The sequence below is a fragment of the Cydia amplana genome, chromosome 26 (genome assembly GCF_948474715.1).
Source record: "Cydia amplana chromosome 26, ilCydAmpl1.1, whole genome shotgun sequence".
NCBI lineage: Eukaryota > Metazoa > Arthropoda > Insecta > Lepidoptera > Tortricidae > Cydia > Cydia amplana.
The window spans coordinates 5,060,132-5,132,220 of record NC_086094.1 but is presented as its reverse complement, the minus strand read 5'-3'; the positions used below and the strand labels follow the sequence as shown (position 1 = coordinate 5,132,220).

Here is a 72,089-nt window from a genome sequence, read left to right as displayed (position 1 = left end):
TCCTGATAATAAAAAAAATGTCCCAAAAATTTGTATGAAAATTGTACATTCCACTACGTCACGTCCATACAAGTGAAATTTTTTCTCATAATAAAACGTGACGTAATGGAATGGACATTTAGGGACATCTTTTTTTAATGGAAGGGTGGAGAGTGCTGTCGATTCTGAGTAGTATAAGCCCAAGAATGTCCAGATTTGAAAGAATCAGGCCGCGTAGCCAAAGTACCAATCGCTAACACTCCGTAGCGATCGAAACGCAACTGTCCCTGTCGCACTAACATGGAAGAGTGATAGAGAGACACAAAGCGTTTCGTTATCGAAGCGATAGCGATTGTAACCTTGGCTAGGCCACCAGGTTTTCGATAATTATTTTAGAAAACGCCCAAGTAGGATTTAAGTATAACTTGAAAACTGTGCTACGGCCTACGGCGTAGCACTCGTAGCTCGTAGCACGCCTACGCAGCAGTGATGTAGTTATGAATAGATTTTTTTTTCTTTTTGGCAGTTTTTAGTTAAAAATGTTATTCTTATTTTTAGGGATTCCACATGGACTTCATGTCGTTCGGCAGTTCAATGGTAAGTAACAAAAATCGATACATATAAAAAAATAAGTATACCCCGATCTAAATAGGAATAAAATTTATTTATCTTAAGTAAATAAATAAATATTATAGGACATTATTACACAAATTGACTAAGCCCCACGGTAAGCTTAAGAAAGCTTGTGTTGTGGGTACTCAGACAACGATAGATATAATATACTTACAAATACTTAAATACATAGAAAACAACCATGACTCAGGAACAAATATCTGTGCAGTCATAATTCAAACATGTTCAAAACTTGTATGTATGTAACTATGTTTGCACGGATCAAACCTTGTAAGTTAAATTTGACCCACTTCACCCACTTCCCGATTTCCGATGAAGCTGAAAATTTGCATGCATATGGTTATGATGACATGGAGCTGATCTGTTATTTTTTTTAATTATTTATTAAGAATAAAAAAAAAAGTCTGATGATGGAGACAGAAGGTAGCCATAGGAACTCTGTGATAAAACGTATCCTAATTATTTTTGGGTTTCATAGAAATGTCCCGACCATAATTTCTTGCCTATTGGAAGAAAAGGAGGTACGATAAAAGCTTGTATCAAAAATGAAACTTATGACAGAAAACTTTTCAAAAGAGCCTAGAAAAAATAAGATAAAGATAGACATAAAAGATAGTTTATTCAAGTTGGCATATTACAATGCGCTTATGAACGTCAAATAAAACTACGCCGACTCCAACCCTACACCTCTGCCCCGAGAAGATTTAAATCCCCCCTCAATTGGAGGAGGGTATCCCAATGTGGGACCAAACTCGGCGGGACACATCTATTCAAAACATTACATCTTATAATTAACATGTATAACGAGTAAATAAGAAAAATACAATTACTATAGAATTCGTGCAATTATACACAGTAGGTACTTTTCTTTATAGAAATTTGATTAAAAAAATATATGTACATGAAATCATACAAATACGCAGCTCTTTCAGAAAACATCAAATTCTTACAAAAGGAAAAGGATATAAAGTCAATAAAAGAAATGAGAATACATTAATATGAATCTGACTGATTGTTATAAATAAATAAATAAATATTATAGGACATTCTTACACAGATTGGCTAAGTCCCACAGTAAGCTCAAGAAGGCTTATGTTGTGGGTACTCAGACAACGATATATATAATATACAAATACATAAATACATAGAAAACACCCAAGACTCAGAAACAAATATCTGTGCCCATCACACCAATAAATGCCCTTACCGGGATTCGAACCCAGGACCGCGGCTTCACAGGCAGGGTCACCCACTAGGCCAGACCAGTCGTCATGAAATAATAACCTTGAATCTTTTGACAGGCGGCCGCCGCAAGGAGGAGCATCGCCACCACCACATCGTACGCAAGAAAGTCGAGGAGGAACAGGACTTCGAAGAAACAGAAGTCAAAGAAGTGAAACACAAACGGAAAACTTTCAAGGAGCAAGAACTAGAGTCAGAGACCGACAGTTCCAGCAGTTCCAAGAAATCCTCGGAGAATGACAGCGCCAGCTCTGGCTTTGAGAGAGACCAGAGTGAGCAGTTCTCGGAGAAGAAAGAAGTGAAACAGAAACGGAAAACTTTCAAGGAGCAGGAGCTAGAGTCAGAGTCCGACAGTTCCAGCAGTTCCAAGAAATCCTCTGAGAATGACAGCGCCAGCTCTGGCTTTGAGAGAGACCAGAGTGAGAGGTTTTCGGAGAAGAAAGAGTTTAGCGAGAGTGAGAGGGAGAGCCAGAACAGATTTGGAGAACGCAGGAGAGGTAAGAACTTAGAACTTTTAAGATTAAATTGATATTTTAGAACTGAACAATCATTGATAACACAAAAATAGAACAAAGGATGTCGTGTCTCTTAAAAACTTTCGTCTCGTATAGCACATACAAATTTTCATCTCAATGAATAACACACCTACTCACCCATACACCTATACACCCATTCACCAATACACACAAACACCCATTTACCCATACACTTATTATACCCATATCTATAACAATCACTTAAGTAGAAATACTTTGTCTCACGCAGTGAGTAAATCCGAATATCCCCTTATAAGCTGCTCAGGTTAAAAGGTAATTACAAAAAAAAAAATATTGGTTACATCAGACAGAACATAATTGTGTAGTACCATTAGTACAAAGGCGAACTTATCCCTAAGAGGGATCTCTTCCAGTTAACCAAGGTATTTAAAATATAAGACGAACGATGTAAATATTAGATCGAAATGTCAAACTGAATAAGTTCAATTTAAATTTCAGTCAGCATCAACCCACTCCCAGACCCGAACCTTCCGGACCTGGACGAGTCTACCCCAGGAGTCGAGGACGTCGACCTGTTCGGCAAGCCACAGCGGCCGGTTCCACCACAGGGACCCGAACAACCGAGCGAACCGAAATGGCCTCTGTGGTCAGCGGGACCTGACCAGCCAGACCAGTGGTCAGCGGGACCTGACCAGCCAGATAAACCCCAGTGGTCAGCGGGACCAGACCAGCCAGACAATCCCCAGTGGTCAGCGGGACCAGACCAGCCAGACAAACCCCAGTGGTCAGCGGGGCCTGACCAGCCAGACAAACCCCAATGGCCGGCGGGACCTGAACCGCCAGTTAATCCCCAATGGTCAGCGGGACCTGACCAGCCAGACAAACCCCAGTGGTCAGCGGGACCTGAACCGCCAGTTAATCCCCAGTGGTCATCGGGACCAGACCAGCCAGACAAAACCCAATGGCCAGTGGGACCAGAACCGCCAGTTAATCCCCAATGGTCAGCGGGACCAGACCAGCCAGACAAACCCCAGTGGTCAACGGGACCTGACCAGCCAGACAAACCCCAGTGGTCAGCGGGACCTGAACCGCCAGTTAATCCCCAGTGGTCAACGGGACCAGACCAGCCAGACAAAACCCAATGGCCAGTGGGACCAGAACCGCCAGTGAATCCCCAGTGGTCAGCGGGACCAGACCAGCCAGACAAACCCCAGTGGTCAACGGGACCTGACCAGCCAGACAAACCCCAGTGGTCAGCGGGACCTGAACCGCCAGTTAATCCCCTGTGGTCATCGGGACCAGACCAGCCAGACAAACCCCAATGGCCAGTGGGACCAGAACCGCCAGTTAAACCCCAATGGTCGGTGGGACCAAAGCCGCCGCACCAACCAGACGGCCCACATTGGCGGGGACCTCACAAGCCTATTGGACCACTGCGGCCGCATTTACCGCATCGCCCGGAGCCACCACAACCCCCCGCACTCCCAAGAATCCCACTCAGGCCTCTACCGAGTAAGTACAGACTAATTTAAACCTTATTTACTAATAAAAAAAACATTTATTTCAGACTTCGATCCATAATATTATGTTAGTACCAATGTCATCATTTTTAAATAAATAAAAATAAAATATAAGCTACGATATACATACTTATATAGATAAATACATACATACTTATATACATAGGAAACACCCATGACTTAGGAACAAATATTTGTGTTCAACACACAAATAGAATAGAATAGAATATAATTTATTCGTAAGCACAGACAATACATAATATGAAAGAAACACACAAAATAAGATTAAAGTGCCACGAAATGGCCTCATCTCAGCATGTCGCTGGTGGCTTCCAGCGCTGGTCTTCCGATGAGACCATCAATCACGGAGGGTAAAAGACAAGAAGAAAAGACATCAAATAACGTACAGTGAACAAATAGTAAAATAAAAGTTACACAGAATGAAGATACAACATAACGACTATATTAAATTAAATTAAGACTGAATGTATACAATAGTTTACATATAAAACAAGCATCGTGCTCGCTATAATAAATGCCCTTACCGGGATTCTAACCCGGGACCATCGGCATCACAGGCAGGGTGTCACCCACTAGGTACCGAGTACATTGGCGAGAGAATGCCCTCGGAAGAGTGCTCACCAGTACTCGGTACTCGGTCCTCTCTCGCCACTGTAAAGTACGCGTAATCGAGGCCTAAAAGCAAACTAAAAATATCTTGTATAGTTATATTATAAACTTGCCATGTTTAAAATTACATTATTTGACTCACAAGCAATTGTCATCCTACTCGACTGCGCCAGTAAAGGGTGTCCAATTATTGAATCTGTTTCAATATTTAACATGACAATGTTTTGTCTAATTTTTTTTTAGGTTTAAATTCATTTATTAGGTACACAAATTTGTCTAAATGTTTTGATGATAACAAGAATATTGGAGTGTTAATGTTATATAATTACCAAAAAGATGACCCATTTTTATTTTTACAGTTGTTGAGGGAATCAAGGATGCAAACGAGGATATGATCAGCAAGCTGTTCGGATTCAAAGGTAAGTGTTTATTAGTTATTATCACAGACCTATAAATATAAATCGTTTTTTTTTTTCATGTCTCATGATCGTGAACACCAACGTATTTTAGTCGCGTATTTAAGCGGCATAAAGTTACTTTTTATGCTCAAGTGCAGAATCACATATTACGATCCTTATTGACTAGCAATAAAGAGCTCATCTTAGCGGAAGCTAATTAGTTTATATTCAGTAATAGGTCCTTTTTAGAAATGTTTTGCAACATAATCAAATGCCAGACATACCTAATAGTCATGTTACTTAAAACTTCAATATCTGGGAGACCGAGCTTTGCTCGGAAAACACACAAAATCTCAAAAATGCGCGTTTCCCCAGAGATAAGACCTAGCTAGATCGATTTCTCGCCCCTGAAAACCCCCATATAGTAAATTTCACTACTAATTACTAATTATCTAATACCTTTAAACGAGCAATTCTTGTTTATTTATATATAGAATATATATTTCGGGGATCTCGGAAACGGCTCTAACAATTTCGATGAAATTTACTATATGGGGGTTTTCGGGGGCGAGAAATCGATCTAGCTTGGCTTTGGATCTCTGGGAAAACGCGCATTTTCGAGTTTTTATATGTTTTCCGAGCGAAGCTCGGTCACCCAGATATTAAATAAATAAACAGGAATTGCGCGTTTAAAGGTATAAGATATATTATTATTTTATTATAGATAGATTAGATACCAAGTTACATGTTATTTCAGTTTGTCGTCTTAAAATGAGAGCGTAAGTTTTATTGTATGGGAGCGGTTTTTTGTCGGAGAGTTCGTGAGACCTTAATATATACATGTACTATACCTATGTCAATTATATATATATATACGTTACAACTCAAAGTGTCACATATTGTTTGTCATATTATCATTAGTCCTAAAACTGAAACCGTTAACTTTTCAGGATTTTCGTAAGGTTATCCTATAGATAGGCTAGGTTAGGTTTGTTTTAAGGCAATCCTGAAAAGTGACGCGTTTCTGAACCAAATGAAGTATGACTAACGAAAATGCAGCCAAACAATACATTATGACTTTTTGGGAAACAATAGATACCATTTTGTATCAGTTGCACATGAAAATCTATGAACGAATAGTATAAGGATTTTAAGTTTTTTTGGGTTTTATTTTAATTGTTAATAAGGTTTTTTCTTTTAAATAAATATTATTCTTATTCTTATAATCAAAACAAGTTATCTTCTTTTCTAGATGTTAAACAAGGCACCGAGATTCTTTACGAGCTGACGGGACAGAGAGGTAAGTCACAACAGCCTCCACGTTTTGTTCTAATAGGGATGATGACACATGTTGAATTTTATAACAAAATCTAGTAAAATAGATAGCAAATGAGCAATTTATCACAATAATGTAGATATTAAAATAAAATATGGAAAAATTACAACAATACAGGACCTGAAAGTTTCAAAATTTAAGTTTTTTTTAACTTCCAAAAACGATAAAAGTAAGGGTACCATTCGATTCCTTACATTTCATGCAATAAAATATTGTATAGCAACTATATACATAAACGCAATATTTCACCGACAAAAACGCAATTTTCTTGTTTTGTCCATACTGCAAGATGGGCGATGACGTCACGGCCCTTGTCCGTTTTGTATAGGGCGTTTCGCGAGTGAAGTGCGACTGTCGGCCTTTGACTACAATTTCTGACTTTTGTGTTACTTTAATGCAATGGGTCCCATATAGACATTTGATCCTAAACACAAACCCGATCGATTGATACCATAAAAAAAATTAGTCATGTAGCCTATTGTGCATTTCCGACTTCCATGTATGATAGAGCCAAGCGGGCTGCATTCTATGTCTGAATGATACAAGTGAAAATCGAAATCAAATTCAAAATCGTTTAATTTTGTCCTACTTATATAAAATAGTACAGTGTCGTGTATAGATTATAAAATAGTACATACTAGCGACCCGCCCCGGCTTCGCACGGGTTAACAAATTATACATAAACCTTCCTCTTGAATCACTCTATCTATTAAAATAACCGCATCACAATCCGTTGAGTAGTTTTAAAGAGCTAAGCATACAGACAGACAGACAGACAGCGGGAAGCGACTTTGTTTTACACTATGTAGTGAAGTACCTACGGGCCTTACAAATCTTACAATATTATTATAGCACGAAACTAAATGGCATTGTTAATTTTTACTTTTTACTTTTTTTGAAAATGTAATTAATAATTATGTAATTAATTAAGTAATTAATCAATAATTAAGCGTTGTTTTAACACGGAAATATTATTTCAATCCACCAAACAAATGAAAACTATGACATATGAATGAAATTTCTAATATCGGTTGTCCGAGATAGTAGAGTCGGACCAAAAAAAGTCTGCAGCGGATTTGATAGTCCACGCAGTGCAAGTGTTGTTTCTACGTCATAATTTCATAGAAGTTTGACGTTTAAACTTGCACTGCGTGAGCTATCAAATCCGCTGCAGACCGTTTTTGGTCTGACTCTACTTGCATTTAGTAGCAAATTACTCATTATGTAAATAGGCCCTAAGGCAAGTGTACACGCTCGTATGGGACTTATCAGATAAAAATAAACCATCGATTATCTCCAAATTGGATTTATTTGAATACCGGCTTCTTTGAGAAAGTTACTTAATTTAAACTCAGGAATGTTGCTCATGCACCCTTGAAATTAATGGATTAAAAAAACACCGTGTATTTTGTCAACGGCAACGTTTTAAACATCCAAAGATTAATTATTTTGTAAACAATTTATTAGACACATAAAAACTTGATTTAAAAATGCTCGTTTAATATAACAATATTTTTTGCCTAAAACAAGTGCGCATTAATTTTCTATTACTTACAAGTTTAAACACATAATGACGTTAATTAAAGCAAATTCGCTATTTTCCAATAACACTGTTATTTGAACAGTCGTTTCGTTCCAATGCCCGTCCTTGCGCGTGCGCACAGCTGGACAAATATCGATTAATCGATATATTAAAATTGAGGTAATAAATGTCCAGAAAATAATTGTTAAATGATGATAAATTATCGGCTGGTTAATATTGTCTTATTGTTTGTGCGACATAATTCTGTGTCGACAATTCACAAGAAGTCTACTGAAGAGACTAAGTATGTTTTGAAGTCAAAATTTTAGTAGACAGGAGAGACTTGATCCTAGTCCCGACTTTGTCCCCTAAATTATAATGTTACTAGCGACCCGCCACGGCTTCGCACGGGTTAGAAATTATACATAAACCTTCCTCTTGAATCACTCTATTTAAAAAAAAACCGGCCAAGTGCGAGTCGGACTCGCGCACGGAGGGTTCCGCACCATCAACAAAAAATAGAGCAAAACAAGCAAAAAACGGTCACCCATCCAAGTACTGACCCCGCCCGACGTTGCTTAACTGCGGTCAAAAATCACGTTTGTTGTATGGGAGCCCGACTTAAATCTTTATTTTATTCTGTTCTTAGTATTTGTTGTTATAGCGGTAACAGAAATACATCATGTGTGAAAATTTCAACTGTCTAGCTATCACGGTTCGTGAGATACAGCCTGGTGACAGACGGACGGACTGACGGACGGACGGACGGACGGACGGACAGCGGAGTCTTAGTAATAGGGTCCCGTTTTTACCCTTTGGGTACGGAACCCTAAAAACGCAACAAAATTCGTTGCGTAGTTTTAAAGATCTAAGCATACATAGGGACAGACAGACAGCGGGAAGCGACTTTGTTTTATACTATGTAGTGATTTTAAATAGAAAATATATCTATTATTAGATGGTGGTTGTTTCGTGAAGTTGAGTTCTAGCGCTTTGTGTAAAACTATACCCGCTGTCTCACAAAAACCACTAATCTTCACACGAAGCCCGGCAGGCCCTGCCTCAAAGAAGCCTACAGCAAGTAAACAAACGATAAACTTACCACACCGCCAAAGCTTTTCGGTGGTCAGAGGAAGAGCGTCGCATTACCTAATTTACTTATTACTACATTTTTTATATCCCTTATATTATTGTAAGTTTTATACTAAGTCTATCTAACATCTTGTATATGCCTACTTTAAGTCAACCGGCCGTTTCGACAAATTTCCCTTGCCATTTATGTCACAAATCTTTTCAAAGTTCCCGCGGTCTCAATATCCATTTTTCCAAAACACACAGAATCTGTTTATCACAAAATGCTGCTCCAGCTTCGAGTTCGAGTCCATCGCTCTCTAATGAAGCCCCGCCACGTCCAAGTCTGCATCTCTACCTTAGTTACCTCAAAAATAGCTTTCCAGTTACAAAAAGAATTCCTAGCGGCGCTAGGATATGCGTTGCCACTCGCCTGTCCTATTTAATTGACCAATGCGTGACGGTAAACGACATGGATACATGGAGCAATCTCCTTACTTTTGTTTACAACACTTTACATGTCACTTCTGAGGACAAAAAGCTATCCTTAACTCAAAAAATCAAAAATAACTGTATAAAGCCTTTAGATTTGCCTTTTGACAAAACAGCTCGAGTAGGTCACAAATTTTCTGCCTTCAACCTAGCAAAAACGGTAGAAAATAAGATTACTGACGGAGACTTGAAAGGCGCTGCTCGTATTTTGTTTTCCAGTGACATATTATCTCCAGATTCTACCGAAACCCTTACAGCCTTGCGTTCAAAGCATCCCTCAGCCTCCACTGTTCCGTTTTTCCTGGATCCACCAACTGCGATCGAAGAATGCCTCCAAGTCGAAGATAAGGATATAGTTGATGCAATTTATAATTTCAAAACCGGCTCAGCTGGAGGTCTTGATGGAATTTCACCACAACACCTTAAAGATCTCATAGCACACGGTGTTGGTGATGCCGGCAGAAAACTCATTATATCTTTAACTAACATGGTAAATCTTATGTTGAGTGGCCGTGTACATGCAGATATTGTCCCTATTCTCTACGGAGCCAATTTAATTGCTTTAACAAAAAAGGACGGTGGCGTGAGACCGATCGCAGTTGGATCGACGTTTAGGCGTTTGGCATCAAAAATTTCTGTTCGGCACATTATCTCAAAATTGCAGCATAGGTTCGAACCAGTACAATTAGGTTGTGGTACAAAAGGTGGTTGCGAGGCGGCTGTTCACGCGCTTCGCACATACCTCAGCAACGACCAATGCCAAGTTTTATTAAAGATTGACATCAAAAACGCATTTAACTCTGTGAATAGAGACACCCTGCTGGCGGAAATCAGGAATAACACCCCAGAGCTTTATAATTACCTCCTTCATTGTTACGCTGATCCTTCCAAATTAATGTACCGCAGTCATGAAATTTCTTCGGAAGTAGGATGCCAGCAGGGTGATCCCTTGGGGCCGGCTATCTTTTGTTTAGCTATCAACCCCATCATTCAAAATTTATCTTCTGATTTCAATGTCTGGTACCTGGACGATGGAACATTAGGAGGCAACTTGGAAACAGTCCTTTCGGATCTCTCCGTTCTCAAGTCCAAGTTCGAGTCCATAGGTCTAGACCTGAACTGTAATAAATGTGAACTATATATTCACGATCCGTCACTAAACCACTCGGACGTTACAGAGAAATTCAATACTATAACACCTAATGTTACCACTGTTACAAGAGATTCCCTTAGCCTCCTGGGGACTCCAATTTTTGACGTTTATTTTCCAACATTTATCAGTAACACCGTTTCCAAATTTCAAAATTACGCCGACCGTCTTCTAGAAATCAGCCCCCATTCAGCCCTCACCATTCTTAAATTTTGTCTTTTTGTTCCCCAGTTAATGTATGTGCTTCGCTGCAGCCCTTTCTGGAAACATGTAAATTTGCTGCTACCTATAGACTTCATGGTCCGGACTACCTTAGAGCGTATTCTTAATATAAAGCTATCCGATCAATCGTGGTTACAAGCGTCTCTACCCGTTCGGTACGGCGGGCTGGGCTTACGCAAAATCTCTAGCGTTTCACTGCCGGCATTTCTATCGTCCGTCCATAGCTCTGGTGATCTTGTAGGAAAAATCCTAAGGGTTTTACCCACAAACTATGAGATCACAGGCTTGGGCGATGCTAGAAATGCCTGGCTGTCTGCATGCCCGGGAATTGACCCTCCATATAATCTAAAATCACAGAGGAGCTGGGATGATGCTTTATCGAAATTAACGTATACCACATGTTTAGATAACAGCGAAGGAGCTGAACGCGCTCGTTTGATCGCAGTTGGTTGTAGGGACGCTGGCCACTGGCTCAACGCATATCCCTCACCCAATACTGGCACTCATCTAGACGGAAACACCCTCCGTGTGGCAGTTGGTCTACGCCTGGGGGTTCCAATCTGTGCGCCGCATATATGCCACTGTGGGAGTGATGTGGATCAGATGGGGCGTCATGGTCTGTCTTGCCAGCGAAGCGCGGGGCGATTGTCTCGTCACGCCGCGCTCAATGACATTATCCGCCGGTCTCTTGTCACCGTCAACGTGCCTGCGATACTCGAGCCGGCCGGTATAGCTCGGGACGATGGCAAGAGACCTGATGGTATGTCGCTGATTCCGTGGAGGATGGGACGAGTGTTGGTGTGGGACGCGACCTGCGTGGCACCGTCTCACCTTCACGGTACTACCAAGAAAGCGGGTGCTGCTGCCGAAGCTGCCGAGACCCTCAAGAGGCGGAAATACGGGGGTCTCGACGCCAATTACAACTTTATTCCTTTCGGTGTTGAGACCCTCGGTCCGTGGGGTCCGGGAGCTCAAAATCTATTTACATATTTGGCCAAACGGCTGGTTGAGGTCACTGGGGACAAAAGAGCTGGCAGCTTCCTCGCTCAACGAATAAGCGTTGCAATTCAGCGAGGAAATGCTGCCAGTATCTTTGGTACTATGCCCCAGGGGCCCTCTTTAGATATAGATTTTTAGTTTTCCTTTTTTAAGTAGTAGTTTTAGTTTTGTAGGTAGTTTTAATTTTATTTAGGTTACTTTATGTTGTTTATATTTCTTGAAATAAATATCAATTTTAACTCCACTACGTTGTCAAAATCTGATAATTATAGCAATTAGTTCCTTTTAGGACAGTTATTTTACATTTGCTGGCAATCTATTACGGATATAAAATTTAGGTGACCAAGTCTCCCCGTTTCCCCCTACTACAAATCCCACTTTAGATGGTATACATACATATTTTTGCATTTTAAGTATTTTTATTAAACGGCGAAAATTGCTTGGAGAGAATTGAATAGGTAGTCATCGTCATCACAATGTGATGGGATGAACTATTTTTCTGAAAGCTGAATATGGTAATAGGACAATTTTAAGCCATTAGGTGAACGGCGAATTTTCTATACAAATACCTATATCTCGTCAGGTGACAACCAAAACGAATTCCAAAAAAAATATAGGTATACAAAAATTTACTTGATTTTGGTACTAGCACGCTTCACTATGGCTCATCGTAATCATAACATAACTTGTGATAGTAATTAGTGAGTTTTGGTTGTCACCTGACGAGAGATGAGAGATTCTCTTGGTGTGTCTTAAGACTGTTTGAGTGCCATGACTGAAAGTGAAATGATGAAAAAAATCCTTATTTGCGAATATTGTGTCTCAAACTATTTATTTTTCAGATATTGAACGGGCTATGAAATATTGCGAGAGGGTAACCAAAATAACAGGTATGCATTTTATTTACTATATCTGCGCACTGATTTGCTATTTTGTTTATTTACTTGGATATATATTTTTTGTATAATAAGTACTATTAAGTACCCACTTATAAGTATTTTGATTAAAAATACACTATACTTTTTGTAAAGTAGAAATAAAATTTACAAAATTCAATACATTAAAAGAGAATTCATGTCTCTGGTTCCTTCCTGATGCAGAGGCTGTCTATCGCGCGATTTAGCGCAGCAACGCGGCGAGTGTGACAGGCTTTTTGGGTCGGGAAGAGTGTGTGACGAGTTATTTGACTAGGTTTTTTTATGATTTTGTTTAGTTAAACTGTATATTAATTCTAGATCGCAAAAAGTTGATCGAGTTCATCAACGGATGCCGCGGCTCTCGGGAATGGAAGTACGTCATCTCGTTCATGAAGCAGCTAGAAGGGTCTGCCTGTAAGTATCACACTATATCCTTTTACATGACACTCTTTCATTTTGTTTTTCTAACTTTGTAAAATGTTTACATTATCTTGTACTAAAACACAATTTATATTTTCCAGTGATCGAGATATTTGTAGAAATCCTGCATGTGCTGACAAACGAAACCAGTAAGTGTGTCCTTTTATAACATCTAAAAAATCTTAATGGGAAAAATCGAAACTCTCTATTTCTAACACCAGTCTGAATGCTGTATCTAATGAGTAATATTTTGTTATAAAATTAAAGCCAATTAAAAACTAAAAATCTGAATCTAAAGATGGCCCCTGAGGCATAGTGCCGAAGATGCTGGCAGCATTTCCTCGCTGAATCGCAATGCTTATTCGTTGAGCGAGATACGACGATAGATTTGACACAGTAGATTAAGGAAGAATGTTGAGTGCTACCAATCGCCAACAAACTGTCATGCAGTTTGGTGAAATAATATGTGTAATGAATGTTTCTGTGTATTTTTATTGAGTAAATAAAAAAATAAAAAAAGATCATGTCTGATGGTGATGTTGTTTCTGCAGATGTGTTCAAGGCGTATGCGGTTTTGGAGCGGCTCACGGGCCACGCTGATTTTGATGCCGTTTACGAGATTCTTGAGAAGATTTCCAGCGGAAAAAGTAAGTCTTTTTCTTTGAATTATGTAATAAATAACAAATATAGGTATATCAATTACTTTGTATTTTTTTTTTGTTTAATTAAAATTAAAATAACGATCACTGGTCATAAATATTCATGTTTGGAAAAATCTTAAATAACAGTGATTGAAATAATTCTTCTATAGTCCGTCAACCAAATCTTGTCAGTAGCAATGTAAAGCAAACTAAAGTAGGGCAACACTCAAAGAGCAGTATTGCGCTAAGAAAAGCAGCAATGTACATCGAACCAAAAGATTTTTTTTTCCGCTGAGCGCGCCCTGCGTACGTCAATTCAAATTGTCACTCGCGGTTTATTGAAAAAATTTGAAACGGACGGACAATTTAAAAGCGATGTTAAAACAATGTTAATCAAAATGATGAACAAATTTGAAGATATCAAAAACAACTCCCTATCGTAGTGCTTATATTCTCTTTGTTCCTTATCTATGTCTTCTAAGTTTACTAAAATAAAATCATATCAAAATGCAGATAATTAGATAGTGCATATATTTGTTATTTACAATATAATATGCCACTTGTTAATGTAAATTAGTGTACTCTTCTGGATGAATATGACATACCTGTGTAATTTTTTTGATTGGTATATATTGTACAATAGGATTACATATTAAAAATAAAACAACTGATATTTGGGTGTTTATTTAATTTAAAGGTAAATAAGATAAGGGTCACTTTAGCTTACACTATAATTCAGGTCATTAATTGAAAAAATATAATGAAGTTACCAATGTTACCGGGTCACTTCAACCAAGCATAATACACTGTAGTATTCTATTGCATCTTTGTAAATAGTCACAACTGATTGCTGAAAATATTAGACATGTGGGCCTATGGACGGTTTCCAGGACACAATTTATGGTCTTGTTGGATAGATTTAGACGTTTTAATTTTATTTATGCCTTTTAACCCTAAAACAAAAAAACTGAACATAATCTTAAAAGTTCGAAAGAGTTCTTCCAGTGTGTACTTGTCATAACCTCAATTTTTAGTAATGTTTACCATCAACGAGCATGATTGTACATTGTAGGCCCCTTAGCTTTGCTTATTCTTATTTAATGTATTGGTATTTAATGGTGACAGCAGAGATATCTCTTGAAACAGAAACGATTCAGAATGAAAACCAAATGAAAACAAATAAGGTGACGGCTGTCGTTCACGATCCACATTCCACAGATAAAACACAGATGACAGGCATTTTGGAATTATTCGAACACAGTGTTGCTAACCCGCGATTTTTCAAATTTGCCGCCTTTTACTACTGACAAGATTTGGTTGACGGACTTTAATATGTAAATTTCATAATTATATTTATATTTTCTTTCAGATTCCCATGAAATAGCTGATTTCTTCAGGCACGTTGCTCATACCAACGGTGAGTGTCATAAAATTATTTTACAGTACATATGGGGCTACTTTTCCGCACTAGTGCGTAAAGTAGCACTTTTCGTGCGTATGTCGAAACTTTAAAGTGCCATATGTACTGTAAAACGTTGTTCGATACACGTGCGAATAGGTAATTCGCAACTCGTGTCGATTTAAAACACTCCCTTCGGTCGTGTTTTAATTTATCGCCACTCGTTTCGAATTTCCTCTTTTTCGCACTTGTATTGAAAATAACTATTACAGTAGGTACATATGGCCCTATTTTCACGCACTAGTGCGTAAAATAGCACTTTTCGTGCGATGTCAAAAGTTTAAAGGGCCATATGTACTGTAAATCGTTGTTCGATACACGTGCGAATAGGTAATTCGCAACTCGTGTCGATTTACCACTCGTTTCGTATTTCCTCTTTTTCGCGCTTGTATCGAAAATAACTACCTATTTATTATACATTATTAGTCTTAGTAGTTTTTACTGTACGCGAAATAGAAAACTCTCGGCGGTCAGTCAAACTTACACAAAAAATCCTAAGGGGGCCTAGCGACACAGAAAAGTGGGGTTTGAATCGCATTATGGTGAAGCCAGACGAGCGTAATTTTGAGCGTTGTGACTTGCGTGTAATCTAAGCTGCAGTTTTTTTTTTATTGGAAATAGGTAAGCATTTGACCACAATCTTGCATATTGTAATGCAACGGTCGGCAACCTTTTAGCAGCCAATTTTCGGAAATAATCGCTCCAAAATAAAAATAACTGTATGTCATAGCGGATTTTTTTATTTAAGTATATGCATAATATATGGAATCTTCCTGAAATAAAATGTTTTCTATTTAAGGTGTGGACGGTATACGCATTCAGGTTGACAAGTTGACTGGAGGAGAAGGCTCGCCTGAGTTCCCTAAGGTGCTGGGCGTGCTGATGCCAGAAATCGGTAAATATCTGATATACACTAACCCCCTTAATTATAAACCTCAATTAGCTAATAATCGTTTGTCCTTATCTGACATTTGATGTATTTGTAAGAAAGGGATAAAACAATTTAACTAAATCAGGCCCGTAAAGTTTTATGAATTAGGGGGTTAATATATGTTCCTTTTACACAAAAATTGCCTACATACATAGGTACTTAAATAGGGTGGCCGTGGGGTCCCCAAAGAGTAAATCGGGGGTGGCTCAAGAATTCGTTGACAATAGTTACTTGTTTTCAAGGGGGCAAAGTTGTTGTTTAACAGCTCGTGCAAGCGAAAGATTTCAAAATTGGAAAAATGGAATCTTGAGCATTGCGAGGGTTTCAAAGTACGAGGGTTAAACAAAATTTGCCTCCAAGTGAAACAAAATTTTTCACCACACCAACCCGCAGAAAATATTAACTGCAAGATATCAAACAAAATCAAATTCGATTTTCTTGAAATTTTGTGAGCAGGTTTGATGATTTTTTTTTGTCGATTTCGTTTTTTGGAAATAGTAAGTAATGTTTATTTGCCAGAATACGTTACAATTAGTTCTTAATACAGTTTAATTTTTCGAAATGGGCGGGACTCAGGAGGTTAAGTTATGCGCGCGAGGTCTACAGCTAACGGAGCCACTAGTTAGTACCTATGTATGGTATAGGACTAAAAATATATGTATTTTTCAGATCTGAAGGGTTGCCTCAACCTGCTTATTTCGGTCACCAGAGCTAGTGGTACGTAATAATTTAATTTAATACATAACATAACATAACTGAATAGGTATATTTCTACTTCAGGAATAATAGATTTTTATTACTACTCTATCGTAATAATCATAAAGTGTAATATACAAATTATCTTACTTTTATTTAGGTAAAAAATTGCAAAGATGAAAACGATTAGAAGTAGGTAGCTAAAGCCCAGAGGCTACGGTGACCGCTTTCCATCAGGGCCGTATGCTTGGCATTAAAAAATAAAAAAAGTATTATAAAACGTGGTATTAATCGAATGTCAGTCTTACTCATCGAAAATAGAACACATGTTTGAACGTATGTGGTAAATATATATCCCTTAGCCTAGGTAAAGGGTTAAAAAAAGTTGGTGCCAAGATACAATTTATTTTTAGGCACCCTTAATGGGCCCACTGATTATCAGTCCGCCGGATGACATCAGCCTGTCAGTTAGAACAAACAGTTGACAGTTCCGAACAACTGACAGGCTGATATCGTCCGGCGGACTGGTAATCAGTGGGCCCCTTTATTTCACAGTGTTGCCTTTTATGAAACGTTTATAAAACTTTAACTATGTAAACTTTAACTTAACTTTAAACTTTAGAGGCCGTGAGTTCAAGTCTCACCCAAGACAGTAGGTAATTTTTCCATCATCGTTCGTAGACGTTTCTGCTTGTAAAAAAAAATAACTACTGTATGTAGTATTGTAGTAACGTATTTAAAAAATGTATCAAAACTAGTGATGTACCGACTATTGATTTGGCCGACTAGCCGACTAATCGGCGCTCAGATGGCCGATTAGTCGGCCGACTAGTCGGCTAGTTGGCCGGATCATTAGTTTCGTCTAAGTTCGATTCAGATCACTTAAAAAATAATCGTTTATTCCCCCTTCGTCGCGCTATTCATCATATTCGAACGAGCGAGCGAAGCGAAGCGAAGTTCTTACATTCGACTTTGAACACGCGGCTGGCTAGCGGCACGTCTCGGCATTTCGATGTTTTTAAGCTGAACTGTCAGAAGATAGTTTGATACTCAATAACTTAAGTAAATTTGTTCTAATTTAAATGAAATTGGGTAAACGTGTAGTCGAGGGCATTATATTTTAGTCATTAAATTATGAGCAGGCCCGATCAAGAGGTTATTGAGCTAGAAGAGCTTAGAAGGCCAAAAAGCTGTTTGTGAGGGGTCTTGCTATTCTGGTCAATTTTTTGCAAGAAACATGGTCGAGTTTAGTATCAAATGAAAGTGCTCGACTTACACTTTTATAATATCGTTTTTAAATTTACCATTTTGAAATAATTAACAAGATAAAAATAAAATAGAATAAACATAATATACATATGTATGTGACATTTGACAAGAAATATTTCGGCTTAGCACAGATACAGTTTATTTTAATCTCTATGGTGGTGACTTAAATCCAGGGGAGGGACAGCCGTATACGAAGCCCTTTATTCGAAAAAATAGCGCCATCTATATTACTTAACGCTAAACTTGTAAATGGCGCTTCAAAATTGATGCAAAAAAGCAAATCTTGTCAGTAGAAAAAGGCGCGAAACTCAAATTTTCTGAGACCATATGCCTCCGCGCCTACATTTTTCCTACTGACAAGATTTGCTTGGCCAACTATATATACATATTAATCTTTGCTTAAATCAATCAGTTAAAGGCTCCACAGACCTTGCAATAAATCCACGCGATCTTTGATCCATTGCCGCCTATAGAGCGACATAAAATAGTAGAAATTAAATAAAATGGAACTCAAAAATGTCCATACTAAATTGTCAAAAATGTGACAGGTACGTAGAAAGTGGCGCCCTCATTTATTTTCTATTATTTTATGTCGCACTATACGAGTACCTAAGTAGGTGCAACAAAGACAATCGCTATATAATTTTTGGTTAACCGCGAGTTCTCAGTTCGGGGCGAACTACTAGTATAGTAACGCTAGAAAAAAATAAAATAAAAAAAAATAAAAAAAATACTAAGGCTATTCATACGACAACCGGACAATCGGACATAAGAAAGCGACCACACGGTCAATACCTAATTCGAACAAAAGTTTTCGTAAGCCCCTACATAGGAATTTGGGTAAATTAGGGGAAACTTTATGGTAAATATTTGCTGTTTATTTCTTTTTGTCCTGATTTTCTGTCACTTATAAAGTGTCGACTAATCGCCGACTACAAATGAGGCCGGATAGTCGGCTTTCCCGACTAGTCGGCGACTAGTCGGTACATACCTAATCAAAACCTTCTTCAGATCTTGGCGAGGCCATCGTTGAATTCAACAAAATCCTGGGCGAGAAGCAGTTCTCACAGAGCATCATCATCATCAAAAAGATCACCGGACAGAGACGTAAGTAATACCTACCACAGAATAAACATTAGTACTAAGTACAGAAGACTCACTCTCTAACAAAACGCGTCTGTTACGATCAGCACAGATATGGCCGCTAGGTGGCGACAGCGCCACGCGCGGCTTATGGCTAGCCACCAAAATTGGGGCCGAACGGATGTACTTTTAGCTACCTGTAGCAAAGCGACGAAATCGCGGAGTGAGACACGCCTGGTAAGTGGTAATAGGTACGCATCTACAATAGGGAATATTACGCGAAACTCTGCGGAAGGGGCGGCACTACCACAATCCATCACAATATGAGGGTCTACCGCAAACGAGAGTCGAATTTAATTTTTTAATATTCAAAAAAAAAATAATAACTGATTAAAACAAAATCTTTAAAAATTATCTAGTTATATGTATGAGAAATAAATTTAATATTATTTATAATATAGAGTTAATATATTTAATATCGTCTGAGCCTTACACACGTTTTGTTAATGTAGAAATGAAGTATGTTTCTGTTACAATGCATGAAAAAGGTGGCTTTAACTAGACTCAACAAAAAACATCAAAAAAAATATATTTTTTCAGAATTCAAATACTCATTGGAGGAGCTGACCCACGAATGTAACAAACTCAGTAAGTTTTACTTGTTCTTTAAATTTCAAATACTAAAACTTTCTAAGCTATCTTAACTCTACTTAACTTAAAACTAAACTACCTTAGTAAACACTTTCTTTAGCATTTATAAAAAAAAAACTTGTCAAGTTAACAAACCCTTGATCATATTTGTCCTTAATACATCATATTGATATTTGCGTTTGTTACAAAGGGACAAAACTTTGCTAAGATTGCTAAGATTTATGAATATGAATAAGGGGTTTTACCTATATACATAATTTTCGGCAAACCTCAGAATGAAAAGTTAAGCTTAATAATATGTATCGTTTTTACTTTTTTTAAAGTTAGTTTCTGCTTTTATTGATTGTCCTTCCCATTTGCAATATTCCTGAAATATTTTTAAATAAATAATAAACAATGTTCTAATTTAACCATATTTAAATAAAATATCGATATGTTTTAGGTCTCAGAGTGGTGATTGAGACATTGTACAAGATCACTGGACGACGCAATATTTTGGATGTTGATACGATTTTCTTCGAGGTTTTCGAGATTGACAGTAAGTACATCATAAAGTTAATACGTACAGGAGGCCTACCCCTACCGCAAAACTCGTAATTCGCAAATTGCGGGGATCTTTCTCTTTTACTCCAATGCAGGCGTAACTAGAGTGACGGAGGAAAATGCGCGCAATTTGCGTAATTCGATTTTCGCGGTTTTATCCCAGGTTCGATTCGACCCCGTTTTAATATGCTTCTTGTGTGGTCTACGGTTACTGAGTGCCGGCGAGTCGAACGCTACAGAACCAGTCTAAATGTGTCATCGAGATGCGTAACGAAGGCGCGTTATCGGAGAGCGCACTTACACTGGTTTTCTGAGCGTTGGACTAGCTCGCGCTCAGGTGCCAATTAGAATTATACGCCAATGACTGACCCTTTTATTGCAGGATTTGCAGGTAGTACGTGCGTTTTTACTTAACAATAGACAAAGGATGAGCCGTTCGGGGCCAGCTACAAAACCGTGTATACCTACTATTATAGTCCGTAGATTGGAAGCTGACCCCGAACGGCTAATCCTTTGTCTATTGAGTTAAGTAAATCCGCACGTGCCGCTACTTGCGAAAAAAGGGTAAGCCGGCACTCAGTAACCGTAGTTCTTGGGTGGTCCCTGCCACACAAGAAATAGCAAATTATTTTTCCATCTGTTCATTTTGAATCATTTTTATGCAGGGAGTGGCACGTGCCGATTTACTTAACAATAGACTAAGGATAAGCCGTTCGGGGCCAGTTTCAAATCGACGGACTATATACTCCTAACAAAATACGCCTTGTTCCAGATATTGTGACCCTCATAAAGAGGATCAACAAGATGTCGAAGAGGATCGACGCGCTCACCTTCCTAGAGTCTCTACTGGAGATCACGCAGACCGATACTATCCAGGACGCCAGCGTTCAGCTCAAGAAGCTCACCACCAAGAAATGTGAGTAGCATAATATTAATAAGTAATAAAAAATATTACAAAAATTATATGCTGCGAGCATCATGGGCACCTTTGCACCAGGAACGGCATGAAGCGGTTTGTCTTTTTAAATTTATAATTTTAATTTGTAATCTTAATTAATTACTTTGAATCCTAAAATATAATATTTAATATTTAAAAATATATTTATTTACCGACACAAAAAAAACAACGAATTGCAAGTACAATAAAAAAATCGGGTAAAACTTACAAATTAAATATTTGTGCAAAATGGATGAGACTCAGCGAGACCGCTGATTTTCAGTCCCCAACCAGAAAAACCTAAAGCTAAAACTAAGCTTAACTAAGTTATTAAATCTAACCTAACTAACTTACTAACTACCAGACGAATAGTTCGCCGAATAAGTCTTTTGAAATGATAAGTCTTTTGAAACGAACTGGAGTCTTCAACAACCGTTGTTTTACATTATTTCAGTGTCAACTATGGTTCTCTTGGAAGAAATACGGACGCAGTCAGGACACGACGACATCATTGAATTCTTCAGGCGCCTCATCGAATACACTTCTACCAAATGTAAGTCTTGTTTTATATTTATTACTAGCTTTTGCCCGCGACTTCGTCTGCGTGGATTTAGTAATTTGGGTAGCTTATTTTTTATCCAATCTGCCTTTCATCGATTCCCTGTACTAACTTCCACCCCCCTTTTCACCCCCTTAAAGGATGACTTCTGGGATAAAAACTACCCTATGTCCTTCCCCGAGACGCAAACTCTCTCTATACCAAATTTCAACAAAATCGGTTCAGCGGTTTAAGCGTGAAGAGGTAACAGACAGACAGACAGATACACTTTCGCATTTATAATATTAGTATGGATTTTTTTACTCAACAGGGCAACTGCACTGCTAATAAAATAAGATAATTAACTAGAGCCAATCGCCGATTAGTTTATCTTATAAAAAATCTTTTTCTTTTATAAATAGCATAAATTGACACCGGCAGCAACTAAGCTACCGAAGCTTACCCCATTGCGGTGTATGTTTCCATAAGATTCTTCATTGTTTTACGTGCTTAAGACAGATGCCGCCATAAAGCTACATCCACCGTTAGAATAAAATTATATTTATATTAGCTTGTTAATGGCATTAATATAATATCAAGTTTAGCATTACTAATCAGTTATTTAATAAAATTATGAATGAATTTTATAGATTCATAAAATAGCAAAAGTATGTTTTTATACAAATGTATGTAATATTACAATTTTCTTACAGCTATCCAGGAGGCTTGGGAGATCATGATCACCTACATCACAGTGAAAGGTAAGAATTGATATTGACGTTTTATTTATATTGGGAAATAACACATTTAAAAGTCCATTATAAAGCAATTACGTATCGTCTGAAATAAATAAATCTCGGGTCAGTTTAACTAACTATACCTACACAATTTTTTTACAGCTTGGACATTTTTTTTATTAGCCTATAAGAATGTTTTGACATTGTCCGATCCGATATCAGATAGGATCCGACACAATCGGAAGCATTTTATCGGATGTCCGATATCGAATCGGACAATGTGAAAAAGCTCTAAGAGTGACGGCCTCCCCTCTTTCCTGATAAGATTTTTATTAATCTTTTTATATATTTTTCTTGAGTAAAAGTACATTAATATGACTTTGTTCGTAAAATTGCTTAATTAAATATTATATTCATATATTATATAACAGTGTAGTCTAGTTTATAATATAATTCATATATAGTGTGAGTAATTAAAAAAACACAAATCAAAATATTTAATAAAATAATTTGATTTGTTCCCAAAGTTGTTTATATTTATAGCTGGTCAACCAAATCTTGTCAGTAAAAAAAGGCGCGAAATTCAAATTTTCTATGGGACGATATCTTTTCGCGCCTACATTTTTCAAATTTGCCGCCTTTTTCTACTGTCAAGATCTGGTTGACCAAGTATATTAATATAATTTCCAGATATCTTCGAATTCTTCGAGAAGATATACAAGTACACCCGTGTCCAGGCGATCACGTTCGTGGAGACCATCATGAAGGTGACCAACTCCAGCAACTTCACGCTGGCCATCTCCAAGCTGAACAGGCTCACGGGCGAGAAGTGTGAGTGTCACAGTATGGTCACAGTAGATATTAAAATTAAAAAAATAAATTAAAGTTTATTTAAAGCTCGTGGCTCAAAATAAATTAAAGTTTATTTGAAGTTCGTGGCTCATAAAATGTTATTAAAGTTTATTTAAAGCTCGTGGCTCAAAATCAATTAAAGTTTATTTGAAGTTCGTGGCTCATAAAATGTTAGTTATGTACAATAAAAAATAACTTAAAAACTATGTTAGTAGTGACAATAAATATATCAACTGAATTTACAACAGAGCCCATACCATGCGTCACTGACAGTGTCAAAACTGACATTTACGCTATCGAGAACGTAATTTACTTTCTATACATCTCGTTTGCACTAACATGCGATACGAGCGAGATGTATAGAAAGTAAATTACGTTCTCGACGGCGTTTATGTCAGTGCCAAACTGATGGTAGCCGTACAGTCAATTCTATCCGCAATCGTAGATAGGATGGTGGATATACAGGATGTCCTTATCCCTAGCCATTGGACCATAAAGTAAGTATAGTATAGAGTAATCGGCCCATACAAGCCTCGCTTAGTTCCACAAAAATCCAAGAGATGTCACTCAGAGCACCATTGGGCCTAAATATATATTTGTGTTATTTCAAATCTTGCCAATTTTTAAATTAACATGTATAGTTCTAATTTATTTAGCATATTACAACAAAAACCTTTTAAAACATCCATTTACACATAGTAAATCGACGCAGAAAAAAATAAATAAATAATGGCATGAACTATTCTAAGCGCCATCTATCGCATTACTAGACAGTTAGTTTCTTGCCGTTGTAACACACTAAATAGCTCGATTGTTTGAGAAAGACTATCAATAGATGTCACTGTAGTAAATCCTCATACTTTATGATCATATCACAGACAACATATCAACATTATTAAGTAATAAATAATATAATTTTTCTCAAAAATGGACGGCAAAGTCGACGTTGCCGGTTAAAAAATAGGTCGCGAAGTGTGTAGTTTATGGTCATTCTAAAAATTAAAAAGTTAAAAACATTGCTGTCTCGATTTCGGGACTGCAATGTTGCATACAAATTCCATTATTAAACGAGTTCCAAACTTTTTAAAACTTTAAATGGCCATATCAAATGAAGGCATAGGTCCATTAAACAGCCGAACAGATGATCAGCACTTATTATTAATATAATGTTGGTACCGCGACTATTTAGGTGTCTCAAATACGTTGGCGTATTTTCAGCAGAAAAATACACTTCTATTTTTTTTAAAGGCGGCAAGCAAATCTTTTTAATGGTTTTACTTTTCTCTGTGAAAATTAGAACGTTGCTTCTGTAAAATATCTCTTGCACCATTTTTGAGAAAAGCACTATATATGACTCGGCTGGAAGGCTACTTGCTGGCTTCGGATTCAATTAAACGGACTCCCAAGGTCGTCCGTTTAAAACGAATCCTCAGCTTGCAAGTAGCTACTTCCGAACCTCGACAATAATGTACTATTGTTCTTAGAAACGTGATAATAATTAAAATATATTAAACCTACATGGTATCATCAGCCACACTGTTAAGTGTTAACTGTACCGATGTACAGTTAGGAGTGTTGCTGTTTGTATATTAATTTACTTAACCTTACGCATTACAAAATTGTCCTCATATAGCTATACATATATTTTAGGACAGTCTTACACTAATCGACCTACTTGGTAACAAAACATTGTAAATTCTTGAGTAGTTTGAATAGCAGGGCAGGTGACAAAAACTTGCTCAAAAGCATAGAAGGTAGCATCCTATAGAAGTGGTGTACGCGTGCCTCCGTGAGGGACAAAACATGTAAATTCGACCAATCATAGCGTCGCATTGCGCCGCTATGATTGGTCGAATTTATTTGTTATGGTGGGCAACAAATGAATTCGACCAATCACGGTGGTCAATTTACGGTGGGGAATAAAACAAGATGTGAGACTGTGACAAGGACAAACAATAATAGCGCTTTCGCTGCTACTCCTACTGAAAGATACATAAGACTATCCCGTTCTGTCAGTTATCCCCTGCTTCTATTCATGCTCAAAAGAGAAGAGACATCCGACATTTAAAAAAATATCCCTATATGTATGAGAGCAATAATACAATGTGTAAATGTAAATACATACATATCTTATATTTTAAGATCATATCAAAGCTGGAAGTCCTAGGTTCGGATCCCCCTAAAAGTGTATTAATATGGTGTCCCATGGTGGTGGCCCATTTGTCCCCGCCGCCATACAAGAGGTGTGGACAGATGGGAATAGATATAGACCATTAATATATACACACACAATTAAAAAACAAATAAATGTCCTATGAGGATTTGAACCCAGGACCTCCTACTTCATAGCACATAGCAGAGCAGGGTCACTGTCACTACTGACTAGCTAGGAGGCCGTAGAAATAATATACAATTTATATATATTTAAATTAAGTACAGTCAGCGTCGTATAGTAGGTCGCATCCAAATAGTTCAGTACGCCATACAAATAATATGGTGTACCGAACTATTTGAATACTTTGGATGCTACCTACTATATGACGCTGACTGTACTTATATAACAATTAACAAATCAGACTGGCAGCCACAGTTTAATGGCTAATCTAGGATTAAAACTTTTTAGTGGCTTGCCATTATGTTCAAAACATTTAGCTTCATACCACATCAAATATTTAAGTTTACCGCCATTGCCCGCCAGCATTGAACAAATTGGTTGTTAGTGGGTAGACAAAATAAAGTCACTATCATGTTAAACATTGAATTTATTAATTGTATTTTATTATTTTTAAGAGAATCTTCATAGCATGTGTCTGTCCGTTGAAACAGGAATCAATCTCAACCATCTTCCACTCAAAATATTTTACTTGTGGTACAGTCGCCATCAGATATATCGGAGCGGCCAAGGCGCTCACAAATATCTGAACACGCCTCTATTGTCAGGGCGTTAGAGTGCGTGTTCAGATATTGTGAACACCTTGGCCGTTCCGATATATCTGATGGCGACTGTACAGAGATGCATTGACTATTTCATCTTCACTCTCTTGTTGCATACATTGTAACTTCTAGTGGCTAGAGGCTGGGTCCTGAAATCAGAAACATATTTTTTATATATAAAATGTAATAATATCACAATAAAGTTTAATACACATTGCCTTCACATTGGAGTCTGTTTGCAAACACTAACCATTGTATAGATTTAGACCAAGAAAAGTATGCAGCGATATTGATCGCCTGCGCAGTACATGTGTTATTTTAAATGTCAAACATCTTTGAAATTATGACGTACCTTTCTTCTTTCTTGCTCTAACTCTAAATACTTTGGAATCTTTTGCTTGCTCGGGTATCAATATTAGCATGGGGGGTTAAAATAAAACTTGACAATAGTTATTAGTGGGCAAGGGGGCAAAGCAGTTGTTTAACCGCTCATGCTAATGTTGATTCCAGGGCAAGCAGAAGATTTGAACTATGAGCGTAGCGAGTGGTTCGAGAAGTGGAATCTTGAGCGTTGTGAGAATTCAAGGCACGAGGGTTAAACAAACATTGCCACCTAATGAAACACAGAATTTATCACCATGCCAATGCAGGGAAAATACCAACTATAAAATACCAAAAAAATCAAATCCACATGAACATTATAAAGAATTTATAATTCAAAATCATCATTTAAAAGTAAATTCTACCAGCTAACATAAGGAAACTCAAAATTTAGATCTGATTACTTTGCCCCACATGTGGGATAAATCATAAATGCAATTTTCTCATTAGTATTTGAACAATCAAGGGGGCCTTTACCAGTTGGTGTGGTGATAAATTATTTAATTAACCTTTGTATTCAAAACAAACTTACCTGAAGTGTTAATTTTTTATCAATTTTATCATTTATTGGCAAACAGTAGACACTGTCAGATTAATATGTAGGTTTTACCATTAGTAGTGTTCCGTTACTACATCGGCAATTCACGTCATCATCACAGGTCTTTTCGTCTATTGCAGACGATTTATGCATTGCTGTTTAGACAACGGGTTTGGTGATTGTGGAGGCCGATGCGTGAGCGGCACGACCTCCCACATTTTGGGCACATGTCACGCTTAGCACAGTCTTTAAAGCGCCACATCGGTCTTCCAACTTTCCTTTTAGCATACCTACGCAACTGCACCAAGCAAGACACGTCTAGGTATTCTATTCACGTACTTGTACTATAGTTCAAATGAAGCTATAATATGAAATTAATAAGTTTGTATAAACAGAAACAAAGCAAAGGCAACCAACAAACGCGGTGCCGCTTTGTGGCGACTTGACTATTTGACAGTTTATTTTTAGTGTTGCCGTTGAAAGTTCTTTCTTGTCCCTAAATAGAGCTTTTATGATTTATTATTATACAATATTATTAGTTCAAATAAAATATGATATTCCAAAAGACTACAAATAATATTATATAGTACTTAAATTCCAAAATAATGATAATTATGCCTCAGTGTCCATTTCTGAGGGCCTACCGCGAACCACGTTCGACGTGTTGCCTCTCTGTCGCACTTGTAAATTCGTACGTAAGTGTGACAGGGAGGCAACACGTCGAACGTGGTTCGCGGTAGGCCCTCAGCTTTTTTAAGGAACAGGCGTATAACATTACCCTGAAGTAGGGGACTAATTTTAAAATAGCAATAATCATTACTTGATGCCGTTTTTGACGTTTCTGTGCACGCTGTTGTCTGTCTATACTTATAGGTCACATAATTAGTGATACAAACACCTGCCTGGTCAATATACGCAAAATTAGATATATTTATTCTAATTATAACAGAAAAAGTTTATTAAAACAAACATTAAATGCTTTTGTATAATAATTTCAGGTTTGATAGGTACGGGTTTTGCCATGGGAGAAGTTGAAAAGGAACGTTATGAAAACATATCTTTGTATGTATAGGTACTAAGATGGTACAAATCATGTACAAATCTGTTGCTTAAAAATAAAAGCACGACGCGACGTTGCCAAACTGCTATGAGTTACTGCGAAGCGAGTCCAGTTTAACTCGACAACGTCGCATCGTATTGTTACAATAGGGTATTTTCGTACTAGTCAAATCAGTTACTTTTTTATAGTTATTGCAATGCAACTTGTATCGTAAATTTTTAGAAGGCACGATAAGAGTGAATTGAGCATGAATTGAGGTATTTTATCTCATTAGGATCGAAAGAGCTCGTGAATTTGAGTACAAATAACACAAAAGTGGCAAAAAAGATCACAATATAAAAAATGGCAAAAAATAGTAGTTTTCGATATAAGTGCGAGAAGTATGTCATTTTGCACGAGTACCGAGCTTTCGATTTTTCCGGAAATATACTGAGGGGCTACCGCCAAAACCGAAATTCGCAAATTGCGGGGATCTTTCTCTTTTACTCCAATGCAGGCGTAATTAGAGTGACAGAGAAAAATGCCCGCAATTTGCAAAATTCGATTTTCGCGGTTATAGCCCTGTCACTTACAACGGATGCCTTTGCTTTGATATCTGGTGGCGTTAAATTAACTCCAAAATCGTCTGAATCACTCATTTTTATTTAATAACTTATGCTTTCTTGGCAATTACTTACAAACATAAATCACTTTAAATGTTGAATAAAAAAGGCGGGAAGGGAATAAAAAAAGTTTTACTTTTAATTGCCATTTTTTTCAATGTGGATTCTGTTGTCACTGTTGTCAGCATTATGCCAATTGAAGAGAAATTGTATTATTAAAATTAATAAAATTAATTTTCAGAACATATAATTATACATGGTCAACCAGATCTTGACAGTAGAAAAAGGCGGCAAATTTGAAAAATGTAGGCGCGAAAGGATATCGTCCCATAGAAAATTTGAATTTCGCGCCTTTATTTTACTGACAAGATTTGGTTGACCAGCTATATGTAAAAAAACATGAATCTTTTGTTATTTCATTATATTGATATATATCTAATTAATTACATTTATATTAAGTGTATAAAGTGTATTGTACGAACGTCAGCTTCATTCTGTCGCGCGTTGTTCAAGTAATACTATTGGGTCTCGAATAATACTCCTTTATGCCCAATCGCGCGTTGTTCAGGTGGGTCATTTATAAGCGGGTCTCGCATAATACTCATTTATTTAAAATGTATCAATCAGATTACTTTTTAGCACTAGTGTAAAAAAATCAAACTTTACGCACGATTTGCAGCTACAAAAACTAAACTTTTTGAGCAATTGGATTAAAAAAATATAAAGAAACGCTCAAGTACCAGTGGCATGGTGGCATATAGACGGACTTACGCCAGTAGTAATGTCTAATCCTTTTGCCATGCACCAATGGTAGCATGCGCAAAATTATTATGACAGGTATTTATTTTCAGCCGGTTTAAATAGTTTCGGCAAGACTTATGTAGCATTCTTATAATATATAAATATTATCATCACCACAGTATCGTTTTCCGAAATTACTTTATGGTTATACCGTTTGGCTACGCTATTTCTCTGTACCCTGCCTCTCCCTTCCCTCCCTGTACTCCTTAAGTGCCCGAACTCTCTTTACTCATACTGAAAGATACATAAGACTATCCTGTTCGGTCATTTCCTTCCACCCCTCATGCTTGATCCAGTTTTAAACTAGATTCATGATTTATTCAATACGCTATAAAGCGACATCTGTTGATTACTTCTAATCGTTGGCAACGACATATGTCTACTAACTTTCAATGAAGACGTATAGATGTCGTTAGGAATTCTATGATTTGGATGTGACACAGCGCCATCTTGTATCCATGATAGGCAACAGTGCTTTTTCAGTGACGCCATCTGGTAATGGTGCGCTTTTAGGCGGTCACATTTGAATGTATGGGATAGCAGCGTCTGTATATATGTAGTCTGTGATTGGACAAAGCCGAAATGTACATTTATGCCTTAGTGTAAGGCCTGAGTGGACGCTCGAAGCGGAGCGTTCGGCGGGGCGTGCAGCGTGGTGTCGGGGTCAGGAGTAATTTGAGCAGCGTACACTAAGGCCGCTCCTATACGCTTGCATTTATTTAACATGCACGCCGCACGCCCCGCCCCGCTGCACGCCCAACTCGAGCGTCCACTCAGGCTTTACACTTAGTGTATAATTTAGAACCAGAGAGGCTACCACGAAAACCGAAATTCGCAAATTGCGAGATTTGCGAGGATCTTTCTCTTTTACTCCAATGAAGGCGTAATTAGAGTGACGAAGAAAAATGCCCGCAATTCGCGAACTTCGATTTTCGCGGTTATAGCCCAGTATACAGAGTATCATAGCAATCGGTGTAGCGGTTACGAAGAAATTGACAAATTACGATTTTTAGGGTTCCGTATACCCAAAGGGTAAAAAACGGGACCCTATTACTAAGACTTCGCTGTCCGTCCGTCCGTCTGTCACCAGGCTGTATCTCATGAACCGCGATAGCTAGACAGTTGAAATTTTCACAAATGCAATGATGCATCTCTGTTGCCGCTATAACAACAAATACTAAAAATAAAATAAAATAAACATTTAAGGGGGTTCTCATACAACAAACACGATTTTTTTTCTCTATTTTTTGTTGATGGTGCGGAACCCTCCGTGCGCGAGTCCGACTCGCACTTGGCCGGTTTTTTTTACTTTGGAGCAGCGTGTATGTGTTAGTAGCTCCGAGGTAATAAATAGTATGAAACCTTCTTCGACTTTTTTGATTATCTTTTTTATTTATAACACTAAGCGCCACTTGCACCATTCCACTAACCCGGGGTTAACCCGTGAAACCTGGAGTTACCTTGGTTACCAGTACAATTTGATTTGACACTGGGTTAACGGTTAACCACTTAACCCCGGGTTAGTGGGATGGTGCAAGCGGCCCTAATAAGATTATGACTCTTGACAAATGTCATCATTGCCGCACATTTTCGAACAAATTGACAAAAGCACTGCCAATGATTAATACAGTATGTTTCTTTTCACCTCAGCAGCTCGAACAAGGGTACTTTGCTACTTAAGAACAGTGAGCAAAATCGCATTTTGCTCATTTTGTCTCACTCAGTGAGCAAAATGCGATTTTGCTCACTGTTTTTAAGTAGCAAAGTACCCTTGTTCGAGCTGCTGAGGTGAAAATTTAATTGTTGGTATATCTTAAGAAAACATGAGTGAATAGAGGTAAGTGATGAAGAAGGAATACATTGTTCGGGTTCTCTAATATGTTCTCACTGCTGAGGTGAAAAGTTTTGTGAACTATACGAGATCAAAGTTATTTACATCTCGTGCGCTTTTGAGTCCCTTACTACGCTCAAGATTCTAAATTATTATTTTAATTATTATTATTATATTACTCGCTACGCTCGTGAATCTAATATAGAATCTTTCGCTTGCACGGGACTCAAAATAAGCACTCGAAGAAATATCAAACTTTGATCTCTTGTTGTACAAATAACTATTTTGTTGTCGATTATTGGAAATAACTTTTAACTTAACTTTAACTGCCGAAATTAAAAATGAAAATAGGGATGATGAAAACATGTTGAATTTTATAACAAAATCTAGTAAAACAGATAGCAAACAAGCAATTTAAATCACAATAATGTAGATATAAAAAAAATGGAAATAATACAAAAACACAGCACCTGAAAGTTTAATTTAAGTTTTTTTACTTTTAAAAACGAAATAAGTACCTAAGGATACCATTCGATTCCTAACATTTTATAAAAAAAAATGTATAGCAACTATATGAAATGAAAATGAAATGAAAATATTTATTTCAGACACCAGGTATCCATATTTTTGTCTACAAAACTATATTAGTAGGTAACAAAGAAAAGAAAAGAAAAATAAAATAAAACTAAAACTATAAACTATAAAAATAAACGTTAATGTTAGTAAAATATATAATGCTCATTGGATCTTACATGTATTGAGATCCAGTGAGTTATAAGAGGGCTATCGACCCTTTCCGCAATCACCTTCAGGAGTGTGTTGGTTATATACATAAACGCAATATTTCACCGACAAAAATGCCATTTTCTTGTTTTGTTCATACTTCAAGATGCGCTCTCAGTGACCTTGACGTCACGTTCACATAGCGATTTGTTAGGGGCGTTTCGCGAGTGAAATACGACTGTCGGACTTTGACTATCATTTCTGACTTTTGTATTGCTTTGATGCAATGAGTCCCATATAGAAATTTGATCCTAAAAACAAACCTGATTGATTGATACCATAAATGAAAATTTGTCATCTAGCCTATTATTATTTTTTTCAGATTTGTTCGAGTCCATCAGAGTCATCTGGAAAATAGTCGAAATGGGTGAGCATTAAACATTTTTTTTTATAATTTTATAGTACTTAGGTATAGTACCTAATATTATAATTTTTTTTTACAGATATTATCAGGTTCTTTGAAATTTTTATCACCATCAGCAAGAAGTTTGGTAAGTATTCTGAACATTGTTTGTTTAAAAAATTGTATACCTACTAAAAAAATTATCTAACAAAAAAATAATCAAATTTTAAAAAAAAGTGACAAAAGCGTCACTTAGAACGCTGCGTTCTTTTATTTCATTTAAACCTTATTTTATTCAAATGAGGTAATTTTTCAGGATTTTGAAAGACTAATTTAATATTTTGTGGCAGGCCCAAGTAGATGGCGTTGCTAATACAAATTCTTTTGCAGATTTCGAGGAAGTAATTGTGATAATTGAAGAATACACTGAAACTACTGGTAAGTTATACACATACAGACCACCGCTACTTATATAATGATACTACCTAGCTTTTGTCCGCAACTTCGTCTGCGTAGAGTTAGTAATTTAGATAATTCTTATCTCATAATAATATTTAAACATTTTTGACGTTGTTAAAATGCAAGTTTTTTTTCAGATTTCGTGGACGCACTCAAGCGGCTTAGGGAAGCGACTGGAGAAACAGGTATGTTAAGATAAAATAAGATAAGATAAAATCATTTATTTCATGAAAGACAAATTACTTTATATTGCAGAGTACCCGAGGCCCAAAATACGTTTACAATTTTTTTTAGGAATATTCCTTGCATTTCTGTCGCATGAAATTCTGTAAAACTATGACATTCTCGTCTTAATTTTTTTTTGCAGATATTGTTAAATGTGTCGAATACATCAAAGAAAACAAGCCAAGCAAAATTTCAACCAAGACGTCCACAACCACAACAACAACGACTGAAGAGCCAACGACTACGACAACTGAAACGCCAACAACAACGACGACCGAAGAGCCAACGACTACGACAACTGAAGCGTCAACCACAACAACGACGACTGAAGAGCCAACGACTACGACAACTGAAGCGTCAACCACAACAACGACGACTGAAGAGCCAACAACTACTACAACTGAAACGCCAACAACAACGACGACCGAAGAGCCAACGACTACGACAATTTACGGTAGGTACATTTAACCTCTTGTCAGTGTATGATAAGAATCTGTTTCGCGGTTCCACGTGTTCCACATCGAACAAGACTCCCATGTGTTTGGAAATTAAACATTTAGGATTATTATAACGTAGGTATACAAAGTTTCCGCCACGCGAGCGTGCACCCTTCTCGGAGAAATCGAGCGAACTAATTACCTCAAGTGCACCGTCTCGTAAACAACTGCGTAGGAATTTATAGTTATCGGTGACAAGCTAGTTTGATTGACAAGGGCATCAAATGTGTCTCGAAGCTATTAGAGGCCAATTTCGGGATATTTTATCAATTTGCGGGGCTGCTCACTGCTGGGCTGGCGGACTATGGTCGTCGTATGATCTTCATTTTTTTCGCCAGCAGCATGCCTTTAGCGCTTAGTGCTCAAAAGTACCACGTTCTGCCTCTTGGGCCGAGGCCCAGAGCGCAGCCGAAGCTGTCTGTCTGTCTCGAACAGATCCGGTCAGAGAAATCATGGTATAACTTTGGTAATTGATCTAGTTTAAGCTTATGTCTTCAATTTCTCAGCCACTAATGCATTTGAGTCAATTTTTATTTCTTAATTTTCGCTTATAGATTACCAATATTACCAATTTCTTGTTAAGATTGGCCTTTTTTGAGACTTTTGCCCTACAAAGGGTAAAACCTATTCTGTTCTCTAACTATACTCTACAAAACAAGTATACACACATGTATTTATGGTAACATTACCTACAGGTAAACCAGGACAACCCGGTGATATTGATGAAACCGACATCGAAAAGAAAAAGAAGATAATCAAATCAGAAACTGAGGAAGTCGATGAGAGCGAGGAAGAAAGGGAGAGACGCTTCAAGAAACGGATAGATGAAGAGGAAGATTATGAGGATTACGAGGACAGCGATGGTGTACATCACAAGAGACGCCGCCCTGGCCATCCAGGCAACCCAGCGCAACCAGCTAAACCTGCGCAGCCAGCGCAACCAAGCCAACCAGCTTCACCTAGCCAGCCAGGTAGGCCGGGTCTACCAGGCCTGCCAGGACAAACAGGTCAACCAGAAAAATCTGTTGACACTGATGAAACCGACATCGAAAAGAAAAATAAGATAATCAAATCAGAAACTGAGGAAGTTGATGAGACCGAGGAGGAAAAGGAGATCCGCAGTAAGAACCAAAAAGAAATAGAAGAAGAGGAAGATTACGAAGATTATGACGACAGAGATGGTGAACAACACAAGATACGCCGCACTGGCCAACCAGGCAACCCAGCGCAACCAGCTCAACCGGCTCAACCGGCTCAGCCTGTGCAGCCAGCTCAACCAAGCCAACCAGCTCCACCTAGCCAGCCAGGTAGGCCGGGTCAACCAGGACTGCCAGGACAAACAGGTCAACCAGAAAAAAATGTTGACACTGATGAAACCGACATTGAAAAGAAAAAGAAGTTAATCAAATCAGAAACTGAGGAAGTTGATGAGACCGAGGAGGAAAAGGAGATCCGCATCAAGAAACAAAAAGAAATAGAAGAAGAGGAAGACTATGAAGATTACGAGGACAGCGATGGTGTACATCACAAGAGACGCCGCCCTGGCAAGCCTGGCAAACCAGGGCAACCTGCTCAACCGGCTAAACCGGCCAAACCTGCGCAGCCAACACAACCAAGGCAACCAGCTCAACCTAGCCAGCCAGGACAACCAGGTCAACCTCACAAACCAAGCAAGCCTGAACAACCAGGCAGCACGCCACAACAACCAGCTCAACCTAGCCAGCCAGGACAACCAGGTCAACCTCACCAACCAAGCAAGCCTGAACAACCAGTCAGCACGCCACAACAACCAGCTCAACCTAGCCAGCCAGGACAACCTCACCAACCAAGCAAGCCTGAACAACCAGGCAGCACGCCACAACAACCAGCTCAACCTAGCCAGCCAGTACAACCAGATCAACCTCACCAACCAAGCAAGCCTGAACAACAAGGCAGCACGCCACAACAACCAGCTCAACCTAGCCAGCCAGGACAACCAGGTCAACCTCACCAACCAAGCAAGCCTGAACAACCAGGCAGCACGCCACAACCACCAGCTCAACCTAGCCAGCCAGGACAACCAGATCAACCTCACCAACCAAGCAAGCCTGAACAACCAGGCAGCATGCCACAACAACCAGCTCAACCTAGCCAGCCAGGACAACCAGATCAACCTCACCAACCAAGCAGGCCTAAACAACCAGGCAGGATGCCACAACAACCAGCTCAACCTAGCCAGCCAGGACAACCAGATCAACCTCACCAACCAAGCAGGCCTAAACAACCAGGCAGCACGCCACAACAACCTAGCAAGCCTGACCAACCAGGCAGCACCCCTCAACAACCAAGCAAGCCTGACCAACCAGGAAGCACGCCACAACAACCAAGCAAGCCTGACCAACCAAGCAAGCCAGAGAAACCAAGTCAACCGGGACAACCAGGTCAGTAGAGACAGTACTTGGGCTTTTACATAGTGTATAGAGGGTACATCATATAAAACAGTTTAGTAACGGGAGTTATAGAATAATATCAATTCAATCAATTGTCTATTGCGCATTTGTAAGGAGCCATCTCGAATACGCCTCTCAGGTTTGGAACCCTTGTTATCTATATATATAAATGCAAGTGTCCTGACTGACTGACTGACTGACTGACTGACTGACTGATTCATCAACGCAGAGCCGAAACTACAAAAGCTAGAAAGTTAAAATTTGCACACTAGGTTGCATTTATAAAGTGTACAAGAGATAAGAAGCGATTTTGAAAAATTCAACCCCTAAGGGGGTTAAAAAGGGGATGAAATGTAGTATGGGGTTCAAGTTTTATTTTAAGCTAGGAATTTGAAACTTTGTAAAAATGTATTATATTAAAAAACAAGAAAACTAATTTCAGCGTTTTCGAAAACTCATCCCCCAAGGTGGTGAAAAGGGGGTTGAAAGTTTGTATGGAGATCAAATATTTTTGTGAGTGTGGGACTTGAAACTATGTATGTGGGTATATTATTATAAGACAGGAAAAGTAATTTCAGCGTTTCTGAAAATTCATCCCCCGAGGTGGTGAAAAAGGGGTTGAAAGTTTGAATCCATTCAAATGCTTTGAAACTTCTTAGAAAGGCATAATAGCCGATTACAAAAAAAAGTAATTGTGACGTTTTAGGAAATTCAACCCCTAAGGGGGTTAAAAAGGGGATGAAACTTTGCCTTGGGGTGCAAATTTTATTTTAAGCTAGGACCTTGAAACTTCGCAAAAAGGTATTAAATTAAAAAACAACAAAACTGATTTCAAGGTTTTTAAAAAGTCATCCCCCGAGGTGGTGAAAAAGGGGTTGTAAGTTTGTACGGAGATCAAATATTTTTGAGAGTACGGGACTTGAATATTTGTATAAAGCCATATTATTAGAAATCAAGGAAAGTAATTTTAGCGTTTTTAAAAATTCATCCCTTAAAAGGGTTAAAAAGGGGATGAAAGGTTGTATGGGGTTCAAGTTTTATTTTAAGCTAGGAATTTGAAACTTTGTATAAATGTATTATATAAAAAAATAAGAAAACTAATTTCAGCGTTTTCGAAAATTTATCCCCCAAGGTGGTGAAAAAGGGGTTGAAAGATTGTATGGAGATCAAATATTTTTGTGATTGTGTGACTTTAAACTTTGTATATGGGTATATTATTATAAGACAGGAAAAGTAATTTCAGCGTTTTTGAAAATTCATCCCCTAACAGGGTTAAAAAGGGGTTGAAAGTTTGAATCCATTACAATGCTTTGAAACTTTTTAGAAAGGCATAATAGCCGATTACAAAAAAAGTAATTGCGACGTTTTAGGAAATTCAACCCCTAAAGGGGAAAAAACGGGGATGAAACTTTATCCTGGGGTGCAAATTTTATTTTAAGCTAGGACCTTGATACTTCGTAAAAAGGTATTAAATTAAAAAACAAGAAAACTAATTTCAGCGTTTTTAAAAATTCATCCCCCAAGGTGGTAAAAAAGGGGTTGAAAATTTGTACGGAGATCAAATATTTTTGAGAGTGCGGGACTTGAATCTTTGTATTTGGGGATATTATTAGAAGACAGGAAAAGTTATTTCAGCGTTTTGTAAAATTCATCCCCTAACAGGGTTAAAAAGGGGTAGAAAGTTTGTATGGAGTTCAAATTTTATTTTAAGCTAGGAACTTGAAACTTCGTAAAAATATATGTTATTAAAATACAAGAAAACTAATTTCAGCGTTTTTGAATATTCATCCCCTAAGGTGGTGAAAAATGGCTTGAAAATTTGTATGGATATCAAACATTTTACCGAACGCGGGACTTGATTCTTTGTATTTCGGGATATTATTAAAATACAGGAAAAGTAATTTCTGCGTTTTGTAAAATTCATCCCCTAACAGGGTTAAAAGGGGTTGAAAGTTTGAATCCATTACAAATGCTTTGAAACTTCTTAGAAACGCATAATAGCCGATTACAAAAAAAAAAAATTGCAACGTTTTTGGAAATTCAACCCCTGAGGGGGTTAAAAAGGGGATGAAAGTTCGTCTTAGGGTGCAAATATTATTTTAAGCTAGGATTTTGATACTTCGTAAAAAGGAATTAAATTAAAAAACAAGAAAACTAATTTCAGCGTTTTTAAAATTCCCCCAAGGTGGTAAAAAAGGGGTTGAAAATTTGATGAAACTTTGCCTTGGGGTGCAAATTTTATTTTAATCTAGGACCTTGAAACTTCGCTAAATGGTATTAAATTAAAAAACAACAAAACTAATTTCAGCGTTTTTAAAAATTCATCCCCCGAGGTGGTGAAAAAGGGGTTGAAAGTTTGTACGGAGATCAAATATTTTTGAGAGTGCGGGACTTGAATCTTTGTATAAAGCCATATTATTAGAACCCAAGAAAAGTAATTTCAGCGTTTTTAAAAATTCATCCCTTAAAAGGGTTAAAAAGGGGTTGAAAGATTGTGTAGGGTTTAAATTTTATAAAATAAAATTTGTAACCTAGCTACGAATTTGTAACTTTGTAAAAAGTTACTTCATTAAAAGAGAAGAAAACTAATGTCAGCGTTTTGTCAAAATTCAACATTTAAGGTGGTGAAAAAGGGGTTGAAAATTTGTATGGAGGTCAACATTTTTTTTAATGCGGGACTTGAATCTTTGTATAATGACATAATTATTATTAGAATACGAGAAAAGTGATTTCATCGTTTTTAAAAATTCATCCCCTATAAGGGTCCAAAAGGGGTTGAAAGTTTGTATAGGGTTCAAATTTTATTTAAAGCTAGGAACTTGAAACTTCGTAAAAAGGTATTTTATTAAAAAAACAAGAAAACCTATTCAGCGTTTTTAAAAATTCATCCCCCGAGGAGGTTAAAATGGGGTTCATCCTGGTAGAATGTTCGCGATCCCAGGACGCCTCCCCAAACGGCATATTGTGGGAAACGCCGGTGTGGGTTTAGTGGGTAGGCTCCTTCCCTTTTTTCATAACTGAAAAGAGCTGGGAGGCGAGTCCCATATACCCCCCATTATGGGCCCACGTCGGGGCCAGGGGGACGATGCGTAACAGCATTCTCACATTGACAAAAAAAAAGGTTAAAATGGGGTTGAAAGTTTGTATGGAGATCAATTATTTTTGAGAGTGCGGGACTTAAATCTTTGTATAAAGCCATATTATTAGAACACAAGAAAACTAATTTCAGCGTTTTTTAAAATTCATCCCATAACAGGGTTAAAAAGGGGTTGAAAGTTTGTATAGGTTATAATTTTGTTTAAAGCTAGGAACTTGAAGCTTCATAAAAGGTAACAGAAAAGAAAACTAATTTCAGAGTCTTTGATAATTCATCCCCCAAGGTGGTGAAAAGGGGGTTGAAAATTTGTATGGAACCCAAATATTTATTTGAGTGCGGGACTTGAATCGTTGTATAAATGCATATTATGTATTAGAATACAAGAAAAGTAATTTCAGCGTTTTTAAAAATTCATCCCCTAAAGGTTAAGAGTTGGACTTAAACAGGGGTTGAGAGTTGGTAGAGGGTTCAAATTTTATTTAAAGCTAGGAACTTCAAACTTCGTAAATAGGTAGTTAGGTAGTAGGTTTTATTGAATAGTGGACTTGAAAATCTTTTAGGGGTTGAGTGAGATTATATCGAGAACAATTTTATTTAGTTAGGGGCTTGAAACTTCGTAGCCAGGTTGTGAAAGACAAATCTCATGCGTTGTATAATAATTAACAAATGATTAACTGTCCCTACTGCTATCTTTTGCTGCATAATGTTCTAAGCTAATGTAGAATTTATAACCACCAATATACAAATCCACGCGTACGAAGTCGCGGGCAACAGCTAGTAACATCTATATTTCAAAAATTGAAAGAGTTCAAAAAAAGTTCATTCGTTTTGTAAGATTCAAATTCAAAATTCGAAAACAAACTTATATTCAGCACTGTGCCAAACTTCATCTGCTAACTGTCTACATCCGGCGTAATATATCTGACGTAATTTATATTATGAAAAATGCTCAGAACCATGTAGACTGTCCTGATCTATTAGCGAACATAACGTTCTCAGTCCCCTCACGCATATCCTCTCGCACCAAAAAAACGTTCCATATTCCCTTCGTTCATAGCAAATACAGAAAAAACTCCTGTCTTCTAAGAGCTGCTAGGTCTTTCAAGCATCTTTGTAAACATCATAATCTCATCGATCTGTTCTGTGATAGCTTTAGTTCTATACGCAAACTAATGAGTCAAGACATCTTTCACTGTTAACTCGTATGTATTCTATCCTGTTTTTTTTTTCTTTCTTCTCGTTCACTTAACCCTTTCTACCTGTCAAGCAAGACAAGCAAAATATAACTGTAAGTAAAGTACCTAAGTATTAGTAGATTTGTAATTTTGCGCGGCATGTACTCTACGCAGCTTCTACCTGTGGAAACTTGTAATTGGCTCACTGTTTCTATGTTATTACCTAACTTGTTACTCTAGCTGTAAGTTTTCCTAACTAATAAAATAATAATAAAATAAATAAACCAAGATTTTTATTTTTGCATGAATGAAATAGATTGCATTATATGAATGAAATAGGTATTGCAGAGAATATTATCTAAGTCATTTCGTATACAAAAGTGAACTGAGTCTCCGTATACATTACTTACAATATGTACGGGCATACGCCAGCCAGAAACCTGTATATATAGTCATGTATTTTTGGTAACATTACAGGTAAACCAGGACAACCAGGTGATATTGATGAAACCGACATGGAAAAGAAAAACAGGATAATCAAATCAGAAACTGAGGAAGACGACGAGGAGGCCGCGGAGAAAAGGGAGAGACGCATCAAGAAACAAAAGGAGATAGATGAAGAGGAAGATTATGAGGATTACGAGGACAGCAATGGTGAACGTCACAAAAGACGCCGCCCTGACAAGCAACACAAACCAGCTCAACCGGCTAAACCTGCGCAGCCAACGCAACCAAGCCAACCAGCTCCACCTAGCCAGCCAGGTAGGTCGGGTCAACCAGGACGAACAGGTCAACCAGAAAAATCTGTTGACACTGATGAAACTGACATCGAAAAGAAAAGGAAGATAATCAAATCAGAAACTGAGGAAGTCGATGAGACCGAGGAAGAAACGGAGAGACGCTTCAAGAAACAAAAGGAAATAGAAGAAGAGGAAGATTATGAGGATTACGAGGACAGCAATGGTGAACGTCACAAAAGACGCCGCCCTGAAGCTGACCAACCAGGCAGCACCCCACAACGACCAAGCAAGCCTGATCAACCAAGCAGGCCTGAACAACCAAGCACGCCTGAACAACCAAGCACGCCTGAACAACCAGGCAGCACCCCACAACCAGGAGGTCCAGGCACTCCAAGCCAACCAGTGCAACCTGGGCAATCTGGACAACCAGGACAATCTGGACAACCAGGTGAGTCTAAGTGTAAAAGCTTATCTTTTTTAACCAAGTTTTTTATTTTTGCATAAATGACTGAGATTGAGTTACCTTTTACCTACTTATTGCAGAGAATATTACCTAAGTAATTTTGTATACAAAAGTGAACTGAGACTCCGTATACATTACTTACAATGTGTACGGACATACGTAAGACAGAAGCCTGTATATATCTAGTCATGTATTTTTGGCAACATTACAGGTCAACCAGGACAACCAGGTGATATTGATGAAACCGACATCGAAAAGAAAAAGAGGATAATCAAATCAGAAACTGAGGAAGATGACGAGGAGACCGAGGAGAAAAGGGAGAGACGCATCAAGAAACAAAAGGAGATAGATGAAGAGGAAGATAATGAGGATTACGAGGACAGTAATGGTGAACGTCACAAAAGACGCCGCCCTGGCAAGCCAGGCAAACCAGCGCAACCTGCTCAACCGGTTCAACCGGCTAAACCCGTGCAGCCAACACAACCAAGCCAACCAGCTCAACCTAGCCAGCCAGGACAACCAGGTCAACCTCACAAACCAAGCAAGCCTGAACAACCAGGCAGCACGCCACAACAACCAGCTCAACCTAGCCAGCCACGACAACCAGGTCAACCTCACCAACCAAGCAAGCCTGAACAACCAGGCAGCACGCCACAACAACCAGCTCAACCTAGCCAGCCAGGGCAACCAGGTCAACCTCACCAACCAAGCAAGCCTGAACAACCAGGCAGCACGCCACAACAACCAGCTCAACCTAGCCAACCAGGGCAACCAGGTCAACCAAGCACGCCTGAACAACCAGGCAACACCCCACAACCAGGAGGTCCAGGCACTCCAAGCCAACCAGACACTCCAAGCCAACCAGTGCAACCTGGGCAATCTGGACAACCGGGACAATCTGGACAACCAGGTGAGTCTAAGTGTAAAAGCTTCTATACAGGGTACATCATATCAAATAGTTTAGTAATAGGAGTTATAGAAAAATAATCCTTTTTAACCATGTTTTTTATTTTCGCATAAATGACTGAGATTGAGTTACCTTTTACCTACTTATTGCAGAGAATATTACCTAAGTCATTTTGTATACAAAAGTGAACTGAGACTCCGTCCACATTACTTACAATGTGTACGGACATACGTAAGACAGAAGCCTGTATATATCTAGTCATGTATTTTGGGCAACATTACAGGTCAACCAGGACAACCAGGTGATATTGATGAAACCGACATCGAAAAGAAAAAGAGGATAATCAAATCAGAAACTGAGGAATTCGATGAGAGCGAGGAAGAAAGGGAGAGACGCTTCAAGAAACAAAAGGAAATAGAAGAAGAGGAAGATTATGAGGATTACGAGGACAGCAATGGTGAACGTCACAAAAGACGCCGCCCTGAAGCTGACCAACCAGGCAGCACCCCACAACGACCAAGCAAGCCTGATCAACCAAGCAGGCCTGAACAACCAGGCGACTCCCCACAACGACCAAGCAAACCTGATCAACCAAGCAGGCCTGAACAACCAGGCGGCTTCCCACAACGACCAAGCAAGCCTGACCAACCAAGCACGCCTGAACAACCAGGCGGCTCCCCACAACGACCAAGCAAACCTGATCAACCAAGCAGGCCTGAACAACCAGGCGGCTTCCCACAACGTCCAAGCAAGCCTGACCAACCAAGCACGCCTGAACAACCAGGCGGCTCCCCACAACGACCAAGCAAGCCTGACCAACCAAGCAGGCCTGAACAACCAGGCGGCTTCCCACAACGACCAAGAAAGCCTGACCAACCAAGCAGGCCTGAACAACCAGGCGCCTCCCCACAACGACCAAGCAAGCCTGACCAACCAAGCAGGCCTGAACAACCAGGCGGCTTTCCACAACGACCAAGCAAGCCTGACCAACCAAGCAGGCCTGAACAACCAGGCGGCTCCCCACAACGACCAAGCAAGCCTGATCAACCAAGCAAGCCTGAACAACCAGGCGGCTTCCCACAACGACCAAGCAAGCCTCAACAACCAGGCGGCTCCCCACAACGACCAAGCAAGCCTGACCAACCAAGCAGGCCTGAACAACCAGGCGCCTCCCCACAACGACCAAGCAAGCCTGACCAACCAAGCAGGCCTGAACAACCAGGCGGCTTCCCACAACGACCAAGCAAGCCTGACCAACCAAGCAGGCCTGAACAACCAGGCGGCTTCCCACAACGACCAAGCAAGCCTGACCAACCAAGCAGGCCTGAACAACCAGGCGGCTTCCCACAACGACCAAGCAAGCCTCAACAACCAGGCGGCTCCCCACAACGACCAAGCAAGCCTGACCAACCAAGCAGGCCTGAACAACCAGGCGCCTCCCCACAACGACCAAGCAAGCCTGACCAACCAAGCAGGCCTGAACAACCAGGCGGCTTCCCACAACGACCAAGCAAGCCTGACCAACCAAGCAGGCCTGAACAACCAGGCGGCTTCCCACAACGACCAAGCAAGCCTGACCAACCAAGCACGCCTGAACAACCAGGTAGCACGCCACAACGACCAAGCAAGCCTGATCAACCAAGCAAGCCTGAACAACCAGGCGGCTTCCCACAACGACCAAGCAAGCTTGACCAACCAGGCGGCTTCCCACAACGACCAAGCAAGCCTCAACAACCAGGCGGCTCCCCACAACGACCAAGCAAGCCTGACCAATCAAGCAGGCCTGAACAACCAGGCGCCTCCCCACAACGACCAAGCAAGCCTGACCAACCAAGCAGGCCTGAACAACCAGGCGGCTTCCCACAACGACCAAGCAAGCCTGACCAACCAAGCAGGCCTGAACAACCAGGCGGCTTCCCACAACGACCAAGCAAGCCTGACCAACCAAGCAGGCCTGAACAACCAGGCGGCTTCCCACAACGACTAAGCAAGCCTGACCAACCAAGCAGGCCTGAACAACCAGGCGGCTTCCCACAACGACCAAGCAAGCCTGACCAACCAAGCAGGCCTGAACAACCAGACGGCTTCCCACAACGACCAAGCAAGCCTGACCAACCAAGCAGGCCTGAACAACCAGGCGGCTTCCCACAACGACCAAGCAAGCCTGACCAACCAAGCAGGCCTGAACAACCAGGCGGCTCCCCACAACGACCAAGCAAGCCTGACCAACCAAGCAGGCCTGAACAACCAGGCGGCTTCCCACAACGACCAAGCAAGCCTGACCAACCAAGCACGCCTGAACAACCAGGCGGCTTCCCACAACGACCAAGCAAGCCTGACCAACCAAGCACGCCTGAACAACCAGGCGGCTCTCCACAACGACCAAGCAAGCCTGATCAACCAAGCATTCCTGAACAACCAGGCGGCTTCCCACAACGACCAAGCAAGCCTGACCAACCAAGCAGGCCTGAACAACCAGGCGGCTTCCCACAACAACCAAGCAAGCCTGACCAACCAAGCACGCCTGAACAACCAGGCGGCTCCCCACAACGACCAAGCAAGCCTGACCAACCAAGCAGGCCTGAACAACCAGGCGGCTTCCCACAACGACCAAGCAAGCCTGACCAACCAAGCACGCCTGAACAACCAGGCGGCTTCCCACAACGACCAAGCAAGCCTGATCAACCAAGCAAGCTTGACCAACCAAGCGCCTCCCCACAACGACCAAGGAAGCCTGACCAACCAAGCACGCCTGACCAACCAGGCGGCTTCCCACAACGACCAAGCAAGCCTGACCAACCAAGCACTCCTGAACAACCAAGCACGCCTGAACAACCAGGCGGCTTCCCACAACGACCAAGCAAGCCTGACCAACCAAGCAGGCCTGAAGAACCAGGCGGCTCTCCACAACGACCAAGGAAGCCTGAACAACCAAGCACGCCTGAACAACTAGGCGGCTCCCCACAACGACCAAGCAAGCCTGACCAACCAAGCACGCCTGAACAACCGGGCGGCTCTCCACAACGACCAAGGAAGCCTGAACAACCAAGCACGCCTGAACAACCAAGCACGCCTGAACAACCAGGCGGCTCCCCACAACGACCAAGGAAGCCTGATCAACCAAGCAAGCCTGACCAACCAAGCAGGCCTGAACAACCAGGCGCCTCCCCACAACGACCAAGCAAGCCTGACCAACCAAGCAGGCCTGAACAACCAGGCGGCTTCCCACAACGACCAAGCAAGCCTGACCAACCAAGCAGGCCTGAACAACCAGGCGGCTTCCCACAACGACCAAGCAAGCCTGACCAACCAAGCAGGCCTGAACAACCAGGCGGCTTCCCACAACGACCAAGCAAGCCTCAACAACCAGGCGGCTCCCCACAACGACCAAGCAAGCCTGACCAACCAAGCAGGCCTGAACAACCAGGCGCCTCCCCACAACGACCAAGCAAGCCTGACCAACCAAGCAGGCCTGAACAACCAGGCGGCTTCCCACAACGACCAAGCAAGCCTGACCAACCAAGCAGGCCTGAACAACCAGGCGGCTTCCCACAACGACCAAGCAAGCCTGACCAACCAAGCACGCCTGAACAACCAGGTAGCACGCCACAACGACCAAGCAAGCCTGATCAACCAAGCAAGCCTGAACAACCAGGCGGCTTCCCACAACGACCAAGCAAGCTTGACCAACCAGGCGGCTTCCCACAACGACCAAGCAAGCCTCAACAACCAGGCGGCTCCCCACAACGACCAAGCAAGCCTGACCAATCAAGCAGGCCTGAACAACCAGGCGCCTCCCCACAACGACCAAGCAAGCCTGACCAACCAAGCAGGCCTGAACAACCAGGCGGCTTCCCACAACGACCAAGCAAGCCTGACCAACCAAGCAGGCCTGAACAACCAGGCGGCTTCCCACAACGACCAAGCAAGCCTGACCAACCAAGCAGGCCTGAACAACCAGGCGGCTTCCCACAACGACTAAGCAAGCCTGACCAACCAAGCAGGCCTGAACAACCAGGCGGCTTCCCACAACGACCAAGCAAGCCTGACCAACCAAGCAGGCCTGAACAACCAGACGGCTTCCCACAACGACCAAGCAAGCCTGACCAACCAAGCAGGCCTGAACAACCAGGCGGCTTCCCACAACGACCAAGCAAGCCTGACCAACCAAGCAGGCCTGAACAACCAGGCGGCTCCCCACAACGACCAAGCAAGCCTGACCAACCAAGCAGGCCTGAACAACCAGGCGGCTTCCCACAACGACCAAGCAAGCCTGACCAACCAAGCACGCCTGAACAACCAGGCGGCTTCCCACAACGACCAAGCAAGCCTGACCAACCAAGCACGCCTGAACAACCAGGCGGCTCTCCACAACGACCAAGCAAGCCTGATCAACCAAGCATTCCTGAACAACCAGGCGGCTTCCCACAACGACCAAGCAAGCCTGACCAACCAAGCAGGCCTGAACAACCAGGCGGCTTCCCACAACAACCAAGCAAGCCTGACCAACCAAGCACGCCTGAACAACCAGGCGGCTCCCCACAACGACCAAGCAAGCCTGACCAACCAAGCAGGCCTGAACAACCAGGCGGCTTCCCACAACGACCAAGCAAGCCTGACCAACCAAGCACGCCTGAACAACCAGGCGGCTTCCCACAACGACCAAGCAAGCCTGATCAACCAAGCAAGCTTGACCAACCAAGCGCCTCCCCACAACGACCAAGGAAGCCTGACCAACCAAGCACGCCTGACCAACCAGGCGGCTTCCCACAACGACCAAGCAAGCCTGACCAACCAAGCACTCCTGAACAACCAAGCACGCCTGAACAACCAGGCGGCTTCCCACAACGACCAAGCAAGCCTGACCAACCAAGCAGGCCTGAAGAACCAGGCGGCTCTCCACAACGACCAAGGAAGCCTGAACAACCAAGCACGCCTGAACAACTAGGCGGCTCCCCACAACGACCAAGCAAGCCTGACCAACCAAGCACGCCTGAACAACCGGGCGGCTCTCCACAACGACCAAGGAAGCCTGAACAACCAAGCACGCCTGAACAACCAAGCACGCCTGAACAACCAGGCGGCTCCCCACAACGACCAAGGAAGCCTGATCAACCAAGCAAGCCTGACCAACCAAGCAGGCCTGAACAACCAGGCGGCTTCCCACAACGACCAAGCAAGCCTGACCAACCAAGCAGGCCTGAACAACCAGGCGGCTTCCCACAACGACCAAGCAAGCCTGGCCAACCAAGCAGGCCTGAACAACCAGGCGGCTCCCCACAACGACCAAGCAAGCCTGACCAACCAAGCAGGTCTGAACAACTAGGCGGCTTCCCACAACGACCAAGCAAGCCTGACCAACCAAGCAGGCCTGAACAACCAGGCGGCTCCCCACAACGACCAAGCAAGCCTGACCAACCAGGTAGTAATAATAATCTTTTTTTAACAGGTTTTTTTATTTTCGCATAAATGACTCAAGAGATTGAGTTACATTTTACTTATTGCAGAGAATAAGTATTATCTAAGTCATTTCGTATACAAAAGTGAACTGAGACTGCGTATATCAATCAATCAAACAAACTTTTATTGATTCGTGCGGAATTTTTTTTATCTCTATTCCCAAGCTAAAGACCTTTGTAAAGGAAACCATAACTTGAGGCCAAGGAACAAACTGGTGCCAATTGGAATAGCCAAACTCAAAATGATCTCGAACGGACCACATTCCATCAATTCCATGTCAATGAAAGTCTACAACCACTTACCTAGTCATATAGTAGCTGAAGAGAAATACAATAGTTTTGTTACAAAACTAAAAAAATATTTAATATCTAAACCTTTTTACACTCTTTGAAGAATATATGAACGTCGGATCGGAAAATATGTATTAGTTTTAAGTGTAAATTTAACATTTTTTTTCCCTCTGTTAAGTTATATTTTAAGATTTGTCACGCCCTAGCAGGGTCCATGCTGTACTTTATAATGTTATTATTATAATATGTAAGCACCTTGTAATACCATGGTTGGCATTCAATAAATGAAATGAAATGAAATGAAATTGATAAAATAGAAGTATTTTACATGTCAACACATTATTTCTATTACAACACATATTATTATTTTATACATGAAAACAGAATATCATTATTATTTTAGGTAAAATTATTTCAACTTACATATAATAATACTTTAATACTTTTATTTTAATGCAAATTAATCTATTTATTTATCATTATCAATATCTATTTAATCTTCTATAAAAATTCGACCTATGCCGCTGTGGCCCTGTGGCCGAATGGCACAGGCACCTGCCGCGATAGCAGTGGACGCTGGCTCGATTCCAGCCTGGGGCACTGGAGGACTTGGTCACATTTTATTGATAATTAGCTTAAGATAATATTTATGTTAACGCTTCATAAGTGCTTGTTGCTAGGCCTACATGAATAAAGTATATTTTGAGTTTGAGTTTCAGTTTTCTTAGTATATGACATTTATTTAAAGGGTACATCATATCAAATAGATTAGTAATGGGAGTTATAGAATAATAATCTTTTTTAACAAAGTTTTTTATTTTCACAATAAATGACTCGACAGATTGAGTTACCTTTTACTTATTGCAGAGAATATTATCGAAGTAATTTCGTATATAAAAGTGAACTGAGACTCCGTATACATTACTTACCATGCGTACGGATATACGCCTGACATAAACCTGTCTATTTGTATAGTCATGATTTTTGGTAACATTACAGGTAAACCAGGACAACCAGGTGATATTGATGAAATCCACATCAAATCAGAAACTGAGGAAGACGACGAGGAGACCGAGGAGAAAAGGGAGAGACGCATCAAGAAACAGATAGATGAAGAGGAAGATAATGAGGATTACGAGGAGAGCAATGGTGAACGTCACAAAAAACGCCGCCCTGACGCTGACCAACCAGGCGGCTTTCCACAACGACCAAGCAAGCCTGACCAACCAAGCAAGCCTGACCAACAAGGCGGCTCCCCACAACGACCAAACAAGCCTGAACAACCAAGCAAGCCTGAACAAACAGGCGGCTCTCCACAACGACCAAGGAAGCCTGACCAACCAAGCAAGCCTGACCAACCAAGCACGCCTGACCAACCAAGCACGCCTGAACAACCAGGCGGCTCTCCACAACGACCAAGGAAGCCTGAACAACCAAGCACGCCTGAACAACTAGGCGGCTCCCCACAACAACCAAGCAAGCCTGACCAACCAAGCAAGCCTGACCAACCAAGCACGCCTGAACAACCAGGTGGCTCTCCACAACGACCAAGGAAGCCTGAACAACCAAGCACGCCTGAACAACCAAGCACGCCTGAACAACCAGGTGGCTCCCCACAACGACCAAGGAAGCCTGATCAACCAAGCAAGCCTGACCAACCAAGCAGGCCTGAACAACCAGGTGGCTTCCCACAACGACCAAGCAAGCCTGACCAACCAAGCAGGCCTGAACAACCAGGCGGCTTCCCACAACGACCAAGCAAGCCTGACCAACCAAGCAGGCCTGAACAACCAGGCGGCTTCCCACAACGACCAAGCAAGCCTGACCAACCAAGCAGGCCTGAACAACCAGGCGGCTCCCCACAACGACCAAGCAAGCCTGACCAACCAAGCAGGCCTGAACAATCAGGCGGCTTCCCACAACGACCAAGCAAGCCTGACCAACCAGGTAGTAATAATAATCTTTTTTTAACAGGTTTTTTTATTTTCGCATAAATGACTCAAGAGATTGAGTTACATTTTACTTATTGCAGAGAATAAGTATTATCTAAGTCATTTCGTATACAAAAGTGAACTGAGACTGCGTATGTCAATGAAAGTCTACAACCACTTTTTTTTTTTTTTTTTTTATTTAATTAATAAAGTACAGTGATATTCTTAACTATAATCATAGCCCCGCAAAACTCAACAATGAGTTTGACTGTGGGGTCATCAGTCTCTGGTTAATATGTAACTTAATGTAACTTAAAGTAGGTAAATTAATTACTACAATGTGTCATGGTAATGTTTTTTTAACATAGATTTAAATTTGGACTTCTTGTTTTCGCGTCTTATAGCTTCAGGCAAACTATTGAGTAAGTATGGAATTTAATATGGAATACTTATCTAGTCATATAGTAGCTGAAGAGAAATACAATACTTTTGTTACAAAACTAAAAAAATATTTAATATCTAAAGCTTTTTACACTCTCGAAGAATATATGAACGTCGGATCGGAAAATATGTATTAGTTTTAAGTGTAAATTTAACATTTTTTTTCCCTATGTTAAGTTATATTTTAAGATTTGTCACGCCCTAGCAGGGTCCATGCTGTACTTTATAATGTTATTATTATAATATGTAAGCACCTTGTAATACCATGGTTAGCATTCAATAAATGAAATGAAATGAAATGAAATTGATAAAATAGAAGTATTTTACATGTCAACACATTATTTCTATTACAACACATATTATTATTTTATACATGAAAACATTACTTCCACAGAATATCATTATTATTTTAGGTAAAATTATTTCAACTTACATAGAGTAAGACCAAAGAAAGTCTGCAGCGCTAGATTAAAAGTAGTTTTTAAAAATCAGTATGCGACAACACCAAAGAAAATGGATTAAATAGTCTTGATACTTGTGAAATTTCTACCATATTTACCGTCTATGAAAAAATTAAGCTGTGCATACAGCTTAATTTTTATGGTAAAATAAATTTTATTCCAACAATAGATGTCACTATGTAGACATATACTAATATTGATAAATAATATTGGGAGAATGTGACATTTGGCTTCATCAAAATTAATAAGCTTTTGTAATATCCGCGACGGCGCGGCGGTAAATAGGTACAGAGGGCCTACCGCGAACACCGAAGTTCTCAATATGCGGGCATCTTTCTCTTTTACTCCCATTAAGGCGTAATTAGATTGACAGAGAAATTGCCCGCAATTTGCAAACTAAAGTTTTCGGAAAAACGAAATAAACCATTGTTAAAAATAAATTTTAGCTTTAACTAGTAGGTACCCATGCCGTGAGCATAAGCATGGAGGTTGTGGGTTCGAGCTCGAAACCCGGCTAGTACCAATGAGTTTCTCGAAATGTTAGAGGAAGTTCATAAGTATGCCTATACCTATTAGGTGTGTTCAATTTGCTGTGAAACCTTAGTCTAAACCAATATTATATTATCTAAGTAGGTACATATGGTGAAGTATTAAGATGTTTCATTCCACTTACCCGTCATCAACTCCAAATTTTGTAAACATTGTCGTTTTTCAGCTTGAATCGCCTCGTGCTGACTTTTTACAAGTGTTAAATTATTCGTCATGCGGAAAAGTAACTCCCGCACGCCGGTTTTGTAAGGTTTCACCATGTTTATTCCGTTCATCACAAAACACAACGAATATTTAAACGATTTTGACAAACACATACCATAGTGCATGACGTTTACTGACTGGTAAAAACATTGCCATATGTAGTTTTTTAATTCGCTGTCAAATTATTGCGCTGCAGACTTTCTTTGGTTTGACTCTATCATAATACTTTAATACTTTTATTTTAATGCAAATTAATCTATTTATTTATCATTATCAATATCTATTTAATCTTCTATAAAAATTCGACCTATGCCGCTGTGGCCCTGTGGCCGAATGGCACAGGCACTTGCCGCGATAGCAGAGGACGCTGGCTCGATTCCAGCCTGGGGCACTGGAGGCCTTGGTCACTTTTTCTTAGTATATGACATTTATTTAAAGGGTACATCATATCAAATAGATTAGTAACGGGAGTTATAGAATAATAATCGTTTTTAACAAAGTTTTTTATTTTCACAATAAATGACTCGACAGATTGAGTTACCTTTTACTTATTGCAGAGAATATTATCTAAGTCATTTCGTATACAAAAGTGAACTGAGACTCCGTATACATTACTTACAATTCGTACGGACATACGCCTGACATAAACCTGTTTATTTATATATAAAGTCATGATTTTTGGTAACATTACAGGTAAACCAGGACAACCAGGTGATATTGATGAAACCGACATCAAAAAAATGAAAAAGAGGACAATCAAATCAGAAACTGAGGAAGACGACGAGGAGACCGAGGAGAAAAGGGAGAGACGCATCAAGAAACAGATAGACGAAGAGGAAGATTATGAGGATTACGAGGACAGCAATGGTGAACGTCACAAAAGACGCCGCCCTGACGCTGACCAACCAGGCAGCTCCCCACAACGACCAAGCAAGCCTGACCAACCAAGCAAGCCTGACCAACCAAGCACGCCTGAACAACCAGGCGGCTCCCCACAACGACCAAGCAAGCCTGACCAACCAAGCAAGCCTGACCAACCAAGCATGCCTGAACAACCAGGCGGCTTCCCACAACGACCACGCAAACCTGATCAACCAAGCACGCCTGAACAACCAGGCGGCTCCCCACAACGACCAAGGAAGCCTGACCAACCAAGCACGCCTGAACAAACAGGCGGCTTCCCACAACGACCAAGCAAGCCTAACCAACCAAGCACGCCTGACCAACCAAGCAAGCCTGACCAACCAAGCACGCCTGAACAACCAGGCGGCTCCCCACAACGACCAAGCAAGCCTGACCAACCAGGCGGCTTCCCACAACGACCAAGCAAGCCTGACCAACCAAGCACGCCTGAACAACCAAGCACGCCTGAACAACCAAGCACGCCTGAACAACCAGGCGGCTTCCCACAACGACCAAGCAAGCCTGATCAACCAAGCAAGCCTGACCAACCAAGCACGCCTGAACAACCAGGCGGCTCCCCACAACGACCAAGCAAGCCTGATCAACCACGCAGGCCTGAACAACCAGGCGGCTTCCCACAACGACCAAGCAAGCCTAACCAACCAAGCAGGCCTGAACAACCAGGCGGCTACCCACAACGACCAAGGAAGCCTGACCAACCAAGCAAGCCTGACCAACCAAGCAGGCCTGAACAACCAGGCGGCTTCCCACAACGACCAAGCAAGCCTGACCAACCAAGCAGGCCTGAACAACCAGGCGGCTACCCACAACGACCAAGGAAGCCTGACCAACCAAGCAAGCCTGACCAACCAAGCAGGCCTGAACAACCAGGCGGCTTCCCACAACGACCAAGCAAGCCTGACCAACCAGGTAGTAATAATAATCTTTTTTTAACAGGTTTTTATTTTCGCATAAATGACTCAACAGATTGAGTTACATTTTACTTATTGCAGAGAATATTATCTAAGTCATTTCGTATACAAAAGAGAACTGAGACTCCGTATACATTACTTACAATGCGTACGGACATACGCCTGCCATAAACCTGTTTATTTATATATAAAGTCATGATTTTTGGTAACATTACAGGTAAACCAGGACAACCAGGTGATATTGATGAAATCGACATCGAAAAAATGAAAAAGAGGATAATCAAATCAGAAACTGAGGAAGACGACGAGGAGACCGAGGAGAAAAGGGAGAGACGCATCAAGAAACAGATAGACGAAGAGGAAGATTATGAGGATTACGAGGACAGCAATGGTGAACGTCACAAAAGACGCCGCCCTGACGCTGACCAACCAGGCAGCTCCCCACAACGACCAAGCAAGCCTGACCAACCCAGCAAGCCTGACCAACAAGGCGGCTCCCCACAACGACCAAGCAAGCCTGAACAACCAAGCAAGCCTGACCAACCAAGCACGCCTGACCAACAAGGCGGCTCCCCACAACGACCAAGCAAGCCTGAACAACCAAGCAAGCCTGACCAACCAAGCACGCCTGAACAACCAGGCGGCTCTCCACAACGACCAAGGAAGCCTGAACAACCAAGCAAGCCTGACCAACCAAGCACGCCTGACCAACAAGGCGGCTCCCCACAACGACCAAGCAAGCCTGAACAACCAAGCAAGCCAGACCAACCAAGCAGGCCTGAACAACCAGGCGGCTTCCCACAACGACCAAGCAAGCCTGACCAACCAGGTAGTAATAATAATCTTTTTTAACAGGTTTTTTATTTTCGCATAAATGACTCAAGAGATTGAGTTACATTTTACTTATTGCAGAGAATATTATCTAAGTTATTTCGTATACAAAAGTGAACTGAGACTGCGTATATCAATTAATCAATCAATCAAACAAACATTTATTGATAAAATAGAAGTATTTTACATGTCAACACATTATTTCTATTACAACACATATTATTATTTTATACATGAAAACATTACTTCCACAGAATATCATTATTATTTTAGGTAAAATTATTTCAACTTACATATCATAATACTTTAATACTTTTATTTTAATGCAAATTAATCTATTTATTTATCATTATCAATATCTATTTAATCTTCTATAAAAATTCGACCTATGCCGCTGTGGCCCTGTGGCCGAATGGCACAGGCACCTGCCGCGATAGCAGAGGACGCTGGCTCGATTCCAGCCTGGGGCACTGGAGGCCTTGGTCACTTTTTCTTAGTATATGACATTTATTTAAAGGGTACATCATATCAAATAGATTAGTAATGGGAGTTATAGAATAATTAAATCTTTTTTAACAAAGTTTTTTATTTTCACAATAAATGACTCGACAGATTGAGATACATTTTACTTATTGCAGAGAATATTATCTAAGTCATTTCGTATACAAAAGTGAACTGAGACTCCGTATAGATAGATAGATAGATAGATAAACCATTTATTAGCTTGCCACAATACACACATTGACAGAAAAAACAGAAACAATATATAACAATATCAAACTAAAACTAAAATCAGGAACAAGATGTATCAATAAATGTGCTGTGTGCGTTGCAGCAAAACAAAAGGGTTCTGGCTCAGTAATACGCTCCACTCTTTCGGGTGAAGCACTGATAATTCTGCTAGAACCCAGATCACGGACAGATTATCGAGTAAAAATTAATAATACAAAAATACAAAAATATTTAGAAACTTGCCTATTAAATAATAAATTAGCTACGGATTGTGTAAAAGTGTGGTGCCTGTTAGTGTATATGTAGTATGATATGGATGGGGGATAGAAAACGGCCTACAATAACATAAAGTATTGTACACATAGGTACAGACTAGATCCGGTAATCTGCAACCAAATACCCGTGCGGAATTCCTATATTTTGTTTATTTAAAAGGTATATTTTAAAATGAAACTTAAACGATTGTTTTGTTTTAAGACATCTTAATGGTGGAGGGATATTATTCCAGCACTTGGTTGCGAGATACCGGAAACAGCCTGTAAAAGCGACAGTTTTGTGTGGGTGTGTTTCTAAAAGACAACGCCTGGTGGATCTAGTACCATGTCGTCTGTGGAATGAAGAAACGTGTATTTTCGAATATAAATATTCCGGTTTTTTGTCGTTCAGGACACTAAACAAAAGACTTGCAAGGTGTAGGTGTCTGCGAGATGTCATATTAAGTATTGAAGCCTTATTTAGATGCGGTGTAATGTGACTCCTAGGCGGGACTGAATAACAAAAACGGTAACAGGCATTCTGAACTCGCTGTATAAGACGACGAGTTTTGTCTTGTAGACGTGGCCCATACACTATGTCCCCGTAATTTAGTTTGGAGAGAACTAGTGATTCGCATAGAGTCTTACGTACTTCCTCACTTAAGAGGTTTCGAATTTGGTATAAGACTTTCAGGCGAAAAAAGCACGACTTGACCAACTCTCTCACATGTTTTTCGAACCGCAACTGGCTGTCGATCACGAGACCTAAGTTCCTAGCCTCCTCCACTCGTTCTATTAATGAACCTCCTATTTTTATCTTTGGATCAAGATCCAAAATTTTTGATCTGTGTGATTTGGAACCTAATACTATGAACTTTGATTTGAGAGGGTTCAGTAATAATCCATTTTTATCAGCCCAAGTAGATATACTTTCCAGATCCGCATTTATGGAAAAGCCGGGTTGAAAAGTACAGTTGTACGTCATCAGCATATAGGTGGTATTTGCAGAAATTAATACTTTTTATTATATCTGCACAGTAAATAATAAATAACAGTGGACCAAGTATAGAGCCCTGGGGGACTCCCCGGGTTAAAGATCTGGCGTCAGAAACCGAAGGAATACCATTTTCGTTTGACAGTTTGACAGACTGCGTTCGCTCGCCAAGATAACTACTAAACCAAGCTAATGACTTTAAGTCTACTCCATAGTAACTCAGTTTTGAGAGTAGCAAGGCAATATTTATGCAGTCAAAAGCGCGCGAAAAATCTAAAAGTACCAAACAGGTACCCTTACCTGAATCCTGTTCAGAAAGAACATTATCAACGACATCAATTAGAGCAGTTATGGTACCCATTCCCTTACGAAAGCCTGATTGCATTTGAGGTAGGATATTTGTGTCCTCTACATACTGGTATAATTGATCGTAAACAGCTTTTTCTAGTATCTTAGATAAGAATGGTAATATGCTTATTGGCCTAAGGTCTTTAAGTTCGTATGCATTATCCACCTTAGGCAATGGAGTAACCAAAGCAGATTTCCAGATAGCTGGCACCTCACCGGTAAGAATTGACCTATTAATAATAGCAGTGATCACAGATAATGTACGGGGTAATGTGAGCACAACCATGTCCCTACAGATAGAGTCAACACCAACTGCATTCGTTGTAACAGATAATATATATTTTCCAACCTGTTGCTCGTCGACAGGTTTAAGACTGAAAATTGAATCCCCAAATCGGTTACATTCAAAGTCCATTATTGTTGATAGCGAAACCCTATCACAGCCAGGAACATTGAGAAAGTGGTCATTGATCATATTAGGATCATTAAAACGATCAGAGAGACCCTGTCGGCTATTAGAGTCATCTAAAACCGTTTTTTTAAGATTTTTCCATAGGGACTTCGAATCCCTACATTGAGAATTTATCTGGGTATTATAATAGGATTGTTTTTCATGAAAAATGCTCTTAACAACAAGTTTTTTAAGTCATTGTAGTATTTTTTACTGCTATCTGTTCTGGACTTCCTATATTTCAAATGAGCCTTATTGCGCTTATCAATCATTACCTTAATAGTATTAGTTATCCAGGGCAAGTTACGATTTTTTCTTATTGTTAATGATTTTATTGGTGCGTGCTTATCATACAACGTTATTAACAATTTATTGAATAAATCTAACATACACTCGACCGAAGGGATATTCAATATAGATTCCCAATGTATAGACTGCAAATCCCTATCAAATTCTGCAATATTAATATCTTTTATTGGCCTATACGTAATTAATTTCGGGATTGTTTTGGGTTTTTTAATTGGCACGGTGGCTGTTACCATACAGTGGCCGAGAGAACCCGTTATGTTTGAGACCCACAATTCGCTGACAGGAGCATTTGTACATACCACGTCAATAAGAGTCTCATTGTCAACTGAGTAGTGCGTAGGTTCTGTCACCACTTGTTTCATACCGAGATAATCGAGAAAGCTTGTGAATTTTGCTACATTACTATTACCAGTATCAAGCATATTGATATTAAAATCTCCAAGTAAAATTACATAGTCATGTTTGGAAAAGTGAGTTATGGACTCTGTCAGGGAATCAAAAAATAAGTCAACATTCACCCAGTTCGGACGATACGCTGTACCTACAATAAAACTACGGCGATTAAGTGTCATAGATAACCACATTTGTTCCACATTTGCAACTGGGTGGGTAGACCGGCGCGCGCGCACACCGTGTTTGATGTAAAAACTTACCCCGCCGCCGCGGCCGCCGCGCATAGCATTGGGTCGCGGAGCGTTGATAAATTTATATCCGGGGACTACCGGCGCTCGTTTTTCCTGGCCCTGTCTGATCCACGATTCGTTGATTGCGACTATGTCTGCCTCATATTTATCCATTGCAATTAGAAAGTCATCGTGTCCAGTTGTAAGAGATCCCGCGTTAAAGAGACCTAATTTAAGAAATTTAGTTTTAGTACCCATCCCTAATAGTCACATTAAACATTGTTTGGCTGGTATAGTAATAAGATAGCGTACAACGCGGTAGCATAACCTCAAATACTGATTCAATATTCGGAATAGATAGTAATGTGTGTATAATCGTGTGGATGTGGTGATATATGTGTTTAAAGTAATTAAAAGTGTTGTATAGTGCATTACATGTGTTATTGTAACGGCAAAATATAGTGTACAATCCCTTGGAGCGTATTTGGTGACCCACAACAATTGCTATTACTGCAACGCACTCAAGAAACAAATTCAAAACAAGCCAGCGATAATACCAATTAATATAAGATTTACAATTAATAAAAATATGAAATCTGTCTACATACAACAAAAATACCAAAAATAGAGTATCCAATCGAAAAGCGGTAATTAATGAGTGCCTATATAGTGTTTCAACGAGTGCTAAAAAGTCTAATGATAAATCAAAGCTTTTATACATGAGATCAAATATCGAGTGTACCAAAAACACGGCTCAAATCCAGCTCTGTTTGTATGCGATGTCGCGGAGATTCCGAGCCAGGACGTTGACGCACGTAAATCCTACCATCGCGAGTCCATACATATCGCCAGCCGTAGTGTTCCTTGAGCTGCCTTGCCTTCTGGAATAGTCTTCGGTTGAAGTGAGTCAGCCGCTCGTTGACATAAAAGCGGCAGTTATGACCAGGCAGGCCGGTGCCCTCCGTAGTGACTCCGCGACGTACCCGTGCCGCCTGCAGCAGCTGGTCGCGCACGGCGCGGCGCGCCAGCCGCACCACCAGTGGCCGCGGGCGGGACGGCGCACCCTGGACACCCTCGTTCAGCTGCGCGGCACGACCCACGCGTGTCGCGTCGACGATGTCGTGCTCCGAGAGAGTGACCCCAAGTTTCTGGCCGAGAGTAGTGACTATGTGCACCGTATTCTCTCCGTTTTGTTCAGGTACGCTAGATATTTCTAAATCGTTTAACAACAGATCCTGATCTCTATTATTTATGTCCGTTCTCAATTGGACAATGGTGTCCAGAAGTGACTTGTCCGTGTTATGACTTTCATTACTATTTGAGGTGTCGTTTTCAAGCTTTTCTACGCGAGCACATAAATTATCGATTCGCCCATCACATTTATCGATCTTTGTAGTCAGGTTTGTCATAGTCGTACGAAGGGCCTGGATTTCGTAACTCATTGCACGCATTTCTTGACGAAAAAGACGAAATTCTGTCACCAACTGCTGAATATCGCTGCCACCGGTAGTGTCCAACAAAGCTCCATACCTGGTGGTGTCGTTTAAACCTTGACTGTCAGTATAGGACATGTCCATGACCGAGCTGTCGAGCATGCAGGCCCCAGCTTCACGGGGGCAGGTGGCCCCCCTGTGCACAGTAACATTGGCGTTGTCGCCGCGCACCGGTGTATTAGTATTGTCTAACCTAGGTTCGGAGCTTTTGCACTCAACACACTTCCACGAATACTTTTGTGCGGGTCCCATTAAAAGTCTTATAAAAGTCATTAGAATAATTTGTACAAAGAAGACAGTAAGATTTTTGGCAGTTATGACAGTTCAAAAATCTCTCATCGCCTAAGTTGTTGAAACATCCCGCACAGGCTGCCATTGCAAAGTGTGACTTATGCGTCAGTAATAAAGTCCTATTTCTGGTGATTGTCTCTCGCACACTGTTTATGCGCGAGCGCAGGTGTTAACAGCTGATTGGCTGACAGCGGTCAGCTGATCCGCACGAATATAAGTCCGGTTCGGCAACTATACGTCGATTTTAAACTATAATTTCTTTTAACACGTTAATGTTTATACACCAAACACTATTTATTTAGTTTACCACTAATGTTAGTTATATATTTTTCACTGCTTGTGGGCTGCAAAGCTACTTTTGTAATTTTAATAGGAAATTAACACGGAGCTATTTAAAAGTACGTTTGACAGTTCTGACGTACGTCACGTAATCATACACATACAGTATACATTACTTACCATGCGTACGGACATACGCCTGACATAAACCTGTCTATTTATATAGTCATGATTTTTGGTAACATAACAGGTAAACCAGGACAACCAGGAGATATTGATGAAACCGACATCGAAAAAATGAAAAAGAGGATCATCAAATCAGAAACTGAGGAAGACGACGAGGAGACCGAGGAGAAAAGGGAGAGACGCATCAAGAAACAGATAGACGAAGAGGAAGATTATGAGGATTACGAGGACAGCAATGGTGAATGTCACAAAACACGCCGCCCTGACGCTGACCAACCAGGCGGCTCCCCACAACGACCAAGCAAGCCTGACCAACCAAGCAAGCCTGACCAACAAGGCGGCTCCCCACAACGACCAAGCAAGCCTGAACAACCAAGCAAGCCTGAACAACCAGGCGCCTCCCCACAACGACCAAGCAAGCCTGACCAACCAAGCACGCCTGAACAAACAGGCGGCTCTCCACAACGACCAAGGAAGCCTGACCAACCAAGCAAGCCTGACCAACTAAGCACGCGTGACCAACCAAGCAAGCCTGACCAACCAAGCACGCCTGAACAACCAAGCACGCCTGAACAACCAGGCGGCTCTCCACAACGTCCAAGCAAGCCTGACCAACCAAGCAGGCCTGAACAACCAGGCGACTCCCCACAACGACCAAGCAAGCCTGACCAACCAAGTAAGCCTGACCAACCAGGCGGCTCCCCACAACGACCAAGCAAGCCTGACCAACCAAGCAAGCCTGACCAACCAAGCACGCCTGAACAACCAGGCGGCTCCCCACAACGACCAAGGAAGCCTGACCAACCAAGCACGCCTGAACAACCAGGCGGCTTTCCACAACGACCGAGCAAGCCTGACCAACCAAGCAGGCCTGAACAACCAAGCTGGCCTGAACAACCAGGCGGCTCTCCACAACGACCAAGGAAGCCTGACCAACCAAGCAAGCCTGACCAACCAAGCAAGCCTGACCAACCAAGCACGCCTGAACAACCAGGCAGCTCTCCACAACGGCCAAGCAAGCCTGACCAACCAAGCAAGCCTGACCAACCAAGCACGCCTGCACAACCAGGCGGCTTCCCACAACGACCAAGCAAGCCTGACCAACCAAGTAAGCCTGACCAACCAGGCGGCTCCCCACAACGGCCAAGCAAGCCTGACCAACCAAGCAAGCCTGACCAACCAACCACACCTGAACAACCAGGCGGCTCCCCACAACGACCAAGGAAGCCTGACCAACCAAGCAAGCCTGACCAACCAAGCACGCCTGAACAACCAGGCGGCTCCCCACAACGACCAAGCAAGCCTGACCAACCAAGCACGCCTGACCATCCAAGCACGCCTGGCCAACCAAGCAAGCCTGAACAACCAGGCGGCTCCCCACAACGACCAAGGAAGCCTGACCAACCAAGCAAGCCTGACAAGCCTGACCAACCAAGCAATCCTGAACAACCAGGCGGCTCCCCAAAACGACCAAGGAAGCCTGACCAACCAAGCAAGCCTGACCAACCAAGCACGCCTCAACAACCAGGCGGCTCCCCACAACGACCAAGGAAGCCTGACCAACCAAGCAAGCCTGAACAACGAGGCGGCTCCCCACAACGACCAAGGAAGCCTGACCAACCAAGCAAGCCTGACAAGCCTGACCAACCAAGCACGCCTGAACAACCAGGCGGCTCCCCACAACGACCAACCAAGCCTGACAAGCCTCACCAACCAAGCAAGCCTGAACAACCAGGTGGCTCCCCACAACGACCAACCAAGCCTGACCAACCAAGCAAGCCTGACCAACCAAGCACGCCTGAACAACCAGGCGGCTCCCCACAACGACCAACCAAGCCTGACCAACCAAGCAAGCCTGACCAACCAACCACACCTGAACAACCAGGCGGCTCCCCACAACGACCAAGGAAGCCTGACCAACCAAGCAAGCCTGACCAACCAAGCACGCCTGAACAACCAGGCGGCTCCCCACAACGACCAAGCAAGCCTGACCAACCAAGCACGCCTGACCAACCAAGCACGCCTGGCCAACCAAGCAAGCCTGAACAACCAGGCGGCTCCCCACAACGACCAAGGAAGCCTGACCAACCAAGCACGGCTGAACAACCAGGCGGCTCCCCACAACGACCAACCAAACCTGACCAACCAAGCAAGCCTGACAAGCCTGACCAACCAACCACACCTGAACAACCAGGCGGCTCGCCACAACGACCAAGGAAGCCTGACCAACCAAGCAAGCCTGACCAACCAAGCACGCCTGAACAACCAGGCGGCTCCCCACAACGACCAAGCAAGCCTGACCAACCAAGCACGCCTGACCAACCAAGCACGCCTGGCCAACCAAGCAAGCCTGAACAACCAGGCGGCTCCCCACAAAGACCAAGGAAGCCTGACCAACCAAGCAAGCCTGACAAGCCTGACCAACCAAGCACGCCTGAGCAACCAGGCGGCTCCCCACAACGACCAAGGAAGCCTGACCAACCAAGCAAGCCTGACAAGTCTGACCAACCAAGCACGCCTGAACAACCAGGCGGCTCCCCACAACGACCAAGCAAGCCTGACCAACCAAGCTCGCCTGGCCAACCAAGCAATCCTGAACAACCAGGCGGCTCCCCACAACGACCAAGCAAGCCTGACAAGCCTGACCAACCAAGCAATCCTGAACAACCAGGCGGCTCCCCACAACGACCAAGGAAGCCTGACCAACCAAGCAAGCCTGACCAACCAAGCACGCCTGAACAACCAGGCGGCTCCCCACAACGACCAAGGAAGCCTGACCAACCAAGCAAGCCTGACAAGTCTGACCAACCAAGCACGCCTGAACAATCAGGCGGCTCCCCACAACGACCAAGCAAGCCTGATCAACCAAGCAATCCTGAACAACCAGGCGGCTCCCCACAACGACCAAGGAAGCCTGACCAACCAAGCAAGCCTGACCAACCAAGCACGCCTGAACAACCAGGCGGCTCCCCACAACGACCAAGGAAGCCTGACCAACCAAGCAAGCCTGACAAGTCTGACCAACCAAGCACGCCTGAACAACCAGGCGGCTCCCCACAACGACCAAGCAAGCCTGATCAACCAAGCAAGCCTGACCAACCAAGCTCGCCTGGCCAACCCAGCAATCCTGAACAACCAGGCGGCTCCCCACAACATCCAAGCAAGCCTGACCAACCAAGCAAGCCTGAACAACGAGGCGGCTCCCCACAACGACCAAGGAAGCCTGACCAACCAAGCACGCCTGAACAACCAGGCGGCTCCCCACAACGACCAACCAAGCCTGACCAACCAAGCAAGCCTGACAAGCCTGACCAACCAAGCAAGCCTGAACAACCAGGTGGCTCCCCACAACGACCAAGGAAGCCTGACCAACCAAGCAAGCCTGACAAGCCTGACCAACCAAGCACGCCTGAACAACCAGGCGGCTCCCCACAACGACCAACCAAGCCTGACCAACCAAGCAAGCCTGACCAACCAAGCACGCCTGGCCAACCAAGCAAGCCTCAACAACCAGGCGGATCCCCACAACGACCAAGGAAGCCTGACCAACCAAGCAAGCCTGACCAACCAAGCACGCCTGAACAACCAGGCGGCTCCCCACAACGACCAAGCAAGCCTGACCAACCAACCAAGCCTGAACAACCAAGCAAGCCTGAACAACCAGGCGGCTCCCCACAACGACCAAGGAAGCCTGACCAACCAAGCAAGCCTGAACAACCAACCAAGCCTGACCAACCAAGCACTCCTGAACAACCAGGCGATTCCCCACAACGACAAAGCAAGCCTGACCAACCAAGCAAGCCTGACAAGCCTGACCAACCAAGCACGCCTGAACAACCAGGCGGCTTCCCACAACGACCAAGGAAGCCTGACCAACCAAGCAGGCCTGAACAACCAGGCGGCTTCCCACCACGACCAAGGAAGCCTGACCAACCAAGCAAGCCTGACAAGCCTGACCAACCAAGCACGCCTGAACAACCAGGCGGCTCCCCACAACGACCAAGCAAGCCTGACCAACCAAGCAAGCCTGAACAACCAAGCACGCCTGGCCAACCGAGCAAGCCTGACCAACCAAGCACGCCTGAACAACCAGGTAGCACCCCACAACAACCAAGCAAGCCTGAACTACCAGGACAGCGAGGACAACCAGGTCAACCAGAAAAATCTGTTGATACTGACGAAACCGACATCGAAAAGAAAAAGAAGATAAGCAAATCAGAAACGGATGATGAGGAAACCGAGGAGGAAAGAGAGCTCCGCATCAAGAAGAAGAAGGAATCAGAACAAGAGGAGGAGACTGAGGAAGAAAGTGAGCTCCGTATCAAGAGGAAGAAGGAATCAGAACAAGAGGAGGAGACTGAGGAAGTAAGAGAGCTCCGCATAAAGAAGAGAAAGGAATCAGAACAAGAGGAGAAGACTCAGGATGAAAGAGAGCTCCGCATAAAGAAGAGGAAGGAATCAGAACAAGAGGAGGAGACTCAGGAAGAAAGAGAGCTCCGCATAAAGAAGAAGAAGGAATCAGAACAAGAGGAGGAGACTCAGGATGAAAGAGAGCTCCGCATAAAGAAGAAGAAGGAATCAGAACAAGAGGAGGAGACTCAGGATGAAAGAGAGCTCCACATAAATAAGAAGAAGGAATCAGAACAAGAGGAGGAGACTCAGGATGAAAGAGAGCTCCGCATAAAGAAGAAGAAGGAATCAGAACAAGAGGAGGAGACTCAGGATGAAAGAGAGCTCCGCATAAAGAAGAAGAAGGAATCAGAACAAGAGGAGGAGACTCAGGAAGAAAGAGTGCTCCGCATAAAGAAGAAGAAGGAATCAGAACAAGAGGAGGAGACTCAGGAAGAGAGAGTGCTCCGCATAAAGAAGAAGAAGGAATCAGAACAAGAGGAGGAGACTCAGGAAGAAAGAGAGCTCCGCATCAAGAAGAAGAAGGAATCAGAACAAGAGGAGGAGACTCAGGAAGAAAGAGAGCTCCGCATCAAGAAGAAGAAGGAATCAGAACAAGAGGAGACTTTGGAAGAAAGAGAGCTCCGCATAAAGAAGAAGGAATCAGAACAAGAGGAGGAGACTCAGGAAGAAAGAGAGCTCCGCATAAAGAAGAAGAAGGAATCAGAACAAGAGGAGACTTTGGAAGAAAGAGAGCTCCGCATAAATAAGAAGGAATCAGAACAAGAGGAGGAGACTCAGGAAGAAAGAGAGCTCCGCATCAAGAAGAAGAAGGAATCAGAACAAGAGGAGACTGAGGAAGAAAGAGAGCTCCGCATGAAGAACAAGAAGGAATCAGAACAAGAGGAGACTGAGGAAGAAAGAGAGTTCCGCATCAAGAGGAAGAAGGAATCAGAAGACAAGGAGGTGATCTCGGAACAGTTCGCTTCAGGTAATTAATTAGGCACATTCATAAATAAAGTGTGGGCGTGTCAGAACTTCAGAGCTCCAACGCACGACTTGAGTTTACTACTTACGAACGATTATTAAATCACTACATAGTATAAAACAAAGTCCCGATGTCTGTCCAGTCTGTCTGTCCCTATGTATGCTTAGAGCCTTAGATCTTTAAAACTACGCAGCGGAATTTGATGTGGTTTTTTTTTAATAGATAGAGTGATTCAAGAGGAAGGTTTATTAAATGTATAATTTATTAATCCGTGCGTAGCCGGGGCGGGACGCTAGTATTTTATAAAAATAAAAGTAAACTGGAAAAAACGATTTAGGTAGGTACTTACATCTACTTATGGGAAAAGCTCCAAATTTTGGAACCGTGTCTTTAATCGACTCAATATTTACTCATTATTTTATAGCAATGTCACAAATTAAGTAGTAGTAGTATGATGTACACATGGTAAACTTGAAGTTTAGATAATTGTAGCCTGAACTTGTTCGGACTAGTCGGACTACGTTAGCCTTGAAGTGTAGCCTGGACTTGTTCGGACTACGTTAGTAATTTAGTCGAGTAGCGAGTATTTTAGTTAATAAAAGTGTCTGAACACCAAAAATTTACTCGACTATAAAATCGTTCCTTTAGCATTAGAAAGAACCCCACAGAAGTAAGCGTGCAGTTATTATCAGACTGTTTAATTGTTAATAATAATGGAAATATGTAATGTAGCGTGGTCATAGGTACTTATAATTTACTTCAAAATACCGCAAAAATTGTCCAATTTAGAACCACAAGGTTAATCGAACTTCGGCGAAGTTCTTACTAAAGGATGACCCACGTTGGCCACGTGAGACCGGGCCGTGGAACTACAATTTTGCAAATTTTATTTCAGGCAAGAAACCAGTGGCGCCCGGGGCTCCGGCGGCGCCCGCGGCCCCAGTCGACGGCAAGAAGGGAGGCAAGCTAGCGCTCCAGAAGGGCACTAAAGGTAAGGCCTGAAGCACTAACAGGCCCACAGACTATGTATTCTTCTATGGTTTCCTAAGGATACCATACTTGACAGACATATTATAAATAGACGGAGCTAAACGAAAGTGACGACCGCGCGAAATCACCTTTTCCTACAAACGTGGTCCTCATTTTCCTCCCTGGATTACATCCAGAGACAAAATTTAACAGAGTTTATACATAAGCGGCTGCTGACTTAATCAGTTGACTATCAACGTTTGTCCTCTCTATGGCATAACGACAGATAGGCACAAACGATTATCATCAACTGATTAACTTAGCAGACGTTTAGGAATAACACCGTTAGTTTTTATGTACGTGTCTTCGTTAACTCGTAAATCTGATCAGAGAAATGTGCCACAAAGCCTCTGCTGCCTTTCGACATCGTTGGTGGCTTAGGTACTGTTTAGGCCTCCATATTAATGATTTCTCAATTGTTCCAGATATCTTGCACGCCTTAGAAACCAATATGAACCTGAAGATCCTCATCCTGCCCAACGGCGCTCACGGCAAGAACTGTTTCTGCACCTGCGACAACACCGCACCGCCTAAAATCATTCCTATGGCGGCTCTGCCCGCGCAGGTCGCAAAAGTTACCGCTAAAAATAACTAAAACCATAGACAAAATATAAACTCATTGGTCAAATTCAGTCCCGCTTTACACATTCCTGCATTCGAGTAATAAACTAATCAAAAATGGGAAAACCGGCATCTTACCTGTAGGTAGACATAACGAAAGTTTTTAACGATTTGAATTTTTCAACATTTTTCTATGAGTTTTATCATAAGTACAACTTTTAAGATGTAAAAGCTTAAAAAAAACTTAAAAACCGTTTATTTTATGAGGTCCACAGGAAAGACGCATAAACTTGAATCATACTTTAAAAGTTTTTGACTCAAACGCAATAAATATTGTAAAGAATTCATTTTATTTTCCCGCCATTTGCGCGAGTGTGTAAATGCGGAGTTAGTGTCGCGGATACTAGTATTAAGGCAATTAAAAACAAAGCCCTGTATTTTTTTTATACCTTATTTATCCGCGGCAAAGAAAATTGCCATGACTTATTGTTGGAAAAGTCGGACCATAAAGTATACTACGATTAATAAAATCAATAACTATGAATATGATTGTGATCCTCTATTTTTATACGCTTATATATTGTATACGCTATAGACGGCTATAGTAATTAAATATGATGTAATAAACGATAATGATTATTAGTTATTTATTTGATATGCAAGTTTTTTTTCGTTAAGGTGCAAATGAGTGGTTAATACCACTAGATTCTCAATTTCTATCGCTCGTCGTATTTCTAAAATTAGCATTTCGCCGTTTTCCACCGATTTTCGAGTGACGAAATCGAGCGATTGAAATTTAAAAATCGCCCCCCAGTCTAGTTTCATTTATTGCTCCTGTTATAGGCAACACCCTGTGGTATAAATTATAAAGTGACATAGAAATCATATATATTAAAGAAAACCGGCCAAGTGCGAGTCGGGCTCGCGCACGGAGAGTTCCGCACCATCAACAAAAAACCGGCCAAGTGCGAGTCGGACTCGCGCACGGAGGGTTCCGCACCATCAACAAAAAATAGAGCAAAACAAGCAAAAAAACGGTCACCCATCCAAGTACTGATTCCGCCCGACGTTGCTTAACTTCGGTCATAAATCACGTTTGTTGTATGGGAGCCACACTTAAATCTTTATTTTATTCTGTTTTTAGTATTTGTTTTTATAGCGGCAACAGAAATACATCATCTGTGAAAATTTCAACTGTCTAGCTATCACGGTTCGTGAGATACAGCCTGGTGACAGACGGACGGACGGACAGCGAAGTCTTAGTAATAGGGTCCCGTTTTTACCCTTTGGGTACGGAACCCTAAAAATAGAGCAAAACAAGCAAAAAAACGGTCACCCATCCAAGTAATGACCCCGCCCGACGTTGCTTAACTTCGGTCAAAAATCACGTTTGTTGTATGGGAGCCCCACTTAAATCTTTATTTTATTCTGTTTTTAGTATTTGTTGTTATAGCGGCAACAGAAATACATCATCTGTGAAAATTTCAACTGTCTAGCTATCACGGTTCGTGAGATACAGCCTGGTGACAGACGGACGGACGGACAGCAGAGTCTTAGTAATAGGGTCCCGTTTTTACCCTTTGGGTACGGAACCCTAAAAAAGTGATGAAACCCTCGAGTGGTGCAGGCCGAATTGTACCGTCTTTCTTTAGCAATCCGGGCTAACGCCTTGAACCCCTATATAATATAGGCCACCTCGGCATCCGCGAGCGGCGGCGGGGGGCGAGGTGGCCTAGATCACCTCACTTTTACCACAGAATAAATAATAGTACTAAGTACAGAAGACTCACTCTCTAACAAAACGCGTCTATTACGATCAGCACAGATATGGCCGCTAGGTGGCGACAGCGCCACGCGCGGTTTATGGCTTTCCCCAAAATTGGGGCCGGAACGGATGTACTTTTAGCTACCTGTAGCAAAGCGACGAAATCGCGGAGTGAGACACGCCTGCTTTTACCACCTATCTTGGGGCTAATTGAAGTAGGTACAGTCAGCAGCAATAGTTTCTAAGCGGGCCAGGTATCTATAATTTGTTCGTCTTCCCCATACATTAAATTAGAACATAACTTGACCGAATCAATTATTAAAATTGCTAATATACAAGACGTGAAAGTAAAAAACCGGCCAAGTGCGAGTCGGACTCGCGTTCTAAGGGTTCCGTACATTACACAATTTTTAACAATGTATTTTTTCATGTGAAACGTGAGTGAAATGTATATAAGAAACCCGTAGGGATAGCATCAAAAACTAAGTAATTAAGTCCGACTCACGCTTGACTGCACATTTCTAATATTAGGTTTTCCTGTCATCGATAGGTTAAAAACTATTTTGTGTTTTTTTCAAAATTTTAGCACAATAGTTTCGGAGATACATTTTCCATGTGTTTAAATGACTATTCATTGACCAATCAAGCTACCATGTAGATTCACAGGGTCAACCAGCAAAAAACGCGAGCGCAGCGAGCGCGATTTTTTTTGTGCCAAAATTGTGAAAGCGTGTTAAAAGGGCCGGGCCGGGCCTAAAAATTTCCGGGAAAATGCGAGGTCGAAGCCGTGCTTCAGGATAAGCTCAGCTAGAGCATAGACGCCAACCAATGTCCATTGTATTAAAAAGTGAGACCGCAGGCCGAGCTTGGCGCAGCGAGGTCAAAGGCTAAGCTGAAGAAGAGGAGATTTGGAAGACAAACCAAAAATTTTGGTAAAAAGTGAGGCTGAAGGTCGAGCTCAGAAATCTCCACATTACTGAACAAGCCCGAAACGTACTTATAACCAGTGCGGTGAGCTTTCATGCGAGGCAAATGCCAAGCTTCTGAAACAAATATTTATATTTGTTAAAAATTAAGTGACGCCGAAGGTCGAGCTGTAAGAAAGCAGCGCTCTAACACGAACCAATCGTCAAATATTACTCAACAATAATATGTGTCATATGTACAAGAGTTACTCGGAGGGCAAAGTTCCATTGATGAGGTTTTAGGCCCTCGGGAGCCTGAAATTCAAGCTCTACATTACAGACTTTAAAAGCTATAAAATAACATAATTTACATAATCATCTAATGATTGTGTGTCTGAGAAACTGATATTGGACATAAGGTAAAAGTAGGTACCATAAAACATTTTTTTTTTAATTTTGGCCATATGAAACGTAGAAATGTAGGTATATTATTATTTACCAAGTCCAGCCCCCTAATACTAAAATAACTATGATTTTTAAACCGGGACAATTTTCTTATCGGCCGGGACGCCGGGACACCGTGCTTCAAACCGGGACATGTCCCGGCGTACCGGGACGTATGGCCCTGCGTTAGGTTCATCTTCATACCATACACTACATACTCGTATCTGGGGGCACGGCAGTGCCCCCGCCAAGACGAGCAAAGCGAAGCGCAAGGGCACTACCTACCTTTTCTCGAAACGCTTCGTCGTTTTGTCCTAACTATTTATCCCAAAATTACCAAAAAATAATTTGAGTTACTCACAATGAGCTCTTTCATTTGATATGTAACAAGATAATATATAGTTTGAAAAAATTTATTTTTTAAGGTTCCCATTCTCCCCCCCCCCAAAGTGGCTCCCATGTTTAAAATTCATTTGTTTGCGTTACATGTCCGTCTTTGAGTCACAAACTTGCATATGTGTACCAATTTTCACCTTAATTGGTCCAGTAGTTTCCTAGGAAACATTTAAAAAAACCCGTAGGGGTAGGGTCAAAGACTAAGTAATTAAGTTCGACTCACGCTTGACTGCACATTTCTAATAGGCAGGGGTCGGACAAAAAGAGCCGATGACGTAAAAATGACGTAATCTTGCACACAGGATGATGTTTGAGTTTGTATTTAAACTTCCGTGTGACATGTAGTAACAAAGTAGTATTAATGAAGTAACAAAATAATCGTACTTAAATAAATCCATGGAATTAATAATACAGGTGGTAGGGTGATGTAGTGAATAAAATAAATTTCTTCGTTGGTATATCTTGATTACAGCAAGGGCAGTATACGTGTTTGTCACGTACCTCCAAAAACGGAAAATTGCCACAATATTCGAGTACAGATGACATTTTAGAGCGTTTTCTTATACATTAGTAAATATACATTTTAGCTAAATATAACCGTGAAGATACAATAGCTAAACAATAACGAAGTCAATTTATTGTTCATCTGATTGACAATGTGTCAGTCAAAAACGTACGTACTCATTTCAAGTGGCGATATCGTTTAATAAAGAGGTTGATAAATGATAAGTGATAATTGTTTATGAAAATCAAAAATACTATTTGAAATCATCCTATAAGTGGTTTGACGTCATCCGCACTTTTTGTCCGACCCCTGCTAATAGGTTTTCCTGTCATCTATAGGTAAAGAACTATTTTGTGTATTTTTTTCAAAATTTTAGACCCAGTAGTTTCGGAGATAAGGGGGGGGGATGGTCATTTTTTGCCTATTTTCTTGAATAACCGCTAAACTATTTATCCTAAAATTATAAAAAAAATACATTTGAGATTCTTACAATGAGCTCTTTCATTTGATATGTA

General features: G+C 41.2%; 5 protein-coding genes across 5 annotated transcripts; 4 read left to right on the top strand and 1 right to left on the bottom strand.

The window, feature by feature from the left end:
* Positions 1 to 546: 546 nt before the first annotated feature.
* Positions 547 to 3,521, top strand: LOC134660068 (proline-rich proteoglycan 2-like). The gene is made up of 5 exons (XM_063515767.1): positions 547 to 576; positions 1,091 to 1,133; positions 1,914 to 2,351; positions 2,850 to 3,207; positions 3,278 to 3,521. Exons 1-5 carry the CDS (start codon positions 547 to 549, stop codon positions 3,519 to 3,521), a joined length of 1,113 nt encoding a protein of 370 aa, XP_063371837.1.
* A 6,694-nt stretch (positions 3,522 to 10,215) lies between these two features.
* On the top strand, positions 10,216 to 35,742 carry LOC134660067 (uncharacterized). The gene is made up of 23 exons (XM_063515766.1): positions 10,216 to 10,441; positions 11,099 to 11,644; positions 12,534 to 12,581; positions 12,927 to 13,022; positions 13,130 to 13,177; positions 13,580 to 13,675; positions 15,039 to 15,086; positions 15,928 to 16,023; positions 16,729 to 16,776; positions 19,036 to 19,131; positions 19,708 to 19,755; positions 20,201 to 20,296; positions 21,074 to 21,217; positions 21,693 to 21,791; positions 22,490 to 22,537; positions 23,204 to 23,344; positions 32,739 to 32,786; positions 33,029 to 33,076; positions 33,235 to 33,282; positions 33,465 to 33,776; positions 34,515 to 34,594; positions 35,240 to 35,590; positions 35,698 to 35,742. Exons 1-23 carry the CDS (start codon positions 10,216 to 10,218, stop codon positions 35,740 to 35,742), a joined length of 2,856 nt encoding a protein of 951 aa, XP_063371836.1.
* A 6,330-nt stretch (positions 35,743 to 42,072) lies between these two features.
* LOC134660066 (sporozoite surface protein 2-like) lies at positions 42,073 to 57,489 on the top strand. Its single transcript, XM_063515765.1, has 7 exons — positions 42,073 to 42,664; positions 42,914 to 43,087; positions 49,380 to 49,724; positions 49,779 to 49,985; positions 52,660 to 52,833; positions 54,019 to 54,192; positions 57,404 to 57,489. Exons 1-7 carry the CDS (start codon positions 42,073 to 42,075, stop codon positions 57,487 to 57,489), a joined length of 1,752 nt encoding a protein of 583 aa, XP_063371835.1.
* A 1,513-nt stretch (positions 57,490 to 59,002) lies between these two features.
* LOC134660064 (uncharacterized) lies at positions 59,003 to 60,088 on the bottom strand. Its single transcript, XM_063515764.1, has one exon. The coding sequence runs from the start codon at positions 60,086 to 60,088 to the stop codon at positions 59,069 to 59,071; it is 1,020 nt and encodes a 339-aa protein (XP_063371834.1). The 3' UTR covers positions 59,003 to 59,068.
* A 546-nt stretch (positions 60,089 to 60,634) lies between these two features.
* On the top strand, positions 60,635 to 67,603 carry LOC134660063 (trichohyalin-like). The gene is made up of 4 exons (XM_063515763.1): positions 60,635 to 60,830; positions 64,686 to 65,972; positions 66,865 to 66,960; positions 67,424 to 67,603. Exons 1-4 carry the CDS (start codon positions 60,635 to 60,637, stop codon positions 67,591 to 67,593), a joined length of 1,749 nt encoding a protein of 582 aa, XP_063371833.1. The 3' UTR covers positions 67,594 to 67,603.
* The last annotated feature ends 4,486 nt before the right edge of the window (positions 67,604 to 72,089 follow it).

Coding starts and splice junctions, on each gene's coding strand:
- LOC134660064 (XM_063515764.1), bottom strand. CDS start 60,088: ATGGGACCCGCACAAAAGTATTCGTGGAAGTGTGTTGAGTGCAAAAGC.
- LOC134660063 (XM_063515763.1), top strand. CDS start 60,635: ATGATTTTTGGTAACATAACAGGTAAACCAGGACAACCAGGAGATATT. Junction 60,831..64,685: donor GGATTACGAGGACAGCAATG/GTGAATGTCACA, acceptor CTGAACAACCAG/GTAGCACCCCACAACAACCA. Junction 66,961..67,423: donor GCTCCAGAAGGGCACTAAAG/GTAAGGCCTGAA, acceptor CAATTGTTCCAG/ATATCTTGCACGCCTTAGAA.
- LOC134660067 (XM_063515766.1), top strand. CDS start 10,216: ATGTACCGCAGTCATGAAATTTCTTCGGAAGTAGGATGCCAGCAGGGT. Junction 19,132..19,707: donor AAAGATCACCGGACAGAGAC/GTAAGTAATACC, acceptor ATATTTTTTCAG/AATTCAAATACTCATTGGAG. Junction 21,792..22,489: donor CGAATACACTTCTACCAAAT/GTAAGTCTTGTT, acceptor ATTTTCTTACAG/CTATCCAGGAGGCTTGGGAG.
- LOC134660066 (XM_063515765.1), top strand. CDS start 42,073: ATGAAGAGGAAGATAATGAGGATTACGAGGACAGTAATGGTGAACGTC. Junction 42,665..42,913: donor TGTAAAAGCTTCTATACAGG/GTACATCATATC, acceptor GCAACATTACAG/GTCAACCAGGACAACCAGGT. Junction 52,834..54,018: donor GGATTACGAGGACAGCAATG/GTGAACGTCACA, acceptor GTAACATTACAG/GTAAACCAGGACAACCAGGT.
- LOC134660068 (XM_063515767.1), top strand. CDS start 547: ATGGACTTCATGTCGTTCGGCAGTTCAATG. Junction 1,134..1,913: donor GCCTATTGGAAGAAAAGGAG/GTACGATAAAAG, acceptor ATCTTTTGACAG/GCGGCCGCCGCAAGGAGGAG. Junction 2,352..2,849: donor ATTTGGAGAACGCAGGAGAG/GTAAGAACTTAG, acceptor TTTAAATTTCAG/TCAGCATCAACCCACTCCCA.